Raw genomic sequence first — 72,089 nt, 5'->3', positions numbered from 1 at the left:
CCGTACCAGATTGGGTTGATAGAAGAGATAGAGAAGATCCAACGGAGAGCAGCGCGCTTCGTTACAGGATCGTTTAGTAATCGCAAAAGCGTTACGGAGATGATAGATAAACTCCAGTGGAAGACTCTGCAGCAGAGACGCTCAGTAGCTCGGTACGGGCTTTTGTTGAAGTTTCGAGAACATACCTTCACCGAGGAGTCAAGCAGTATATTGCTCCCTCCTACGCATATCTCGCGAAGAGGCATACCTACAATCTTTCTTTCCACGAACAATACGAGACTGGAATATAAGGGAGAACCGATAGAGGTACTCAAAGTACCCTCCGCCACACACCGTCAGGTGGCTTGCGGAGTATGGATGTAGATGTAGATGTAGAATATTTTCCTCAGAAATATCAAAAGCAAGGTCACGGGCTAAATAAACGTTGGGTTTGCAACAGGTTGGCTGATTTTTTTCAACCTCTTCAGATTTATGCAGTTGCTGAATAGCAACCAAGTTTAAGATTTTAAATGAGAGTGTGTGTAGATGAAAAGTTTTTAAAAAAGAATGTTTTATTTCGACGTGTTTGTGACTTAATTATTGCATTTTTAACGACTGTGTAATATATGAAAGAGCCTGTCCCGTATAACGAGTCTGCTGATGGTGGGATTCTCGATAGTGGATAGACAAACACTTGATGCGAAATACTGGTAGCACTTTCCTTCTTCCTTATTTGTTCTTTAGTAATTTGGACGATTGTGGAAGGCATGACATCAGCAACTGTATGGCTTACCAAATTATGCAATAAATTGCAGAGAATCGTCGAAGTTGCAGTATTATTATTTTTTTATTACCTGTTAAGTAGTTTCGATCCTAAGCTCATTATCAGATCACCCATTGACCTATGCAATAACTTCCGTTACGACGGCACCATGGCTATGCATTCTAGTGAAACGCCTCTTGTAAATTATTGCAGGACTGAACTTCACTCACATACGTAGTTTGATTAAGAGCTTAGGCTGGAAACTAGTAATCAAGTGACAGAGCAAATTAATCTTGCAACTTGGACGGTTCTCTACAATTTATTGCATAATTTTTACTTCTGTCAAGAAGTTTTTTTAAGACGATTTTCTTGCCCAGTTATGTAAGAGTACTTATCAGTCCTAACCTTCACCTCGTGGGACACTAGCTGATCGCGGAGTACTTGTCAGACGAGGGCACGCAGACGTATGAGCGCCCTACTGGCCAGACTGCGCCACCACGTAACGAGCGACGCGCCGCAGCCGCGGCCGCCGCACCTGTGGCCACCCGCCTCGCCGACCTGAGGACCGAGTCCTCGGCCACTCACTCGCTGGGTCCCCCTCCTGCCCCTGCCGGTAACGGTAGCCGACTGCAGCCAGCGCAGTGCGCGGCTCGTAATGAAGCGGAAAATAGGCCGCCATTGGGCCTGTGTTGTGGCCGGTTAGGCTTGATCAATAGCTCATTCTGCCAGCAGGCAGGCCCTACCTCTCTCTCTCTCTCTCTCTCTCTCTCTCTCTCTCTGCCCGCCACAGCACGGCCACCACCACCGGCCACTGCAGTGGCTGTAGCAGAACTTGCCAGTTCCACAGCTCTGCCTGCTACACTCTGTCTCAGCAAAAACTACTGCAGGCTCTTTAAAACAGTTTACCACGTTTATTATCAGCTAGCATTTCCCGGCCGCACTTTGCTGTGGCTCAGTCTTCTTAAACTGAAAAGAAAGAAAAGAGAAAGCATACGTTTCTAATGTGTATGTGACTGGGATATACGTCCTAATCTCCTTCCCTTCTCAGTCTCAGTCCATCTCCTCCTCCTTCCCTCTCTCTTTGTCCATCCTCTCCAGCTCCTCCTGCCCCCCCCCCCCAATCAGTCTACCAGCTCCTTCCCTATTTTCCGTCCAGCTGCTCCTCACCCATCTTCTCCCTTCCTCCCCTCTCCGTCCGCAGCTCCTGGTCGTGCTGTAGCGTTCTCGCTTCCCTCGCCCGGGTTCGATTCCCGGCGGGGTCAGGGATTTTCTCTGCCTCGTGATGACTGGGTGTTGTGTGATGTCCTTAGGTTAGTTAGGTTTAAGTAGTTCTAAGTTCTAGGGGACTGATGACCATAGATGTTAAGTCCCATAGTGCTCAGAGCCATTTGAACCTCCCCTCTCTGTCCATCTCCGCCGAGCGGTCTAAGGCGCTGCAGTCTACATCTACATCTACATCTACATTTATACTCCGCAAGCCACCCAACGGTGTGTGGCGGAGGGCACTTTACGTGGCGCTGTCATTACCTCCCTTTCCTGTTCCAGTCGCGTATGGTTCGCGGGAAGAACGACTGTCTGAAAGCCTCCGTGCGCGCTCTAATCTCTCTAATTTTACATTCGTGATCTCCTCGGGAGGTATAAGTAGGGGAAAGCAATATATTCGATACCTCATCCAGAAACGCACCCTCTCGAAACCTGGACAGCAAGCTACACCGCGATGCAGAGCGCCTCTCTTGCAGAGTCTGCCACTTGAGTTTGTTAAACATCTCCGTAACGCTATCACGGTTACCAACTAACCCTGTGACGAAACGCGCCGCTCTTCTTTGGATCTTCTCTATCTCCTCCGTCAACCCGATCTGGTACGGGTCCCACACTGATGAGCAATACTCAAGTATAGGTCGAACGAGTGTTTTGTAAGCCACCTCCTTTGTTGATGGACTACATTTTCTAAGGACTCTCCCAATGAATCTCAACCTGGTACCCGCCTTACCAACAGTTAATTTTATATGATCATTCCACTTCAAATCGTTCCGCCCGCATACTCCCAGATATTTTACAGAAGTAACTGCTACCAGTGTTTGTTCCGATATCATATAATCATACAATAAAGGATCCTTCTTTCTATGTATTCGCAATACATTACATTTGTCTATGTTAAGGGTCAGTTGCCACTCCCTGCACCAAGTGCCTATCCGCTGCAGATCATCCTGCATTTAGCTACAATTTTCTAATGCTGCAACTTCTCTGTGTACTACAGCATCATCCGCGAAAAGCCGCATGGGACTTCCGACACTATCTACTAGGTCATTTACATATATTGTGAAAAGCAATGGTCCCATAACACTCCCCTATGGCACGCCAGAGGTTACTTTAACGTCTGTAGACATGGACTGTGCGGCTGGTCCCGGCGGAGGTTCGGGTCCTCCCTCAGGCATTGGTGTGTGTGTTTGTCCTTAGGATAATTTAGGATAAGTAGTGTGTAAGCGTAGGGACTGATGACCATAGCAGTCCCATAAGATTTCAAACACATTTGAACTTTTTTTGTTGTTGTCCATCTCCTCCTTTTCTGTATCATTTTTCTCCCATCCCTCTGTTCATCTCGTCTTCGCTCGCCGCCTCCTCTTTGAACTTGAGCCTTGTTTATTTTCATTGGAAATTCACATCCTCTAGCAGTACTCTAATCATGTAAACCTGCTTTTTCCGCAAATAACAGTTCGCAGATAAATTAAATTTGGAATCTGAAATCTTCTATTACTCTTTGCGTAATGGAGGAGTCTGTAAAATAACCTGTGACACTTGTTTAACACATTGAGCAGACCGGACGAGGAATCACTATCGGATATATAGAGCATTTACTAAGAAAACGGGTGCTAATGTGCATAATTTGTCCTTTCCTTAACCATTTGCTTTTTGCAGGCAACAAACCGAACGGAGGCAACGAAGTCAGCATCGTTCACGAAAACGAGAAATTCTTAAAGAACTTGAAATTTTTGTAAATAAAATGCCGTGTGGCTGTGGTCTCCTGTCGAGTACACCTTTCGCCTGTTGCAAGTCTTTAGAGTTGACGCCTCTTCGGCGACTTGCGTGTCTATGGGGATGAAATGATGATCATTAGGACAACGCAACACCCAGTTCCTGAGCGGAGAAAATCTCCGGCCCAGCCGGGAATCGAACCCGGGCCGTTAGGTGTAACAGTCCGTCACGCTGACCCCTCAGCTACCACGGGCGGACGAAATTTTTATCAATATGTCTTAACGTTAATGCCTTTGTTAATGAACAGCTACAATTGCGAAATAAAAATTTCTTTAACGGCTCCAAACCGTTATTCGTAACTTCTTGACCTGCTGTCGTTCTTTAGCTGAAGGTCTTTACACACGGTTCTCAAACATCGTTTTCCACCTCTTTTAATTGTATTCCACAACTACCATTCCTTCTACGTTAATTCTGTTCATTGAGAGCACTTTAATGCCTCCTGAACTGGACAGATGGCGCGATGAATAACTGTATACTTTTGTAGCGTTTCCCATCTATTTTGTTTCTTTACTTATTTTTATACTTCGGTTATTAAGCTTGGTCTCTTGTTATAACTATATGCATTTATAACATAACTGCTTTCTTAATTTGCGCCTCTCTACGCTATTCGCGCCCCATACGTGGCGTGCACGGTGCTTTTTTCACAAAGCTGGGTAACCAGTGTGACTTCAGTGCTAGCGGCTTGCTATGCTTGTGATTTTAATGTCGGTCTTGTAAGATAACTTTTACATACTTCACATCAGCACTTCAGCTCATGTTGTTTCATCAGAAATGGTTCAAATGGTTCAAATGGCTCTGAGCACTATGCGACTTAACTTCTGAAGTCATCAGTCGCCTAGAACTTAGAACTAATTAAACCTAACTAACCTAAGGACATCACACACATCCATGCCCGAGGCAGGATTCGAACCTGCGACGTAGCGGTCGCTCGACTCCAGACTGTAGCGCCTAGAACCGCACGGCCACTCCGGCCGGCAGTTGTTTCATCATCGCGCCATGAAATGTAAAGCTATGTAACTAATACCTGATATGTGTTTCATACGTTTAAAGCTATTTAATGTTTTGTACATGATTGTTATTCTCCTATGTTGATTAAAATTTTTTTACAAAATTGTTAAGGCTTTCGTGGCCACTTGTTGACAAACTGCCTAATGGCTTCTGTCTCGGGCTCCTCGGCCGACGTTCGCCTGATAATTTTACCGACGTTTCACCAGCACGAGTGGCTGGCATTGTCAAAGCTTCACCCTCTACTTCTGGTGCTGAGTTCGGCTGCAGTTCACTATCAGCAATGGAGGGTGAAACATTGACAGTGCCAGCCACTCCTGCTGGTAAAAAGTCTGTAAAATCATCAGACGAACGTCGGCCGAAGAACCCGAGGCAGAAGCTAGTTGGCTGCTTGTAAAATATTTTTTTTAGATAACTATAACGTATGCTGAAGAAGAGACCCTTAGTCGGCATCAAAGCCAGGTAAATGAAATAAAATTTGTGTAGCTGGTTGGTTGCTTTTATTATTAATTAAAAAATTTCAAAAAACTTTATTTCAATGACCTAACAACTTTAGTGCATTGATGCCCATCTTCAGATGGTTAACCTTTCCCGGTTGTCAATGCTTGAACTAAACAGAGAGACGCAAAAGTTTAGCACCACTGTGTAAGTTCTTTGATTGTAAAACATATTAATGAATCTGGATTTATTTGAATGTAAGGTGAAACAGTTGTATACATTACATACGTTCGAGTGGAGGGCCCTTCGCCTTGCTATGGGTCGCAGCATCCAGGGACGATATCCGCGCACTTGAGCATTGTGAACGTCTACTTGCAGCGGGGATAGGACCACTTAAGCCTCTGGCCGTGCTGTTAGTCACAGCGGAGTGAATTTGCCCACGACACACATGTCCCACCCCGGACTTCACGGCGCGGGCATCCATTACTTATAAGTCGAGGGCACATCTCGTGTTCCTAGAAAGCCTCAGCAGTAGGACTAATATAAATTAATTAATCATCTGGCGTTTAGATGCAAGTAACCTGTGTTCTGTATCAGAAATTTTATATACTACGTGTTTCTATTCCTCATCCTGTGTAATCCGCCCTAATAAGTATATAATGAAATCCTGTATTATCATGTTTCCTCCTTTAAGTCGCCTTTTGTGTGAATCAGTGAATGAACATACAGGGTTGAGAAAAATTGTGCCACGATATTTTAACCCTGGATAGCTGAAGCGAATAGGAAACAAAATTACTAATGTTATGTAGGTCGACAAAGCACAATGTTTAAACTACGGAAACTTGGCGCAACGCGCTCCGATTAGCCGGGGGATTGCCCTGTTTCCGGATGCTCTGGATAACGCATGACCGCGAATGCTTTGCCTGCTGGAGATCGCGAAGTATCCATGGCGGCCCGCACGCTCGGTACTAGCGCGCCAGTCTTCCACTCCGGGGGCCTGAGGGTGAGTCCGCCAGGGTCCCGACACATCCATTGTAGTTTCATGATAAGACGTACCGAGAACAAACCCGTCAACAGCTGTTAGTTCGCTTACATAAAATCTTTTGCAAATTGTGTCGGCCCTGCAAAGGGCCTTTTTTGTAGCTAGGGCATTGTTTACTTAAAGCAAGTGCTCGAACTGGCGACCCTCTGACGTGACACAAGCTTGGTAACGTCGAACGGTGTTTTGCCAAACTCTTTCAAAGACTCATGGCATTGCTCTGATGTGGTTGGTGGCATGTTGAATGCGGTCTAGTAATTCCTCTTCGTTTCTAGTGGTTCGCGTCCGGGTGGGTGAACTAGAACACTGAAGGTATCCACACAGGACAAAGTCCGATGGCGTGAGGTCTGGTGATCAAGGGGCATATATCCTGAGGAACCTCTGCCAATTACACGGCCGTCGAACAGTTCACTTAAATATGCACCCACAACACGACCGTTATGTGTGGGCGCCCCTTCATGCTGCAACCACATGCCTAGCCGTATGTCCAAGAGAACATCTTCCAGCAGGCCAGGTAGAGTTTCTCGCAAAAAGTGAAGGTTATTTGCCACGGTAAGTCGAGTAGGTACACGGACCGACCCGATCAGATGGTCACCCACAATGTCTGTCCAACTGTTGAGCGAAAGTCGTTCTGGTGTCCGAGGATGTACGTGACTTGAGGATTTTCTCTTCGCCAGTAATAAACGTTTAGAAAGGCCATTGCTATGGAAGGTGCACTCGCTCGGTAAACAACACAATGGCGGGGAACTCGGGATCTCGTGCAACACGTTCCAGAAGCCACCGGAAAAACTTTAGCCTGTGTTCATAAAATGGTTCAAATGGCTCTGAGCACCATGGGACTTGACATCAGAGGTCATCAGACCCCTAGAACGTAGAACTACTTAAACCTAGCTAACCTAAGGACATCACACACATCCATGCCCAAGGCAGGATTCGAACCTGCGACCGTAGCTGCCGCGATGTTCCAGACTGAAGCCCCTAGAACCGCTCGGCCACAGAGCCCGGCCTGTGTTCATAGTCCGCCACAGAATTTAGGTCTTGGGCAGGTGGAAACAAAACGGGTGCTGGCCGTCATCCCTGAAAACTTCCCAGACTAACCGGTGAGTGACCCCCATGTCGTGTCCAACCGCTCGAGTACTTGCCGTTGGCGCTTTCTCGAAGCGCTCGAGAACAGTCTCTTCCAACGCAGCATCCCGTCGTGTTCGAGGTCTTCCAGCATCGCCATGATATCCCGCTAAGGAGCCTGTTTCACGAAGTCGCCGGTGAACTGCTGTAAACGTTTGCGGGTGTGGGTGGCGTGCGCATTAATGTCACCTAGTCAATGAACAAAAACCATGTGCCGTTGTTATTCAAACGACTACTGTGCCGCCATGCTTACTGTATGACTAAATTGCAGGTGACATGTGTGTGCTTCGAAGCGAATGTAATATCTCTTTATAATCGATGAATTATTCTGATAGAATTCTACCCTTCAATGACGTTTACTAATTTTCTGTCTTCATACTCGCAGAATCCATGCGCAAAGTAGTTTCATACAATAGCTATGCCATGTGCGCATAATTATTCTTTGTAGTACTCTCTCTGGTGGTTGTTAGAAAAAAGCTTCCGAGATTGTCTTCGTGCCATATTGAAATTTATGACGACAAATAACTGATATGAAATTGTACAATTAAAAGGAATATATATATATATATATATATATATATATATATATATATATATATGAGATTGTTCGAGCAATCAATTATTCATAATAGGAAACACAGTCACAACTCAGTCACTCAAAAGATTCAAAAATTTTGCTTGTTAGAATGAAATCAGGCGATGATTCTTCTTCTCTGCAGGCTCGTGCTTTGCGGCAGTCTGCTAATCTGTACAAATAAAATGCCTCGTATTTTTGGGGCGTTGTATAAACAGTCGGGAAACCTCAGATCAAGCGGATATTTGGCTTTGATGAAGTTTAACCTTCCGTAGAAGCAATGGAGTTCTTGGATTATTAAATGCAGGTTCGTATCCAGTCATTCGGAAGTTCCCTTGTATGAAGGAGCTATATATATATATATATATATATATATATATATATATATATATATATATATATATATATATACGAGAGCAGTTCAATAAGTAATGCAACACATTTTTTTTCTCGGCCAATTTTGGTTGAAAAAACCGGAAATTTCTTGTGGAATATTTTCAAACATTCCCGCTTCGTCTCGTATAGTTTCATTGACTTCCGACAGGTGGCAGCGCTGTACGGAGCTGTTAAAATGGCGTCTGTAACGGATGTGCGTTGCAAACAACGGGCAGTGATCGAGTTTCTTTTGGCGGAAAACCAGGCATCTCAGATATTCATAGGCGCTTGCAGAATGTCTACGGTGATCTGGCAGTGGGCAAAAGCACGGTGAATCGTTGGGCAAAGCGTGTGTCATCATCGCCGCAAGGTCAAGCAAGACTGTCTGATCTCCCGCGTGCGGGCCGGCCGTGCACAGCTGTGACTCCTGCAATGGCGGAGCGTGCGAACACACTCGTTCGAGATGGTCAACGGATCACCATCAAACAACTCAGTGCTCAACTTGACATCTCTGTTGGTAGTGCTGTCACAATTGTTCACCAGTTGGGATATTCAAAGGTTTGTTCCCGCTGGGTCCCTCGTTGTCTAACGGAACACCATAAAGAGCAAAGGAGAACCATCTGTGCGGAATTGCTTGCTCGTCATGTGGCTGAGGGTGACAATTTCTTGTCAAAGATTGTTACAGGCGATGAAACATGGGTTCATCACTTCGAACCTGAAACAAAACGGCAATCAATGGAGTGACGCCACACCCACTCCCCTACCAAGAAAAAGCTTAAAGCCATACCCTCAGCCGGTAAAGTTATGGTCACAGTCTTCTGGGACGCTGAAGGGGTTATTCTGTTCGATATCCTTCCCCATGGTCAAACGATCAACTCTGAAGTGTATTGTGCTACTCTTCAGAAATTGAAGAAACGACTTCAGCGTGTTCGTAGGCACAAAATTCTGAACGAACTTCTCCTTCTTCATGACAACGCAAGACCTCACACAAGTCTTCGCACCCGAGAGGAGCTCACAAAACTTCAGTGGACTGTTCTTCCTCATGCACCCTACAGCCCCGATCTCGCACCGTCGGATTTCCATATGTTTGGCCCAATGAAGGACGCAATCCGTCGGAGGCACTACGCGGATGATGAAGAAGTTATTGATGCAGTACGACGTTGGCTCCGACATCGACCAGTGGAATGGTACCGTGCAGGCATACAGGCCCTCATTTCACGGTGGCGTAAGGCCGTAGCATTGAATGGAGATTACGTTGAAAAATAGTGTTGTGTAGCTAAAAGATTGGGGAATAACCTGGTGTATTTCAATGCTGAATAAAACAACCCCTGTTTCAGAAAAAAAATGTGTTGCATTACTTATTGAACTGCCCTCGTATATATATATATATATATATATATATATATATATATATATATATATAAATATATATATATATATATATATATAATTTTAATCGTACAATTTCGTATCAGTTATTTTTTGTCATAAATCTCAATATTCAGATTACAATTCTTCAAACAATGCTCAATGCTAAGACTAATCGGCACGAAGACAATCTCGGAAGCTTTTTTCTAACAACCGCCAGAGAGAGAACTACAAAGAATAATTATGCGCTCATGGCATAGCTATTGTATGAAACTACTTTGCGCATGGATTCTGCGAGTATGAAGATAGAAAATTAGTAAACGTCATTGAAGGGTAGAATTGTATCAGAATAATTCATCGAATATAAAGAGATATTACAATTGCCCCTCGCAGCGAGCAAAGTTAATGAAAATACACTTTGCGAGCTAACAGAAAAAATTTGTTTGTTTGTTTATTCAAATGAGGAATATTTTGAATTAATAGAATTTTACTATAGATAGTATGGGTAACATGTTAAGACAGTAAGTTACGAGAATAGCTAAGCTGTAGCTTTTACATGTGCCGGGGTATACCCGCATCCTGAGTACATAACCAGGGAAGATGTAGATTGGTGTAATTACGTAAAAGGTCTACCCATTTGGGAACTGGCCTTCACAGGGAAACCCTGGAAAACTCGGAAGAATAGGCCCCAGCTCAGGTATTAAAGAAGATAGGAAAGCCTAAATCCAGTAATTTTGAAATATATAGAAGCTCCATAGAATAGATCTAAGGAAAAGTGCCTCATAGCCAAAAACAATTTACAATTGTGCTCCAAAAAAATTTTCAAAATTCTTCTTTCGACGATGTAGCCGGCGATCTCGTTGCAAAGGCGATGGAACAGGAACACTGGGTACGGACAGCGGGTAGGCGACGTACAGCGTTTGGTGGAGACGGTACGGAGGACAGGCGATGGCTTATGGTACAGGACAGAAGCTGGTAATGTGCCGTAGAAACAGCAAGATGATCTCAGGAATAGATGGTCAGGGACGTGAACGTAGAACAGGTTTAAAGTGGAATAAGAAAAGGTTCTGACTGAATAAAACCCTGGAAAAGAGTGGTTTAAGGCAACGAAGTCCATATTTCATAGTTGAACTCAAAATCGGAGTGGATTTTTATATTCTTCCATCTGTACTAGACTGGAACATCCATCAGTCCTGACAATGGCGAATATTTTTGTAGTCCTCAATACCAAAGTTGTTTTGTATTACAGCTGCTGATTGTCCAAACCATTGACAAATAAACTGTGGGCATTTAAATTTTGTTATAGCTCATATCGAATGTATTCCTCTCAAAAAACTTTTTAATCTAATTTTCTTTTTGTTATAGCGCAGGTGGAAGTAGAGCATTGAATCTGTCCAAGGTTTGTTTTCAATTACGAAATTATGGATAAAATTTAAGTTTACACCTGATGAAAAATTTTAAACATAGGCATATGACACTGACTCCACAAGAGGAATACTTTCTAGTAAAAATTCTCTGAAAAATTTTCATTATTCTTCTAATTAATTGATTTATAGATCCATCTGCAAATAAATATCATTAATGATGACATATGTTCATTTAGCAAATCATCCAATCACAGAATCTTCTTCATTCTCTCATGAATATTTATGGAAATATATTTCAACAATTATGTCCATAATATGAAACACACAAACTGCTATTCTTAAAATGTTAATTAAAATTCTTAAATTAATTCTCCTGGTAGAGGAAGCATAATAAAAAATCTAAAAATTATAACAATTTTCTCTCGCCCAACCAGAGAGTTTCTTCAGTTGTTTGCAGCTGTGGCATTATCGACTGTTGCTTCATTTCACTGTTCATTTGTTTTCTCGCACGAACAGCGCACATCATACGCAAAGCGTATTTACCTACATATCTGGCATTATCTGTAATTATGGATTTCGGTAAACCTACATGCGGAAGATAGACACGCACCAGTCTCACTACAACAGCTCTGGCAGTAGCACTCTTTAATGGATAGAGTTTTACATATTTTGTAAATACGTCAAAGAATCCAACAATGAAATTTACTCTTCCTATTGATAGTGGGAGAGGGCCGTAGATATCACAGGAAATTAACGCCCTTGGCTCTCGTGGAATAATTGAATGCAGAACATGCTTACTACCTCAATTATCCGGTTTTGCCTTTTGACAGAGTAAACAGTTTTGTATTGTTTGGTGCACTTTTCTCCGATTATTCGTAAAATAACAGTATGCTCCTATTTTATCGACACATTTGATCACACCAAAATGTCCCCATGATAAGTGGGTAAACCAAATTAAATTTTCCTCATATTCCTTCGGGATACATACACACCACCGTGGATTGTTGTCCTTCCCACATCTGAAGAATAATACTCCATTTATTAATTTATAATGATCTAAACTAGCCCTTGAATTTTGCTGTTCCGTTAGCTGAATTATCTTCTTCCATCGACGGTCTTTTCGTTGTAAATTTCCCGTATCTCTACAAAGATGTACATAATAAGTTTAGCAGATATTGTCCTGCAAAAGTAATACTGGAAAATCCGAAGTATTTACTGATTCTATTTTCGGCGTTAAACCTTCTGGCGATCTTGACAGTGCATCCGCAATAATATTTTCTTTGCCAGACACATGAGTAATTTTAAATTGCTACTGCTGTAGTGTCATTGTCCAACGTGACAGTCTGGGACGTAATAATCTATGTGTTTGCAAAGAGGTTAGTGATTGATGGTCACAATACACAATCGTTTTCGAACCATATAAATAATAGTTAAACTGCTTGAATGCCCTGATAACTGAAAGTGCTTCAAGTTCTGTGGTCTTATAAGCTCTTTCACAGGGCGATAACACTCAACTAGCAAATATTATCGGGCACAATATTGGTACCCCTTCTATTGTCCTTATTTGGAAGAGACAAGCACCTAATCCAACATCCGATGAATCCGTGGACAGACAGAACTCACAATTCATATCAGGGTGATATAATAAGGATGCGTTAACGAGTTGGTCTTTAATGTCTCGAAAAGCTAGTTCACATCCTTCCGTAAAAGCCGGTTTAATGCCTCAGAATGCATGGCTTGATTCTTTATTAAACGACGGAAGAACGATGCCATACCTATAAATCCCTTCAGCTATCTTTCATTCCGTGGTGACGGAAAATTTCGAATTGCACTTGTCTTCTTCTCGGTAGGCAGGATATCTTTCGCACCTGTCATATGTCCTTAGAACTTAATTTGTGGTAAAGAAAATGAGACTTCTGTAAGTTAACTGTAATTCCGGTTTTCTTGAAAACAGCAAAAATCGTTTCCAAAATATGCAAATGCTCTTCCCATGTTTTCGTGGCTATTAATAAGTCGTCAACAAACACCGTTATACGAACATAATCCAAGAACATAATCCAACGCTGAAATAAATATTCCGGCACTAATATTAAGTCCGAACGGGACAACTCTAAATTGGTAACTTCTCCCGGCATAGATAACTGCGGTATATTTCCTAAATTCTTCATCCATTTGGACCTGCCAGTACGAACTTCTCAAATCAACACTAGTTAAGTACGAAACATCCTGGAAATTTTGAATTAATTCATCTATATTTTCCGGATGAGTTCTTACAGGTACTATTATTTTATTAAGCTCTCTCGCATCCAGAACTAATCTTACGTTGCCTCCAGGTTTTGGAAAGACTAAGAGCGGAGAACAATATGGACTAGTTGATGGCTCAATCAAGTTCCATTCTAACATTCTATTTATCTCCCTTTGAACAGATTGTTTTAAACGCCAGGGGATCGGATAGTGCGTGTAACAATAAGTCTGATGTGGCTTCACTTGTAGGTGACAAATATACCCTTTAATAATTCCTGGCTTCTCATCAAAAATCTCTTCATATGCCTCTAACAAATAATGAAGCTGCTGCCTTTGTTCTCCGGTAAGCTGATTTGATTCATTAGCTTTTATCGTTGTTGTTTGGTTAAAGTCCTCCTGTCGTATCAAATCCTTTGAAAGCTCCTTCCAACGACCGTTTGTAGTGTCAATTAATTTAATTATGGCACCGCGACAATATTTCTCATGCACCGTCTCCTTTTTATTTAAATCCAGTGCTATATCTTCTCCATTTAATCTAAATTTAACTATTCCTTCCAAAAAATCAATCTGACAATCGTACTCCTGCATACTCCCAATACCAAGAATACAGTCCACTAATAACTTCTCCACTACAAGGAACGTGCATTTTATTGCTACATTTCCCATTTTCATCTCTAATTGTGTTTGTATTTTGACATTGGGAGAGCGTGCTCCAACAGCTCCGATGATTTTCAGTTTTGTACCGGCAAAATTGGTACCTTCTTCTTCCTAATAATTCTCCTAAAAAGAGTGCCTGAAATGACATTGGCGGAAATGGCGGTGTCTAATGTCACATTCGTTGGAACTTCCTCTATTTCAACAAATACTTCCGATACCGGAACACTCGATCTGTCATTATGAAACGTTATTAAATCCTTTCTTAACTCTTCAGTCAACAGCTCACCATCATTATGTCTTAACAATTATAATTTTACTGTTTCGCCCCTAACAGATCCCCTGACCGCTCCTCCGGGGCACGATGCGGCCATGGTTAGTTTGATTGTTGGTCCGATTGGTATTTGTCTCTTCAGCTACTTCAGTGATTATCGGTTGTTGTGGTGAATTCGGGCTATATTGTCTTGCTTGATTCGTGTAATTATTGTTGTTGTTCTACTGGTGTTGGTAGAACTGTCTTGTGTTGCCATACATTGGATTATATCGATTAAAGTTCCTGTGGTTCCTAAGATAGCCCAGCGCTGCACCATTACAAAAGTTTCCATTATGGTAACAACTGTTGGTTGCATTTTGTCCATTTCTAAGTCTCCTCGGATAGTGTAATTGGTTATGATTATTGTCACTGCTACCATTACTGCCATTCCCATTCGAGTTGCAGCTCGGATTCGCTTCTATTGCTCTTCTTTGATATGACATTTCTCTTGACATTTTATTGTACAGATTAGCAGACTGCTGCAAAGCATGAGCCTGCAGAGAAGAAGAATCATCGCCTGATTTCATTCTAACAAGTAAAATTTCTGAATCATTTTGAGTGACTGAGTTATGACTGTGTTTCCTATTATGAATGATTGATTGCTCGAACGAACTGAGAACTACATAATTACATAGATAGGAGGAAAAATTACACGAAGCTTACGTGTGAATGCCTGACGTGAGATGGAGACAAACCGCAAGACCTATTTCACACGTGTGAGTATCACGATGGGGCAGTGACGGGGCGAGGGACGTTTGTATGTGTGAATCGACAACCATAGCGCTGCCCGTTAACCGAGGAACGGCAACAGGGCAATCCCACGGTCAATCGGAGCGCATGGAGCCAAGTTTCCGTAGTTTAAAAATATTGCGTTGTCGACCTACACAACATTAGTAATTTTCGATCCTACTGGCATCAGCTATCCTGGGTTAAAATTTCGTGACACAATTTTTGTCCACCCTGAATGTGTCTTTTGGGGTTTTCCAAGGAATTTAGCAGATTATCTGCGTTCCGTTTGGTGGTGGGGCTTGGGGGAAAGGGTACAGGTTAACCAACTTAGTGTTCCTTGTGCTGAGGCAAACAGATCTACCCCCACTGTCCATGTCTTGTACTTCTGTCATGTTAGTGGCAGAAACGACACCTTCTGGTCTTTCCCTCTTTAACCGGATGGTTCCCTGGATGCTATCACGAGAGAGACATTCTGCTGCTGGCTGGCGGTTGATGAATTCGGTTCAGTCTCTCTTGTTGATTGATGATGAGTTCAATCCTTAGTTATTAAGCACGGTCTTGGTACTTTAAGGTTGTGAATGTGTAAGTTTTTCGGCTTAACAGAGGAGTTTTATCTCTTTCTCCAGGATGTGTTCACTTACAAGCATAATGCCTCACTAATGTTACGACTTTCGAATTATTCAATATTCTTGATCTCTTGTTTCTTTACAACATTGTGATGTGGTATGTTCTCCACCGTGTGATAATGAGGCCAAGTAAAGGCGATTTTCCTCTTGCGTTAATGTGAGAATAATCGTGTCTTCGTGTGGCTGTGTTTCTTTCTGTTCTAATTAATGTTTCTTTTCCTGCCTTAGTTTCATGTGTGATTAGGTATGCCAGTTTCCGCATACGCTTTGTTCAATCTATTTTCAAGTGCTCTTCGTTAAGTGAACCCCTCACCTTGAATCTCAGAATTTCATTAAGTGATTCTAATTGGATTAAATTATCAGCGTCTAACGTGATGTTTGAGCACCCATATTTTCGTAATTTTGTGGGATCTTACTAGCTTCTTTTGTTTGTGCGGACCACATGTTGCGTGAACCAGTGGGGGCTTCAGCTTCCGTTGTCTCGTTGATGTGTACCAAGTTTCTTCATAATTTAGTCTAACTTTCGTAGTCGTGTATTCGTTTCTCTGTAATTGTGCTATATTTATCTGTTTCAACAAGGTGTTGCTTAATGAGTAATTTATTCACCCACTTGTTCTTTCCCTTTCACCACCTGCATTGTGGAAGTGAATTTGCGTATATTATACTTTTTTTCAGCTCTTCAGTTGCTGTAAATCTCTTTACGGCAACTGCATATTTATGATGATGGTTAATTCCTCTCCAAACTTTATCTTTGAGTGTGATTACAGTTTCAGTGCATGATTCTATGAGTTCCTTTTCCTCTCTCTTCACTACCCATATAACTGATCACGATAAACGACATTTTATTATTTTAAGGTGTTCTGGTGAGTTGTTTGACGCTCAGGAATGAGCCATCCTTTGGATTAGGATAGTTTTCCCTTTTATTTACACTGCGTCTTGTTTAAGAACAAATATTCTCAGCGAAAATTAACAGTTGAGTGCTGTCTTATTAATTCTAATTTACCAAGGAGTCACCTTCACTGCAAAATACAGTGGGACGAATGATGATGCTCTATCAGGATATTAAAAGTTTTGCTCTTGTATAATTTGATTGACTTAAATTAAATCCGACAGTTTACAACTATTCAGTCATACGAAGTTTTCCAGTTCGCTCTGACCTTTCATGTGAAGAAGCGTTTGGGATGGTGGCGACCCTGTAATTCATAAAAGCTGATACCCACGTAAGTGGCTATACACCTGAAACGTTTGTTCACTTGCTTTAGCACCAGTAAACGGTTATATTACAGAGTTCACAATTATACTGATATCTTTACCATAAAGGACATCTGCCTTAAAACAAGAGACTTTCAATCGCGGAGCGCTAATTTTATCATTACTCACATACAACTAACGGAAAGACATACTAATAGAGACATACTGGAGGCGGCATCATGGCAGCAAGAGAAAGGTTAGAAACTTAAATACCAAGGAAATTTTATGAGAGGAAATGATAAAGGTACGGAGGAAAAAGATGCAAAATATCTGTGGGTAAAAGTGCTTTTTGAAAAGGTGAAACAGAAAAAATAATTTCTATAGAAGTAAGTAAGTAACATTTGGGTCATGTTTACCCTGTGGAATGTAATTTTAAACGGCAGTGAACCAGAGACGTCCATATTGAAGGTGTAAACTAAAATGGTAGTGTTTTCTGGTAATGAAAAAAATGTTTACAGCGAAATACACTGACAGAATGAGGAATGAAGAGAGATTGCTAAACACAGTAGAGGAACGAAAAGTAGTGGATATGATAAAAATGAGGTGAAAATCGTGGGTGCGGTGTACGGTTGTTGCGGAGACACTGGTTGCACCGAAGCATAGTTGAAAGAAATACTACAGGCAACAGAGAGAGAGAGAGAGAGAGAGAGAGACAGAGAGAGACAGAGAGAAAGGAAATGGGAGACTGGGGAGACAATCAAAATGGGTGAAGTTAGTAGCAGATTAAGAAAGTGGCGCAGAACAGAAGAAAGTGGAGGGGTGTACTAAAAACGGAAGTTTTGTTTATCCTTTCTGCTTCTCAAATTTTGAGGACAACTATTTTAGTTTATGTTATCTCGCAGGGCTCTTTCGAAATAAATAAATATACTTTTAACATGTGGATAAGTAATTTTTTTATTATGTATACGTGTATTTGACTTTTTAACGCAGTCATACAGTATAACGATTATTTTTTCGTCTAAGTGTTAATGCACGAGAGACGTTTATTTTCCATGAGTGTTTTATCTGCTGGTGTGTTGTTCCTAGCATCCAGAGTGACACAGGGCGCCAAGAATATCATAACAAACGATGCCATTAAGGTCTCGCAAGTCGTGATTACGACCGCAGTTTGCATGAGGATACGGTTAATAGTGCGCTAACACGGGCACGGCGACAAATTTTGTCCCGGTTCTCGTAGAAGCAGGGGGAGGACGACTAACATCCACCACACAGTCGACTGCTAATCTAGACACGATTGTACAGATGTATTTGCAGGTAACCCAGCAACCTTTAGTGGCCGGCGGTGAATATCCACGAGTGAAAGTAACGCTGGTGTGTCCCAAGGAAGCTTAATATGATCTCCAATGTTCTCATTATGAATAAATCGCTCTTCGGATGTGGTGGGCATCGTTATCATTGTGTACTCTGTTGACACTTTTATGTTAGGAAAGTATTGTCGTTGGACTGCCTTGAAACCCAGAGAGACTTTCACAAAATATCCACTCTCTTGAATGTGGTTAACTGGAAGATAATGTCCACAACAAAGAGGAAGAAACCCATAGCACTAGATATCAAGCTAACGTAATATTTTCAGCACACCACATAAATTAAGCGCTCATTAGTAATTTAAGTAAAAAAACCGATGTGGAACGGGATAGTCATACAAAATTTGTTGACAATTTGTAACTGAATATTACTACCAATTCAGCCCAACCATCCAGCGTAGAAGAATAAGAATATCCTACTTTTTCTCCCTACAAGATGGCTGTATACTCATGCTATGAACTAAACTTTCTTAGTTGCTGGGTAAGTGGCATTCGGGTCCAGTACCTAGCAGAACAGAATTTTTGCTTTGTCTTGGCAGTCTATGATTTTAATCACTCTCACTGACAGTAATGAAGTTGGCCAAAGAAATGCATTAACATTCGTACCACTGCTGCGATTGGAAGCCAGGTCTCCCGCTTACTGGGCAGACTACAGCTACCACACCTGCACAAATGCACTAGTATGTCTCCTTCCCAAATACAGATTCCTACTAACAACTCAGCACGATGCTATTCTCCTTCTAAATTCATACCAGGATTGCCGAGGAATCTGCTTTGTATGTAGGAGAGGGGTACCCGTGGTCTAGGTGTAGCGTCTTTGATTCATAATCAAAAACGTCTTCGGTCCCGAGTTCGATCCCCGCCACTGACTAAATTTTGATAAATAATCAGCATTGGCGGCCGAAGACTTCCGGCATAAGAAGCCAGCCTCATTCTGCCAACGGCCTTGTCAAAGACGGCGGAGGAGCGGATAGAGGTTCAGGGCACTCTATTGTCCTAGGAGGAGCGGATAGAGGTTCAGGGCACTCTATTGTCCTAGGGGTGGGAAATTGACCCTAAAGGCGGAAGAATCAGCAATGATCAACGACATGAGGATGCAGAAGGCAATGGAAACCACTGCATTAAAGACACGTAACGTGTATCCACAGGACACGTGGCCTGTAATTGAAGAAGTGTCATGACGATCTCTCCATTGGCCCGGAATAGTCCCCCATTCGGATCTCCGGGAGGGGACTGCCAAGGGGGAGGTTACCATGAGAAAAAGACTGAATAATCAATGAAAGGATAACGTTCTACGAGTCGGGGCGTGGAGTGTCAGAAGCTTGAACGTGGTAGGGAAACTAGAAAATATGAAAAGGGAAATGCAAAGGCTCAATCTACACTCCCGGAAATGGAAAAAAGAACACCCTGACACCGGTGTGTCAGACCAACCATACTTGCTCCGGACACTGCGAGAGGGCTGTACAAGCAATGATCACACGCACTGCACAGCGGACACACCAGGAACCGCGGTGTTGGCCGTCGAATGGCGCTAGCTGCGCAGCATTTGTGCACCGCCGCCGTCAGTGTCAGCCAGTTTGCCGCGGCATACGGAGCTCCATCGCGGTCTTTAACACTGGTAGCATACCGCGACAGCGTGGACGTGAACCGTATGTGCAGTTGACGGACTTTGAGCGAGGGCGTATAGTGGGCATGCGGGAGGCCGGGTGGACGTACCGCCGAATTGCTCAACACGTGGGGCGTGAGGTCTCCACAGTACATCGATGTTGTCGCCAGTGGTCGGCGGAAGGTGCACATGCCCGTCGACCTGGGACCGGACCGCAGCGACGCACGGATGCACGCCAAGACCGTAGGATCCTACGCAGTGCCGTAGGGGACCGCACCGCCACTTCCCAGCAAATTAGGGACACTGTTGCTCCTGGGGTATCGGCGAGGACCATTCTCAACCGTCTCCATGAAGCTGGGCTACGGTCCCGCACACCGTTAGACCGTCTTCCGCTCACGCCCCAGCATCGTGCAGTCCGCCTCCAGTGGTGTCGCGACAGGCGTGAATGGAGGGACGAATGGAGACGTGTCGTCTTCAGCGATGAGAGTCGCTTCTGCCTTGGTGCCAATGATGGTCGTATGCGTGTTTGGCGCCGTGCAGGTGAGCGCCACAATCAGGACTGCATACGACCGAGGCACACAGGGCCAACACCCGGCATCATGGTGTGGGGAGCGATCTCCTACACTGGCCGTACACCACTGGTGATCGTCGAGGGGACACTGAATAGTGCACGGTACATCCAAACCGTCATCGAACCCATCGTTCTACCATTCCTATATCGGCAAGGGAACTTGCTGTTCCAACAGGACAATGCACGTCCGCATGTATCCCGTGCCACCCAACGTGCTCTAGAAGGTGTAAGTCAACTACCCTGGCCAGCAAGATCTCCGGATCTGTCCCCCATTGAGCATGTTTGGGACTGGATGAAGCGTCGTCTCACGCGGTCTGCACGTCCAGCACGAACGCTGGTCCAACTGAGGCGCCAGGTGGAAATGGCATGGCAAGCCGTTCCACAGGACTACATCCAGCATTTCTACGATCTTCTCCATGGGAGAATAGCTGCCTGCATTGCTGCGAAAGGTGGATATACACTGTACTAGTGCCGACATTGTGCATGCTCTGATGCCTGTGTCTATGTGCCTGTGGTTCTGTCACTGTGATCATGTGATGTATCTGACCCCAGGAATGTGTCAATAAAGTTTCCCCTTCCTGGGACAATGAATTCACGGTGTTCTTATTTCAATTTCCAGGAGTGTAGATATAGTAGGGGTCAGTGAAGTGAAGTGGAAGGAAGACAGGGATTTCTGGTCAGATGAGTATCGGGTAATATCAACAGCAGCAGAAAATGGTATAACAGGTGTAGGACTCGTTATGAATAGGAAGGTAGGGCAGAGGGTGTGTTACTGTGAACAGTTCAGTGACCGGGTTGTTCTAATCAGAATCGACAGCAGACCATCACCGACAACGATAGTTCAGGTATACATGCCGACGTCGCAAGCTGAAGATGAACAGATTGAGAAAGTGTATGAGGGTATTGAAAGGATAATGCAGTATGTAAAGGGGGACATAAATCTAATAGTCTTGGGCAACTGGAATGCAGTTGTAGGGGGAGGAGTAGAAGAAAAGGTTACAGGAGAATATGAGCTTGGGACAAGGAATGAAAGAGGAGAAAGACTAATTGAGTTCTGTGACAAGTTTCAGCTAGTAATAGCGAATACCCTGTTCAAGAATCACAAGAGGAGGAGGTATACTTGGAAAAGGCCGGGAGATACGGGAAGATTTCAGTTAGATTACATCATGGTCAGACAGAGATTCCGAAATCAGATACTGGATTGTAAGGCGTACCCAGGAGCAGATATAGACTCAGATCACAATATAGTAGTGATGAAGAGTAGGCTGAAGTTCAAGACATTAGTCAGGAAGAATCAATACGCAAAGACGTGGGATACGGAAGTACTAAGGAATGATGAGATACGTTTGAAGTTCTCTAACGCTATAGATACAGCAATAAGGAATAGCGCAGTAGGCAGTACAGTTGAAGAGGAATGGACATCTCTAAAAAGGGCCATCACAGAAGTTGGGAAGGAAAGCATAGGTACAAAGAAGGTAGCTGCGAAGAAACCATGGGTAACAGAAGAAATACTTCAGTTGATTGATGAAAGGAGGATGTACAAACATGTTCCGTGAAAATCAGGAATACAGAAATACAAGTCGCTGAGTAATGAAATAAATAGGAAGTGCATGGAAGCTAAGACGAAATGGCTGCAGGAAAAATGTGAAGACATCGAAAAAGATATGATTGTCGGAAGGACAGACTCAGCATACAGGAAAGTCAAAACAGCCTTTGGTGACATTAAAAGCAACGGTGGTAACATTAAGAGTGCAACGGGAGTTCCACTGTTAAATGCAGAGGAGAGAGCAGATAGGTGGGAAGAATACATTGAATGCCTCTATGAGGGTGAAGATTTGTCTGACGTGATAGAAGAAGAAACAGGAGTCGATTTAGAAGAGATAGGGGATCCAGTATTAGAATCGGAATTTAAAAGACCTTTGGAGGACTTACGGTCAAATAAGACAGAAGGGATAGATAACATTCCATCAGAATTTCTGAACTCATTGGGGGAAGTGGCAACAAAACGACTATTCACGTTGGTGTGTAGAATATATGAGTCAGGCGACATACCATCTGACTTTCGGAAAAGCATCATCCACACAATTCCGAAGACGGCAAGAGCTGACAAGTGTGAGAATTATCGCACAATCAGCTTAACAGCTCATGCATCGAAGCTGCTTACAAGAATAATATACAGAAGAATGGAAAAGAAAATTGAGAATGCGCTAGGTGACGATCAGTTTGGCTTTAGGAAAAGTAAAGGGACGAGAGAGGCAATTCTGACGTTACGGCTAATAATGGAAGCAAGGCTAAAGAAAAATCAAGACACTTTCATAGGATCTGTCGACCTGAAAAAAGCGTTCGACAATATAAAATGGCGCTAGCTGTTCGAGATTCTGAAAAAAGTAGGGATAAGCTATAGGGAGAGACGGGTCATATACAATGCATACAACAACCAAGAGGGAATAATAAGAGTGGACCATCAAGAACGAAGTGCTCGAATTAAGAAGGGTGTAAGACAAGGCTGTAGCCTTTCGCCCCTACTTTTCAATCTGTACATCGAGGAAGCAATGATGGAAATAAAAGAAAGGTTCAGGAGTGGAATTAAAATACAAGGTGAAAGGATATCAGTGATACGATTCGCTGATGACATTGCTATCCTGAGTGAAAGTGAAGAAGAATTAAATGATCTGCTGAACGGAATGAACAGTCTAATGAGTACACAGTATGGTTTGAGAGTAAATCGGAGAAAGACGAAGGTAATGAGAAGTAGTAGAAATGAGAACAGCGAGAAACTTAACATCAGGATTGATGGTTACGAAGTCAATGAAGTTAAGGAATTCCGCTTCCTAGGCAGTAAAATAACCAATGACGGGCGGAGCAAGGAGGACATCAAAAGCTGACTAGCTATGGCCAAAAAGGCATTTCTGGCCAAGAGAAGTCTACTAATATCAAATACCGGCCTTAATTTGAGGAAGAAATTTCTGAGGATGTACGTCTGGAGTACAGCATTGTATGGTAGTGAAACATGGACTGTGGGAAAACCGGAACAGAAGAGAATCGAAGCATTTGAGATGTGGTGCTATAGACGAATGTTGAAAATTAGGTGGACTGATAAAGTAAGGAATGAGGAGGTTCTACGCAGAATCTGAGAGGAAAGGAATACATGGAAAACATTGATAAGGAGAAGGGACAGGATGATAGGACATCTGCTAAGACATGAGGGATTGACTTCCATGGTACTAGAGGGAGCTGTAGAGGGCAAAAACTGTAGAGGAAGACAGAGATTGGAATACGTCAAGCAAACAATTGAGGACGTAGTTTGCAAGTGCTACTCTGAGATGAAGAGGTTAGCACAGGAAAGGAATTCGTGGCGGGCCGCATAAAACCAGCCAGTAGACTGATGACAAAAAAAAAAGTAGGAGATCCCAGTTCGTATCCTGGGGCTGACAAGAATTCATTGTTCCCCCCCCCCCCCTCCCGCGAGGCACTTGTCACGATTCACGCAGCTCCCTCTGTCGAAGGTTCAAGTCCTCCCTCGGGCATGGGTGTGTGTGTTGTCCTTAGCGTCAGTTATTTTCAGTTAGATTACGTGGTGTGTAAGCCTAGGGACGGATGACCCCAGCAGTTTGGTACCATAGGAACTTCCCAAAAATTCCCAAATTCCACTTCATTGCTTTGACCTACTTTATTATTGTAGATAAAGATGAGACTCAATATGTCTGGAGAAAGTGAGCTGTATGTGATTAATATGACTGAAACCACTTCACAGACACTCATAATCAACTGTCCCTACAGCTCTTTAAATAGACACTCCTATGTTGGAACTGTTATCACTGTAGAAATTCATAACTGGCTGTAGAAGAAGTGGAAATGTAGTAGCATCTGAACAGAATTGCTGGAACAGTGCTCCACAGCGTAACTGCAGGAACTCTGGTGGAAGTCTGACAGAACTGGGCGATTGTTGGGGGCGCACAGTTTTTTTCCCTGTTGATATAAGGATCTCCATCTGCGCCTGTGTTTCGCGTAAGTGAAGTAGCCTGTGGTTGACAGCGCTCTTCGTGGCAGTTGCAGCACTATCAGCGGATGTATATGACGTGCTGATGTGCATTATGTTATCGAAAGTATTCGGACACCTGGCTGAAAATGACTGACAAGTTCATGTCGCCTTCCATCGGTAAAGCTGGAATTCAATATGGTGTTGGCCCACCCTTAGACTTGATGACAGCTTCCACTCTCGCAGGCTTACTTTCAATCAGGTGCTGGAAGGTTTCTTGAGGAATGGCAGCCCATTCTTCACGGAGTGCTCCACTGAGGAGAGGTATCGGTGTCGGTCGGTGACGCCTGGCACGAAGTCGGCGTTCCAAAACATCCCAAAGGTGTTCTACATCATTCATGTCATGACTGTGCAGGTCAGTCTATCACAGGGATGTTATCGCTGTGTAACCACTCCGCCACAGGCCGTGCATTACGATCAGTTGTTCGATCGGGTTGAAAGATGCAATCGCCATTCCCGAATTGCTCTTCAACAGTGAGAAGCAACAAGCTGCTTAAACATCAATGTAGGGCTTTGCTGTGATAGTGTCACGCAAAACAACAAGGGGTGCGAGCTCTCGCCATGAAAAACACGACCACCGCTTCCGAATTTTACTGTTGGCAATACACACGCTGCCGACTGCGGTGGTCTCGCGGTTCTAGGCGCGCAGTCCGGAACCGCGCGACTGCTACGGTCGCAGGTTCGAATCCTGACTCGGGCATGGATGTGTGTGATGTCCTTAGGTTAGTTAGGTTTAAGTAGTTCTAAGTTCTAGGGGACTGATGACCACAGCTTTTAAGTTCCATAGTGCTCAGAGCCAAATACACACACTGGCAGATGACGTCCACCGGGCATTCGCCATACCCACATCCTGCCATCGGATAGCCACATTGTGTACTGTGATTAGTTTCTCCACTCAACGTTTTTCCACTGTTCAATCGTCCAATGTCTAGGCTCCTTATACCAAGCGAGGTGTCGTTTGGCATTTACCGGCGTGATGTGCGGCTTATGAGCAGCCGCTGTACGATGAAATCCGAGTTTTCTCACCTGACGCCTAACTGTCATAGTACTTGCAGTGGACCCTAATGCAGTGTGGAATTCCTGTGTGATGGTCTGGATAGATGTCTGCCTATTACACATTACGACCCTCTTCGACTGTCGGGGGTCTCTGTTAGTCAACAGAAGAGGTCAGCCTGTATGTTTTTGTGCTGTACATGTCCCCTCACATGTCCACTTCACTATCACGTCGGAAACGGTGGACCTAGGGATGTTTAGGAGTGTGCAAATCTCGCTTACAGACGTATGACACAAGTGACACCCAAACACCTGACCACGTTTGAAGTCCTTGAGTTCCGCGGAGCGCCCCATTCTGCTCTCTCACGAAGTCTCATGACTATTGAGGTCGCTGATATTGAGTACCGGGCAGTTGGTGGTAGCACAATGCTCCTGATATGAAAGACGTATGTTTTTGTTGGTGTCTGGATACATTTGATCACATAGCGTATGTGTCACAGAAGCAGAATGTAGTTCCTCTTGGCGAGTGCCATCTGTAGGTTGCTGCTCGGATTTCAGGAGGCGCTAGGGGATCAATGTACCAATGTATGTGTGAGGTAGTGGTCTCCAATGGTACAACCGTGAACCTGTTGTATGTACACAGCACAATCAATATGAGATAAGAGAAATGGAGGATTTGTTCGATTGGAGGGCTTTTTTGGGAAATTATAGTGTTTTTGTGAAGGAAACAGCCTACAAGGTATTAGTGTGATCAATTTCAGAGCGTTGTTCCAACATCTGGAGTCCCTCCCACTTAACATCGAACACTTTCAGTGACATTCTTCTAGGATAGTTATAGGACGGAAGTGTATCACATGTTCTTGGTGAAATTGGATGTTAATCCTTTGAAGAAAGACAATGTAGCTCTGGCGAACATTAGTGCATTAATTCAGAGAAGCTGATATCGCAGAAGATTGTGCAACCATCACGGGGCCGCCATCGTATATTTCAAGTAGTGAGGATGAGAAAAGTACACTGTTTGACAGTTGCTAGAGAACACCGAGATTGTTCGACAGGAATAACTACAGGTAATGATGGACGACATGAAACGTAGAACACACACAATAGAGGTGAAGTGGTATATTTATAACGAAAGATGATCCAAATATCACCACAGGGGAAAGAAGGATATGAAACATGTTTGGCACATGTTAGTGTCCATCATGTAGGAAGTATCAGACTCTCAGTAAGGAATATCTCTTCCCCAAACACTAATGCACATTTAGCACCTATTATTCATGCTGCCTACCAGATTGTTGAGGTTCCCTTGGGGGATGTTGCCCCACTTCATCTCAAGACGGTTTTCAGTACTTTCCCGGTTCGGGGAGGCGCTGTTTGTTGAGAAACACGTCTTCCAAGGGCATCCCAGAGATTCTCTATAGGTTCTATGTCCATAAATTCAATATCTTCACCTTCCAGACACCTCAGCAGTCAAGTATGGATGGGCATTGTAGTCCATAAACAGAAAGTCAGGACATAAAATGCCTCTTAACTGACCGACATGATCCAGAATAGTCTCCCTGCAATACCGCTGTGATGTAACGGTACCTTGCGCAAATTTAAAATGCGGCATTCGGCCATTGTGAATAATTTCTGCCCTCACCATAACGCCTGGGCCATAGTAATGACGTTCATTAATATCCTGTAGTTTGGAAAGTGTTCCCTTCTCTCTCCTCACTAAGTGGTGGGCAGAATCACAAGCAACAGTGAAATGGCATTAGTCAGAGAACGTCACTACGAAACCCTGTTGCTGGCTCCAACCAACACGCTCCCTTCAGCAACGAACTGTTTCTCGACGACGGTGTGACTTGAAGTAGGATGCACTTAACAGGCTTTCGAGCATTCAGCCGGCAGCCGTGGCCGAGCTGTTCTAGGCGCTTCAATCCGGAACCGCGCGACTGCTACGGTCGCAGGTTCGAATCCTGCCTCGGGCATGGATGTGTGTGATGTCCTTACGTTAGTTAGGTTTGAGTAGTTCTAAGTTCTAGGGGTTGACGACCACAGATATTAAGTCCCATAGTGCTCAGAGCCATTTGAACCATTTCCGAACATTCATACAAGCCTGATATAATCGCCGAAAAGTGGTTCTGGCAAAGACTTGTGATCTGGTAGCAGTTGACTAGGAGTTAGATGTTTGTTCCTCTTCGTCACTAGCGCTACGTATCGACCCTCGTACAGTGTGGTAGGCCCTTTGTGATCACCAGCAGGCCTTCTCTAACTTCAGCGGCTGTTTTTAATCGCTATGTTACACTTTTGGAAATATCCTTTACTGTCATCATAGGAATGCAACTTTGACCAGTTTCGAACCGACCAACTGCTCGTCCACGATCTGAGCAATCAAATGATCCCTTGCAGACATATGGCAGTACAATAAAGAATCTCGACTAATCGGCTCCACAGCAACCTTCGTCAAACACCGTACTGCAGGAACTGTTGAGCGCACGCAGTCTTTGCGTTATACCATTACTTCCTTTGGGCGTAATTGTTGTGGTGTTGAATTAATTTAGTTTATCCGTATAAGTCAGTGCTGACTGCTACGTGCGGTTTGAAATACGCACGCAGGCGTCTGACGCAACCTACAGCGATGATAATGTATCGTAGCAGTTTAAATTCTGGATATTGTTTTTGGAATGCCACGTATATTTTGAGCGCGAGGAAATGCGTCTTAAATATACGTAGCGTGACTTAATCTCAATACGCAGACAAAAAGTTATTTATAGTTAATGGCTAAATGGTTCAAATGGCTCTGAGCACTATGGGACTTAACTTCTGAGGTCATCAGTCCCCTAGAACTTAGAACTACTTAAAACTAACTAACCTAAGGACATCACACACATCCATGCCCGAGGCAGGATTCATGTGTTTTGAAGTAGGTCTTAAACGCACATGCGCCGTTACCAGAACGTGCCAGTAGAAGAAGTACCTCAAGTGAATTTGTCTCTCGTAGGGATCTGCGGATGGCAGCAAATGTGGGTGGATCCGCTACTCGGCAGTTCCGAAACCGCCGAACGTACAGACATGGGGATGCGTGAGCATTTCCATCAGCTGCCCCCTAAGCACAGCGCATGTCTGTCCTATCTTCCCCAGAATAGCGCTCCATTTCCTGTCTGTTCCACACAGTAACAAACAAAAGAGTGCCGCAGTTTTAGAGGAAAGTGATGAAGGGAGAACTAGACTCCGCAATCTGCACAGTTGCTCCCCTCTATGCAACACCTATAAAACGGAATTCTCACAGCCAAAAGCAACGCTTTCTTGTCTCAGTAAAAGGAGGAAAATCCGGCAGTGTTGGGGTGGCCGTGCGGCTCTAGGCGCTACAGTTTGGAACCGCCCGACCGCTACGGTCGCAGGTTCGAATCCTGCCTCGGGCATGGATGTGTGTGATGTCCTTAGGTTAGTTAGGTTTAAGTAGTTCTCAGTTCTAGGGGGCTGATGACCTTAGAGATTAAGGACCATAGTGCTCAGAGCCATTTTTGAACCGGCAGTGTTGTCCCGTCTGGAATATCCACAACTATGTCGGCTACAGCGTTTGCAAATAAAAGTCATGAAACTACAAGCAGACGTCTGTTTTACCTTGATATCACAGATACATTGAAATAGTTGCGCTGCATATCCGCTACCGTGACGTCCTCTTGTGTGCCTACTCTCTTAGCAGGGCGCTTTGGCTGTTCAGTGGCACCTAGCGCTATGCATTAAGGGATGGGGATATGGGTTGCTAAGTGAAATACGCTTGTTATGACCCTCTCTACTAGCCTTTTCATTTTCTACATTCATTTCAGATGCAACAGATCCGAAATGGATCAAAATCGGTAGATGTCAGGTAGATTTAAGACATGCAAATGATTACAATTTCAGAAAAACTGGATGATTATTGAAGAGAAAGAGGTTCACTAAGTAAGGAAGTCCACGCTATAGGACCCGACATCCAGGTGTGAATTGTCTGGGATGCCATTTCTTTTCACAGCAGGACCCGTTCAGTTGTCATCCGCGGTACCCTTGCAGCATAACAGTACGTCGACGATGTTCTACGCCCTGTTTTGTTTCCCTTCGTGGCAAGCCATCTTCGGCTTACATACCAGCAAGACAATGCCGGCAGGTACATGGCGGGAATTTGTACTGATCTGATTGTGTTCAAGCTTTCCAGACACTACCTTGGCCAGCAAGGTTGCCGGATCGCTCCCCAAACGAGAACGTTTGGAAAGTTATGGACAGGGCTCTCCGACCATCTTGCGATTTTAACGATCTCTCGCGCCAGTTGCACAGAATTTTCCGTGAAATCTCTCAAGACGACATATGTTGTTGCTGTGGTCTTCAGTCCTGTGACTGGTTTGATACAGCTCTCCATGCTACTCTATCCTGTGCAAGCTTCTTCATCTCCCAGTACCTACTGCAGCCTACATCCTTCTGAATCTGCTTAGTGTATTCATCTCTTGGTCTCTCCCTACGATTTTTACCCTCCACGCTGCCCTCCAATACTAAATTGGTGATCCCTTGATGCCTCAGAACATGTACTACCAACCGATCCCTTCTTCTGGTCAAGTTGTGCCACAAACTTCTCTTCTCACCAATCCTATTCAATACTTCCTCATTAGTTATGTGATCTACCCATCTAATCTTCAGCATTCTTCTGTAGCACCACATTTCGAAAGCTTCTATTCTCTTCTTGTCCAAACTATTTACCGTCCATGTTTCACTTCCATACATGGCTACACTCCATACAAATACTTTCAGAAATTACTTCCTGACACTTAAATCTATACTCGATGTTAACAAATTTCTCTTCTTCAGAAACGCTTTCCTTAACAACTACCAATCAGTGCCAAGTCGAACGACTGCCTGGATAAGGTCCACTGGTAAATCAACGCGTTATTGACTTGCTCAATTTGTGAAACTCTTTCTCTTGTATAAATTATCCATTTTTCTGAAATTATAGACATTTGTTTTTCTGTACATGAACATTACATAACCTATCTCTGTCCTAGCCAGTTAATTCCTTCGTGGTATTTTTTTTTTCTTCTGCCAATGTCGGCTAAAAAAATGCGCAATTTGTTGTGGGACATCGTGGAATATTCACGCTTCATTCCCTGTTGTTTCAAGAAGTTCCGATATGTGGGGCCGCTATACATAGCCTTCAAAATGGTGTCTGTAGCGGAGAAGCGATTTAAAGCAGAGAGCTGTAACCGAGTTTCTTTTGGCGGAAAACTGGAGCATCGCAGATGTTCATAGTGAGCCGTTGGGCTAGGCGTCTGTCGTCATCGCAACAAGGTCGCGCAAACATGTTGCTCGACGAAACATAATCAAACATCACGCTGCGCAACTGGACATCTCTGTTGGCAATGTTGACCGACTTCATTCGACTGGTCTTCCTCATCCATCCTGCAGCCTGGATCTCACCCTTCTGAATTACGTCTGTTAGGCCTAGTGAAGGACGTGCTGCTTGGGAAGCAATAAGTAGATGATGGGGAGGTTACTAATACAGCAAGGCGTTGGCTCCGACGTCTACCAGCAGATCGGTACCTTGACTTTAATTTTGTAAGTAATGAAAGTAACAAAGTTCACGTAAATGAAATAGTAAATGATCGCCAGCCTAATTAGGCATAACACATTGAAACATTAAGTTTAAAGGGAAATTAACATGGATTGCTGAAGAGACTTCCATAAATGCTCCTTTTAAACTGTGCAATGGACACACACAACTAACGAACGATCTACGTAATGATCAGCAGTAGATAGCTTTTTACACAAACCAGCAAACTAGATAATACTTCACTCATAGTAATAAAAGTTATTATTTCAGTCGTTGATTAATTCGGTACTAATTCAACATTAAGATGTTACTAAAGACACACTGGAATGAAATTGGGCATGGAAAGAGTTCTGGTTTCAGCTAACACATACATACCACAAATGAAATTAAATAATCCCAAACCTATACTTATTATGCCTTCATTATTAGCAATGTAGCAATTTTCTTTTAATAGCAACAAAAAAACACTCTTTAGCTTGACTTTCTCGTAGCGGAAAAGAATATATTCGGGACCCATAAACTGTTATTTATTCTATGGGTAAATTCTGTAACTATTTCAGAGACAATTGCAAAACACTAATCTGGATTTCTAACCCCAATTGAATTTGTTTGTATTTCAACACTACATGACAATTTACTCAATTAATATTTTCAAATAAAACTTCATAAATTAGTTCTAGTAATAGTCACAACAATGTAACGTTTCATGAAAGCTCAAATTACGTGCCTCTATCATTAGCTGCGAAGCAGGTGGTTTAACTAGCATCATTTATATACTTTCCCACTGAAACCTTGGCACATTCGAAGTAGAAACCAATCACTGATTATTCAGAAAAAGGATACTCTGTCTTTAGCACGTACAGCATAGGACCCTGTATAGGTTTCATGATCAGGGCAACTTCAAAGTTAAACCATATATTTGTATCATTGAAATTATTATTGAAAAAACACACACAAATGTACTGGTCTGTATTAAAATACATATCTGAGTTCCTGAAGTAAGCAGAGCAGTGGTGCAATAGTGGTGGCAAGCACGTGGCGGCTACCTGATCTCACCTCTTGCCGTTTAAGGATCTTTACAAATTTCTTCTTGGCGACGTATTAATCATTTCAGAGCCATTCCATAATACATGAGCACAATACAGGGTGTTTATAAATGAATATCTGGGTTTTAACGCTTTATAATATTTATTATATTAAACGTACAGTTATAAATGATATGTCAAATGAAAGAGCAACTCAAACATTTTTACCAAGAACCTTATAAATGTTCAATGTGAGCACAATTTATCACACGGCTCACATCAAGTCTATAGCCGAGTTCTTCCCAAACGTTGATAAGGGTGTCTTCAGTGATCGTAGCAACACCTGCTTCAATCCGGTTTCTTAATTCAGGGAGGTCTGCTGGTAGCGGAGGCACGTACACACCATCCTTGATGAACTCCCAAAGGAAAAAATCGCATGGCGTTATGTCAGGTGAACGTGGAGCCATGCAAAGCAAGCCCTGTCATTGGGCCCCTTGCGGCGACTTAACCATTTTTTAGAGCAATTCCAAATACGAGAGCACCATTATACAGTCAAAACCATATCCGAGGCAATTTCAACATAAATCGGCTTCCGAATGCCTCACTTGGCACCTTCGGTGTTGACTGTGTAACTGCTGGCCACTGACTGCTTAAGTGCTCTCTCCCGTGCCGCCCAGATTGACCACCAATCCAGCTTTTCCCGCGCGCCTAGCCCCTTCCGCGGCGGACGGGGTTCCCTACACCTTTTCCTTTATATAATACAACATCCCTAAGTATGAACCAGTATTCAAGTACTATCTATCTTTTAAGAGCACACATATTTTATAAAGTTTCACTATTTTTAAACGTTATTAAGTTTTTATGCTACATACTTCACAAACTTCCACTTCACTCTGAGAGTTCAAAGATCTTAACTAGTACAGAAAAATCACTTCAAAAGTTACATACACAGAATTATATAGCACGACCTACTTATTGTCGATAATGGTGTTACAGTATACATAACAATAGAGGATGACGGGCAGTGGAGGCTAAAGACACGGTCATCACAGGAATCTGGATGAGGGCAGAGTACAGTTAGGCAAGTAGGCGAGCGCGCCTTCTTGCTGGGGAGTGGCTGCGCTCGAGGAGGCGGGGCGCAGCTGAGCGCCCGGCCGCCTCGGTCACGTAACTTGCAGGCGGCGGCGGCAACAGTTGCGGGTAATAGCGGCGACTGCTCGGGCTGAAATACTCCCACAATATCGGGACCTGCCGGTGTGGCCCACCCCTACCCCCAGCCCCCACCACTACCATCTGTCACGAGCCATCCGGCGCGGGGGCGGCGGTGGGGGCGGCTGCGGCTGCCTTTGCGGTGGGCGACGTGGAGATACCTGGAGGCGAAGCAGCGCGCCCGCTCCCTCCCTACCACTTGGCACCGGCCGCCTGCTAATTTAATACCGCAGCAGCTGGGACCCGGCCCTGTTCTGACAGCGTGGTACCCAAGTCGGAGAACGCGATTTCAACTACTGAGAACTGAGATTCTAGCACTTCCCGTGTTCTAACACGACCGAGGCAAAGACATTATTAAGAGACATTTCAGTGGCTGTCAGTAACTAGCCAATAGGAAGGGATATTTTTGTTAATATTTGCTCGTCTCCAGTGGCTGTATTTTATATTCGTACGCCGATAAAATTGAGCCACCTGTCATGTTCGGTCGAAGATAACCTTAGTCTAGGAAAACTGGACGTACACGGGATGTTGAAAAAAATGTATGCAGTCCTTCGACAGATGGTAGTTCTCATCGACACAAGAAAACTAAATCTAATAAACATGGGTTCGGAAATGCTTACTTTCTAAGTGTAATAATCAGTGGTCCGGACATTCATATTTTCTGCGACATAAACGTGTTTACAGAAGCTGTTCAACGTGGGGTCCACTGATGACAACGCACCCCTCTGCCATCCGGCGTAAGAAAGGACGCGCCCTTTGAAGTACATCCGCTTGTTGTTGTACCTGCCGTTACCCACTGAAGACGCAACCTTGCAGTGTCCGAACATCGTTGATTGGCGCGGCGTAGACCAATTCCTTCAAGAGTCCCAGTAACCAAAACTCTAGAGGATTGAGGTCTGGGGAATGTGCAGGCCAAGATTTGCCCCCCCCCCCTCCCCATCGAACAGTCCAACGGTCTTGAAGTGTCTGCGTCAGATGTTCGCGCACTTTGCGACGAAAGTGTTGCTGGTGCGCCATCATGCATGAACCACGCCTGTATTCGTTGCTGCAATGGCACAGCCTCCATCAAGGTAGGAAATACGTTACTGAGAAAGTCCAGATAATCAATCCCACTCAACCTAAGTGGTAGTATGTATGGCCCTATTACTCTATCGCCAAGTACGACTGCCCTTACGTTGATTGAGAATTGATGTAGGTGCCCCTTCCCTGACTTGCTTGGGGATTTACATTTGCCCATACGTGATGGCTATTGAAATTCACAACACAATCTCTTATGAACCGTGCTTCTTCGGTAAAAAAACCTCATATGTGGACCACTGATCTGCGGCGCACTTTTGCAGCAGCCATAGACAGAACCGCGGTCTGCCGTGATAACCCTGTGACCCTAGGACCTGAACGCGCTGTAGATGACTTGATGTTGTTGTGGCTATAATTTTAATTAACATTGTTGGTGAGGAGGAAAGTTAGTTATTAGTATCTTATTAATGATCTCATTCATAAGCAGCCACATCACAGTCATCACAGTCGCTCAAGAAACTTATAGTTAAGCTTTACTTATTTAATGAGAATCGGACGGTGACGCTCCTTGTCCGCAGTCTCGATGATTCGCAGCGATCTGCAATCCTGTCTAAATAAAATGTCTTGCGTTGCGTAGTCAGTTGGGAAACCTCAGATCAAGCGGAAAGTTTGCTTTGATAGACATTAATTATCCGATTAAATAATGGTGCTCTTGGATCTAAAAAGTGCAGGTTCGTTTCAAATTTATCGGAAGTTTCCTTCTGATTACCAACGAAACAACACCTTCGTGCAAATTTCCAATTAGAGAATACATACACTCCTGGAAATGGAAAAAAGAACACATTGACACCGGTGTGTCAGACCCACCATACTTGCTCCGGACACTGCGAGAGGGCTGTACAAGCAATGATCACACGCACGGCACAGCGGACACACCAGGAACCGCGCTGTTGGCCGTCGAATGGCGCTAGCTGCGCAGCATTTGTGCACCGCCGCCGTCAGTGTCAGCCAGTTTGCCGTGGCATACGCAGCTCCATCGCAGTCTTTAACACTGGTAGCATGCCGCGACAGCATGGACGTGAACCGTATGTGCATTTGACGGACTTTGGGCGAGGGCGTATAGTGGGCATGCGGGAGGCCGGGTGGACGTACCGCCGAATTGCTCAACACGTGGGGCGTGAGGTCTCCACAGTACATCGATGTTGTCGCCAGTGGTCGGCGGAAGGTGCACGTGCCCGTCGACCTGGGACTGGACCGCAGCGACGCACGGATGCACGCCAAGACCGTAGGATCCTACGCAGTGCCGTAGGGGACCGCACCGCCACTTCCCAGCAAATTAGGGACACTGTTGCTCCTGGGGTATCGGCGAGGACCATTCGCAACCGTCTCCGTGAAGCTGGGCTACGGTCCCGCACACCCTTAGGCCGTCTTCCGCTCACGCCCCAACATCGTGCAGCCCGCCTCCAGTGGTGTCGCGACAGGCGTGAATGGAGGGACGAATGGAGACGTGTCGTCTTCAGCGATGAGAGTCGCTTCTGCCTTGGTGCCAATGATGGTCGTATGCGTGTTTGGCGCCGTGCATGTGAGCGCCACAATCAGGACTGCATACGACCGAGGCACACAGAGCCAACACCCGGCATCATGGTGTGGGGAGCGATCTCCTACACTGGCCGTACACCACTGGTGATCGTCGAGGGGACACTGAATAGTGCACGGTACATCCAAACCGTCATCGAACCCATCGTTCTACCATTCCTAGACCGGCAAGGGAACTTGCTGTTCCAACAGGACAATGCACGTCCGCATGTATCCCGTGCCACCCAACGTGCTCTAGAAGGTGTAAGTCAACTACCCTGGCCAGCAAGATCTCCGGATCTGTCCCCCATTGAGCATGTTTGGGACTGGATGAAGCGTCGTCTCACGCGGTCTGCACGTCCAGCACGAACGCTGGTCCAACTGAGGCGCCAGGTGGAAATGGCATGGCAAGCCGTTCCACAGGACTACATCCAGCATCTCTACGATCGTCTCCATGGGAGAATAGCAGCCTGCATTGCTGCGAAAGGTGGATATACACTGTACTAGTGCCGACATTGTGCATGCTCTGTTGCCTGTGTCTATGTGCCTGTGGTTCTGTCAGTGTGATCATGTGATGTATCTGACCCCAGGAATGTGTCAATAAAGTTTCCCCTTCCTGGGACAATGAATTCACGGTGTTCTTATTTCAATTTCCAGGAGTGTATATAATGAAATTTCTTGCTCACCTTTGGTGTAAATGCTCAGTATATATTTTCTTGGGTAGCATACAATATATTTTCAATCTCTTTCTTCCAGTAATCTCGATATCAAAATTACAATTATTCAATGCTGCTACTCGGCGCAGAGAAAATCCTTGAAGTCCCCTCAACACACCAGAGAGAATATTACAAAGAGTAATTATGCGCTCATGGAATAGTAATAGTACTGTATTACTTTAAGCATCGATTCTGCGGGTATATAGATGGTCAAGTAGGAAACGTAATTCACTCATAGAATTGTGCAGGGATAATTAGTAGAATATATAAAGAGATATTACATGGTCTTCAGTCCAGAGACTGTTTTGATGCAGCTCTCCATGCTACTCGATCCTATACAAGCTACTTCATCTCCCAGTACCTACCGCAACCTACATCCTTCTGAATCTGTTTAGTCTATTCATCTCTTGGTCTCCCTCTACGATTTTTCCCTCCACCCTGCCCTCCAGTACTAAATTGGTGATCCCTTGATGTCTCAGAATACGTCCTACCAACCGATCCCTTCTTCTGGTCAATTTGTGCTACAAACTCCTCTTCTCCCCAATTCTATTCAATACCTCCTCATTAGTTATATGATCCACCCATACAATATTCAGCATTCTTCTGTAGCACCACATTTCGAAAGCTTCTATTCTCATCTTGTCTAAACTGTTTATCGTTCATGTTTCACTTCCATACATGGCTACACTCCATACAAACACTTCCAGAAAACACTTCCTGACACTTAAATCTACACTCGATGTTAACAAAGTTCTATTCTTCAGAAACTCTTTGCCCATAAGATAAACGATGCAGTCAACTAGCGCCAGACAGTCACCTTTGCAGAATAAGGTAGTACCGCTTGATGCGCTTGTGAATATTCTGTTGCTCATAGCCTGCAATTCAGCCAACAGTCTTACCGCAACGGTAACACCGGTTGCCGTCAGATGATCAAAGTTAAGTGCTGTCGGACTTGGCTAGCTCTTGGATGGATCACCGTCTCCGTCTACCGAGTGCTGCTGGCAACCTGGGTGCACTCAGCACTTGTGAGGCCAATTGGGGAGCTACTTGACTGAGAAGTAGCGACAACGGTCTCGAAAACTGACAATGGCGTAGAGCGGGTCCTGACCACATGCCCCTCCGTATCCGCATCCGGTGACGCCTAAGGGCTGGGGATGACGCGGCGGCCGGTCGGTACCGTTGGGTCTTCAAGTCCTGTTCGGAATCTATTCGTTTGTTTTTTATATTCTCCAGTTCTGAGTACTGAAATGTCCTTGGAAATGAAAATGGCCTTCGTCCGTCACCAGATTGTTCCACGGCTAGTTATTCCAGAGCGAACGTCCGTCTTGCTGGTAGGACAGCAGGAAGCGACTCCTGAACATGGGTGACTTTGTATGGGTAGCAGTGTAGGATGTTTCGTTGGATTTTATGTATCGTGCTCGCAGACATGTCCAACATTCGAGCAATTTCCCGTGCACACCATCAGTCGACCCCTTCTATAATACTGTGGCTACAGTTTTGACAGACATCGGATCAACTGCTTTCCCCCCTCCGCCACATTGCACTTCAAAGAATCTGTCTTTACGAAAATTGTAATCATTTTCTCCAGACCCTTATCAGACATCGCACCAATGCCTTTCTTTATACCCTTGAGTGTCTGGTACTTCTTCAGGGCTACTAGTGCACAGTCACCGTTCTTGTAAAAGAACCTCTCCAGAATCGCGCGATCCTTCATGAAGACAGTCATGTCGAGCGTCTCGGATGTAAACTGTGTGACAGCTGTGTGTAGCGTGTCTCTTAGTGTGCATATTCTGACTTCTGACGCTTATAGCGGCATCTGTCGGTCAAACCTTCGAGCTTTTTTTTCTTTGTTCCATGATATTTCCGCCTGCGTCTATAACATCCTGTTCACATTTGACATCATTCTGAGCAGTGGCTCTCTTTCTACAGCGTTTTGAACCTGGAACATCAATTATGGAGACGTTGTACATATCCTCACCTGATCGCCTTGCATTTTAACGTGTGAGTTCAATGGATACTACGATCGCTGTTTTAATGTTCTAAAACATACTGCAGTATATTAAATCTGACTCAAGGGTGCACTAAAACGCTATTAGACTGACTTCCTTTTATATGATCTAGTGACCAGGAACTTTCTCGTGGCGCAAAGGAATAACGTAAACGAAGATAAATCGAAACCATCGTCCTTACAACAGATATCATGTGGTTATTCCATATCTGTGTAAACGAGTCACTCCTTATAGGTGTGACTCGTGCAATGCAAATGGTCTTCCACAATGTACCCTACAACACCTAATAAACTGAAATGAGCTCGCGTGGTAGCTGGATATAGAAGCATTCGTCGCAGCAAAGACGTGCCTTGAATTTCCACCGCAACAGGCACTTACCTTGCTTACTGAAACTGCTACTTAAAAAAAAGAACAATGTATCATGAATGTCGAAGACAGATTATTCTCTCTCATCTCTAAATACAATGAAGTACAGTCTAATTCGTGAAAACATGTGAGCATTTGAAAAAATATCAGCGGACTGAAAAATAACTTCGTAATTACCTCAGATTACATGAATATTGAATGATACAGTTTGATATAGCTGCCCCTACCTATACGGTTTTATGAGCCGTGTGCTATGTCTGAATCCAGAATGGTGTCCAGACGGGATACAACTACGTAATCGAAACAAGTAGACTCTCAGAGCTTTGGGTGACTTTTAGTAAGCGGAATGATATTGTAATAAATACAAGTGAGTATTGTTCATGACTAACACGAAACTTTTGGACCAAGATATACTTTACTACGGCCATACATATCCGGCGTGAATTGTTCGCTGTGTAATTACCGGTGGATGTCTCTGTACGTTTATTCCGTTTATAGTACTTAACATTTCGTACACAGTTCAGAAACGCTGCCTCACAGAGTGTGTTTCACCATCAGAAGCAAATTAACATGAGATATCTAATTGGGAGGCGTGGAACTAACAATTTTCTGGTATATGCCCAATGAAAACATTAACACATGACTCGCTGTTTTAACGTGCAGAGGTAGTTTCGTAAACAAGATTTGTGTAATCGCTCTAAGATGTCTTCCTATAATTTACCATATACTGTGGGACACTTTGACAATGTGCCTCACGTCTCCAGATCGAACTGGCCAACAACGCTTTTCTGTCATGTAAGGTTTCATAAAACGACATCTGCAGGGGCAGCTAACTCACCCTCTATATCGTATCGAAAATGAACACAAATCCTCATGTTTTACATAGAGGTGCCCTTCAGTGGACCACGTGATTGTACATGACCATACTTTTATAAAATATAACGAAAATAACACTATATTAACATTAGCGCCCATGGTATTACTTAACGAGTGAAAAAGCAGTGACATGAGCAACTGGCACCCCCGGATAACTGAACAGAAATTGGATAGCGATTCCCATGTGCTCTAAACAAAACGTGAACTGGAGCAAAGATTAGCATTTATCCACATGAATTACAAGTGCACAGTACCTCGCGTAAATAAATGTGAGGTTTCACGTGACAAATAATTACGCAAAAGAAGCGCAAGCAAGCAGACGGATGTCGCTTCAACGTGCCTAGTTCTTCTGTCACAAGTCAAAGCGCCTACAGTAAACAGTGCAGCACATCCATGCGGCGGCAAGCAGGAAGTCATGGTGTGTTTCCTGCAGCGAGCGAAAGAGAAGAGTGTCTCCTGTTCCACAAGCCATGCTCCAATGCGCCATGAACTCTCTGTACCAAGCAAAACGAGCAAGTCTCAGAGACTTGCTAAAGCCATGCCTTTTCAGTTCCTTACCAAAGATAGAGCCACTTTGCCTGACTAAACGGTGACTATGGGTTCTTTGAAACATATAAGTGCTAATAAACACGTGTATGACTACATAACATGAAAGGTGTTTACAACAGACGGCTTTCAACACTTCAGTGCAACAGCACAATATGCACAGTCTTCAGTGGTTAAAGACTCGCCACTCTGCTAGAGGCTGAAATTCTGAGAGGCGAAGTAACATCTGTATACCTTTTTACACCACTCCTGTGGTGGCCATATGGTCTGATAAACATATCAAGTTGATTAAATAATTGTAGAAAACTAGCTGATAAACAGGGCGTTGCACAGGTAATCATTTTGCCAATTTCCTGTTGGAGAAAACAGAAAAGAACTGCGTTTCTGGTAACATACATTCGTGGAAACACCTTTGAAATTACGAAACAGTCGTACAAAGAAACGTGCGTAATGTACAAATGTATAAGTGGTTATTATTGTAATCTTCAGTCCAAAGACTGGTTTGATGCAGCTTTCCATGCAAATCTATACTGCGCAAGCCTCTTGACCTCCGAGTAACTACTTCCGATCTACATCCTTCTGAATCTGCTTACTGCATTAATCTCTTGGTCTCCCTCTACGATTTTTACCAGCCACGCTTCCATCCAGTGCAAAATTGGCGATCCATTGATGCGTCAGACTCTACCAACCGATCGCCGGCCGCTGGTGGCCGAGCGGTTCTGGCGCTACAGTCTGGAACCGCGCGACCGCTACGGTGGCAGGTTCGAACCCTGCCTCGGGCATGGCTGTGTGTGTTGTCCTTAGGTTAGTTAGGTTTAAGTAGTTCTAAGTTCTAGGGGACTTATGACCTCAGCAGTTGAGTTCCATAGTGCTCAGAGCCATTTGAACCAACCGATCCCCTGTTCGATTCCCGGCCAGCTTTGGGATTTTTCTCTGCCCGGGGACTGGGTGTTTGTATAGTCATCATCATCATCATCATCATCATCATCAAGATTATCATCACTCGTGGCAGTGGCTCGATCAGAAAGTGTAAAAGTCGGACTGTGTGTAAATTGGGACTTTGTACGGGCGCTGATGATAGCGCAGTTGACCGCGACACAAACCAAACATCATCATCAACCGATCCCTTCTATTAGTTATGTTGTACCACAAATCTCTCTTCTCCTCAGCTTTGTTCAGTACGTCCTCATTAGTCACGTTATCTATCCATCTAGTCCGCAGCTCGTGGTCGTGCGGTAGCGTTCTCGCTTCTCACGCCCGGGCATCCCTGGTTCGATTCCCGGCGGGGTCAGGAAATTTTTCTGCCTCGTGATGACTGGGTGTTGTGTGATGTCCTTAGGTTAGTTAGGTTTAAGTAGTTCTAAGTTCTAGGGGACTGATGACCATAGATGTTAAGTCCCATAGTGCTCAGAGCCATTTGAACCATCTATCCATCTAATCTTCAGTATTCTTGTATAAGTACGGTATCCAAAATAAGAAACATGATCCCGGACAGTTTCTGTACGCCGAGGCCACCTGCTTCGCGTGTTTAACAACCCCATAGATAGCTATCGTTTTCGCCTACATCTGATTCCACTTCGCAGCTGAGAGCTGTCAAAAGCTCTGCCAAATGTCAGGGATATCCTTAAACTGACTCGACTGGAGAAGTGCCTTAGTAGTAAAGAATTAATATATTAAAACTACATTCATGATGTGGCATTTTGACACGTATCTCACTGCTTACGAAGTCACATCTCTTGAATTATATGTCTTACAAAGATATATTTGCATAGTTACATTCAGCAGCGTATGTGGATACTGTCAGTGAATACAGTCACGAACAAAGAAGTAAAAAATTTAAAGGCCATGCATTATGCGGCAGTTTTTCACGCATCTCAGTGTTTACGATGCCATATCTGGTGATCTATGAGTCACACTGTGACACAATTTTGTATGTAGATTCAGTGAGATGTTCCTAGAAACGCTTCTTCCTATGCGCAGAAAATGACAGACCGTTGTTAATTTAGAAACTACAATTAAATCCAGACCTTTTAGCTGCTGACAGGCGTTGATAAATGCCAACGGGGACAGTAGAAAATGTGCATCGGGCCCGGGACTCGAACGCGGAATCTCCTGTTTACATGAGGGACGCTCTATCTGTCTGAGCCACCGAAGACACACAGAATAGTGCGACTGCAGGGACGTATCTCAGGCAGGCTCCCCGTGAGACCCACATTTTCAACTTACTGTCCACAGACTACATTTGTAGTGCCCCTGCCCGCTGTTCTTTCGGACATGACCGAAAGAACAGATACCTTCTTCATATAGATAAGACTTGCCGGCCAATGATCTTCTTCAATGTGGATGCACTCACAATGCCCGAAATTTTACGGGAATCTGTAGATCGACTGCCGCGATTAATGAGTATGGAGGGCAGGTGCACTACAAATATAGTGTGTGGACAGTAAGTTGAAAATGTGGGGCTCACGGGGAGCGTGCCTGAGATACGTCCCTGCAGTCTCACTATTTTCTGTGTCCTCGGTGGCTCAGTTTGCCTTCGACAGTGACACTGTGCGGACCGTGTTGCCCTCTGGCCGCGCAGCGGTGCGCGCGCCTGTTTGTTTACGCCGGAGCAGCTTCGCGTTTGCGGTGTTTTGAGTCTAGAACTAGATGGCACACTCGTACAGAAAAATGACTTTGAAGTTCAGTTTTGTGATCGACTATACAGTACCTAAGGCACACGAGATTCAACGTTTTTTATAAGAGAAGAGGGTAAAGTCAAACCATGGAAAACGGTAGGAATCCATTTATCGATCGTTTCAAGAGTCGTCTGTGTCAAGCTTATTGACGAGGTGGCTTGTGAAAGACTTCTCCAACGATCACCGAACGGATATCGTTTCTGTCATATCGACGGGAATGTTGGTGCGGCTACAGTCGATCTACATCTACATCTACATCTACATTGATACTCCGCAAGCCACCCAACGGTGTGTGGCGGAGGGCACTTTACGTGCCACTGTCATTACCTCCCTTTCCTGTTCCAGTCGCGTATGGTTCGCGGGAAGAACGACTGTCTGAAAGCCTCCGTGCGCGCTCTAATCTCTCTAATTTTACATTCGTGATCTCCTCGGGAAGTATAAGTAGGGGGAAGCAATATATTCGATACCTCATCCAGAAACGCACCCTCTCGAAACCTGGCGAGCAAGCTACACCGCGATGCAGAGCGCCTCTCTTGCAGAGTCTGCCACTTGAGTTTATTAAACATCTCCGTAACGCTATCACGGTTACCAAATAACCCAGTGACGAAACGCGCCGCTCTTCTTTGGATCTTCTCTATCTCCTCCGTCAACCCGACCTGGTACGGATCCCACACTGATGAGCAACACTCAAGTATAGGTCGAACGAGTGTTTTGTAAGCCACCTCCTTTGTTGATGGACTACATTTTCTAAGCACTCTCCCAATGAATCTCAACCTGGTACCCGCCTTACCAACAATTAGTTTTATATGATCATTCCACTTCAAATCGTTCCGTACGCATACTCCCAGATATTTTACAGAAGTAACTGCTACCAGTGTTTGTTCCGCTATCATATAATCATACAATAAAGGATCCTTCTTTCTATGTATTCGCAATATATTACATTTGTCTATGTTAAGGGTCAGTTGCCACTCCCTGCACCAAGTGCCTATCCGCTGCAGATCTTCCTGTATTTCGCTACAATTTTCTAATGCAGCAACTTCTCTGTATACTACAGCATCATCCGCGAAAAGCCGCATGGAACTTCCGACACTATCTACTAAGTCATTTATATATATTGTGAAAAGCAATGGTCCCATAACACTCCCCTGTGGCACGCCAGAGGTTACTTTAACGTCTGTAGACGTCTCTCCATTGATAACAACATGCTGTGTTCTGTTTGCTAAAAACTCTTCAATCCAGCCACACAGCTGATCACGCGGGAATGGGGATACGCACCACACGGGTCTTTGCGTTTCCGATTGAGGTTCCGTCTGAACTTGTGATCGACGCCTTTCGACCATACGTTACAGTTCTATCCCGTGTGGCCGAAAAATGGACGAGTTTTACCACATACCACGTCCTAAATGGGGTGACACAAATACGGACAGAACTGAGAAAGCACATCCCCTCTCATTTGTATATAGGGGGTTGCTGAGAGATTACTCAAGGGGCGTTTGAAAAGTCCTTGCAAAGAACACACACCAACTTTCAGCCATATTGGTCTATTTCCTTGTGTTTGCCATTAGTGTGAATCAAGGCAGTCGAGTGATTGTCAAAAAATGGACGAAGAAGAATTTCGTGTGGTGATTAAACATTACTTGGTGAAAGGCAAAACGGGTCAGGAGACTAAAGAGAAGCTTGATAAACATTCCGGCTACTCTGCAACTTCAATTAGAACAGTTTATAAGGGGTTTAAAAATTTTAGGAGTGGCCATACGGACACAAGTGATCCTGGAAGTTCTGGACGCCCTGTGGAGGTTACGACTCCAGAAAACATTGATAAAATCCATGGTATCGTGATGGATGACAGAAGAGTTAAGGTGCGTGAGATTGCTAATGCTGTGGGCATCTCGAATGAACGGATACGTAATATTTGGCATAAACATTTGGACATGAGAAAGCTATCCGCAATATGAGTTCCGCGATTGCTCACGCTTGACCAAAAACGGAATCGTGTGAAGTGTTGCAAGGATGGTTTGCAGCTGTTCAGGAAGAATCCGCAGGACTTTAAGAATCGTTTCTTCACTGTGGATGAGACATGGATACATTACTATACTCTTGAGACCAAACAACAATCTAAACAATGGGTTACCAAGGGAGAATCTGCACCAAACAAGGCGAAGGCCAGTCCTTCGGCCGGAAAGGTTATGGTGACTGTCTTTTGGGATTCGCAAGGGATAATCCTCATCGACTATCCGGAAAATGGTAAAACTATTACGGTTGCATATTATTCATCGTTCGTGGACCGTTTGAAAATTGGGCTGTAAGAAAAACGCAGGAGATTGGACCGCAAAAGTCCATTTCCATCACGACAATGCACCAGCACACATCTCAGCAGTTGTGATTGCAAAATTAAATGAAATAGGATTCCAATTCGTTTCACATCCTCCCTATTCTCCAGACTTGGCTCCCTCGAACTACTGTTTGTTCCCTAATTTGAAGAAATGGCTGGCGGGACAAAGATTTTATTCAAATGAGGAGGTGATTGCAGCAACTAATAGCTATTTTGCAGACTTGGATAATTCCTATTATTCGGAAGGGGTCAACAAATTAGGTGTTGGATGAAGTGTATAAGTGCAAAAGGAGACTATGTCGAAAAATAAAAAAACGGTTACCACAAACACGTAAGTAGTTTTTATTTTTGCACGGACTATTCAAACACCCCTCGTAATATATGATGGACAACCTCCCACTTGCTCGGGGTGGGGGAAAGAAGGCCACGTCCTCTCGGAATGCCTCCAGCGTCGTTTAGTGCAAACCCCGCGGGATGACGTTCAGGCGCCGATCATCTTTGTGGAGGCTCTGAGAAAGGAAGTGAGGGAGATTTCCGATGGACGCCAGCAGCTGCACACTATAGAGAAGATGGAAACCAACGGATTGGGACTCCGACCACCGGTTCCACCGCAGCAGACACAGGACCCCGTACAAGTGATGCAGCTGAAGATCGTTCCAGGCTCAGTCGTGTTGACTGCCAGTGCTTCCACCGTGAGCGTGATAGACGAGGCCCAAGACGGAGGATACGCCTTCCAAACAGCCGACGCGGAAGCACAACAACGGAAACAGCGTTCGCCGAAGAGAAGAAAGAAGCGACGACTGACTTCTGCGGATGATAGCCATAATCCCGAGGGGACAGTAGATGACAACAACAGTATCGACCTGCGTCCAATGGCTTCAACAAATACCGAGATGACGGTGCGGGAGCTGCACAGCAACGATAACTTCAGTTCTCCTTCTGGTGGCCGGAAGGCAGAAGTGGAGATGACGATTGTCCAACATCAGAGCGGTGACAACTCTGTCTGCTATCCTTCGGCCGGCTCTGGAAATATGCTTGGGGACTGGGAGCAGGAAATGGACCAACAGGAGCAGGATGAAGATACGGACGCGGTGATTGAGGACGGTCCTGTCCGTGCGCCGGGAGGGGCCGGGGAATGTTGAACAACTTCATGTGGTGAGAAGCGACCGGGGCGCCGATAACCGGTTTTCAACACCATCGCTTGATGACAACCCCCCCCCCCCCCCCAACTGACGAACGCACGCTAGGCGTACCGCATTGCGACGATCAACATTAATGGCATTCGAAAGTCACTTAAAATTCAAATGCTGAAAGATAGGTTACACGCCGCAGACGTGGACATTGTACTCTTACAAGAAGTGCCGCCGAAATTCTACGGCTACGACCCACTTTATTCATTGCACGATGAGAGTGGATGCAGTATGGCGATTCTCACCAGGGAAGGAATAGGAGTGGAAGAAGTCATGTCTCTACCTTCGCCACGTAGAATAGCGATGACTGTCGACGGCGTTCGTTTCATCGATGTATGCGCGCCGCCTGGCTACACAAAAAGGAGAGAAAGGGCGACCTTTTACACCGAAGAGATAGCACCGTTGTTCGCCGGCCGATATGACAGTTATGTAGTGAGTGGAGACTTTAATTGTGTCGTCGCCCAAAAGGAACAAGTACCTCATTATGTGCCATGCATGCAATTGCGCTCTTTGATTACCGAAATGGCGCTTCTGGATACCTAGTAACTGCAGCATGGCGATAGATCGGGTTACACGTATGTAACGGGACACTCGGCGCGTAGTCTTGATAGAGTGTATGTGACACGCGCTCTACGGACGGCGATGCTGGATGCCGAAATCTGGCCAGAGGCTTTTACGGATCATATGGCGTACGTCTGTACGATTTCACTAACGCGGCAGAAGATATGGCGGATTAAGGGTCACTGGAAAATGAATAGAGCACTTTTACATGACGCTGCATGTCGCCGGTCGATAGAGGAGATCTGAGAGACCTGCCTTCGCCGCCAACGGGCGATTCTCCAGTGGTGGATCAAATGCACAAAACCAACGTTACGGAGAACGTTGACACGATACGGGCAGGACAAATCGCAGTGGAACCGCGAGACAGCAGATTTTTTTTTTTTTTTTTTTTTTTTTTAGGATAAAAGCCTAGTTATTACGGCTGACGAGACTAAGAATGGAAGGAATAATGGTCCTGGCGAGACTGACGAATACAGTTGCTGCCGAAGCCCCCTCAATGCACCACGTAGTACGTGAACGTCAACGACGACGGAGGACATTGATCAAGGAAATAATCTCTGAAACTGGCCAGCAAGTTGTGACCCAACGTGACACTGCGCAGGTGTTTACCGACTACTTCCGCCAGTAATATGGACCTGTACAAGTGAACCACGAGACACTAAATGATGTCATCTCCGAAATGCCAGATAGAGGACCACTACTGGATGCAGAGACTTCCACCACAGCGATAACGGAGGATGAGCGGAGGAGCTAACGCAATTGCCAGGGGAGCTCTGAACAATTCCCCAGGACAGAACGGCTTCCCAATTGTATTTTACCACTCCTCTGCGTATCTCATGGCACAGACGTGGATTCAAATGTATAACGAACTCCTGTTACCGCAGACTGAGATACCTGTCGGATTCACGGAGGGTATCATCATTCCAATACCCAAACCACACGGTGACAGAACGCCGGGAGATCAGAGACCACTAATCATCCTGAACTGCGAATACAAGATTTTCGCGCGCATCCTTGGGGCTTGCCTGCGGTCTTCAATTTCTGATAGACTCCTCACAGATCAAACATTCCTCGGCGGTAAGAGTAATATTCATACGGAGCTTGGTGATTATCAAGATATCGTCGCATTAGCAGCGGCGTGCCGACTGCGCGAGGCACTTGTCTCTATTGACTTCGATCATGCTTTCGACAGGGTGGATCATATTTTTCTGCACGCCGTGATGGGCAATTTGGAAACCCCACAGGCCTTCATTCTAGTAATCATGCGACTGTTACACGCCGTGCGATCCAAGGTCTCAGTGAATAGGCGGGGGCACTGACTACATTGTCATTTCACGGTCAGTTCGTCAAGGTTACCCTCTTTCGATATTTTTGTATGCGATGGCGTTGGAACCCTGCCTATATTGTCTCAGAAGGCAGCTGTAAGAAGTGCCGTTGCCACAGATGACCTTTCATTGCCGCGCTTATGCTGACGATGTGATGCTGCTGGCGTGGACAGGCGACGAAGTACGTACGGCGTTGGCATGGATACAGCGATACGGGATGGCGGCGGGAAGCGTGCTTAATCTACAGAAGTCACGCTGAATGAACGTTGGTCGAGGGTTACGACTGGGGGAGGAAGGGCCGCTCATGTTAGTTAACATCATAAAATATTTAGGTGTCACGTTCCACTCAGATGTGCAGCGGACAGCAGCGGATAACTACCGACGCATATTGAAGCTGATGCAGACAATGGTGCTGCTACACAAATTAAGAGCGTGGATATGATTCAGAGGGTGGCCTATGTTAACGGGTACCTAGCACCGAGACTCACTCACTAGCGCATGTCCTGCCTTCAGCGCGCACAATGGCAACGCGGGTACAAGCAACTTTCGGAATTTACGTGTGTGTGGGACACCTGTTGAAGATACAATACAGAACGCTTACGGTACCACTTGGAGAGGGTGGACTTGGTCTGGTGAACGTATATGAAAAGGCACGGGCGTTATTCGTCAGTACGGTTTTTCGACAATGGCACTGTCAATTTCGCAGTATCTCGTGTGCATTGGCCGATGCACTGGCGCCCACTTCAGTGGTGCCCCCAGTCATTGTGGGCCATATTTCACCGAAGATGTCACATTTAATTTATTTAATTTTCCTTTTTTTTTAGCTTAGCTATGTCAGACAAGCCTTCCCAACAACATGACTACCGACGACGTGAGATGTGTACCAAATATTACTGCGCCGGTGACCCAGGAATACCCTATAAAAGAAGTACCCAGACAAGAACTGGCGAAGATATGGCGCATTATACGGAACTTTTACCTCCCAGTGTCGGTATGCTCAACATGGTATGTTGTGGTAAATACGAAGTTCGCAACGAACCAACGACGGCACGCGATTCATTTGGCAGACACTCCATTATGTTTAAGCTGTGAAACAGTGGACACTGATGAACATCGTTTAGCATGTAGAGGGGCAGCTCCGGTGTGGTACTTGACAGGACAGATTGGTTCAAATGGCTCTGAGCACTATGGGACTTAACATCTATGGTCATCAGTCCCCTAGAACTTAGAACTACATAAACCTAACTAACCTAAGGACATCACACACATCCATGCCCGAGGCAGGATTCGAACCTGCGACCGTAGCAGTCGCGCGGCTCCGGACTGAGCGCCTAGAACCGCTAGACCACCGCGGCCGGCGACACGACAGATATTGGCATTCCTGTTACGCACCGCCCCTCACACATTTTCGTCGGACACACTCCTTTTCCTCCAAGAATCTTATTTTCAGGACCATAAAACAAATGCAGTGATATGGGTACGGGGAATGGTTGTGGGCTACGCAGACAATGAATCGGAAAAACACAAAATGGATTTCTGTCATTTTCTCCTGCATGGACACACGAAGCTCCAACAGCATATGAAATATAGGCAAGATTTTGCTAATTGTCTGCTGTGGACATTTACCGACCCGCCGGCCAGATGGGGTGTGACGGGTGAGAGATGAGATATACAAAGAAAGCCGAGACAGACATCGATCACACGTTATTTTCGACAAGACGACCCAGTCTTACGCCAACGTCTGGAGAACGGGTGGATAGGTGGCTTCATTGCTCTATCGAAAGTCGGGTGATGATCAGGTGTCGCCCCCAACTTGAATTTCATTTCATTGCTAGAGGAGCATGTTTCTATTGTATTTGTACTATCAGCGATGTCGTCATGTCATTTTCGTTTGGACATTTTCAATTTTATTCATTTCCTTAGTTAATTAATTTGTAATTAGCCACTATTTGTCAAAATTTGGACATTATAGACAAAAATAAAGAAATTCATCTCTATGACTTATATTAGCAACTATTACTACTGTGTTGGCTTTGGGTTCACAGTCTCGTAAAGTTCTTTGAAAATATTTCATTTTAAAAAATGCAGAAGAAAAGACGGATAGAGTGTGTGCCATGTAAGCAGAAAGTCCCGGGTTCGAGTCCCAGGCGGAGCACACATTTTTAACTGTCCCCGTTAATATTTATCAACGCCTGTCAGCAGCTAAAAGGTCTGGATTTCATTATAATTTCATTTTTCGAGAGCTGCAAGATCACCAATGGTATCTGTTCTTTCGGACACGTCCAAAAGAACAGATACAATTTTCATTCATGTTGTTAATTTTGTTCTTCTCGATGTACCGTGTACATAAAACAAAGAAAGAAGTTAACTGTTTAACGAGAAACCGACAAACCCCACGGTCACGACATATTATTCACACGCACATAGATCACGTGACACACCAATGGCTGATTTGTATCTTGCAACGTTAGAAGGACGAGGAAGAATAAATCCCATCGTAGTGTACGTGGAATTGTGTCAGAACGTGTGAACCACGCTTTGGCGGCGGCGATAGAGTGTACGGTCAGGGAATGTTCGTCCTTTAAACGGAAAGAGCGGTCGCTGTCGGAAGGAAAACCGCGGCGTGCCTGCCGTGTTTACAACAGCAGCATGCTGTTCGCCCAAGCCCATACTCACCACTCCGACACCTCCTAACGGACGCGCCGCACCGTTACTACAGTGGCAAGTTTCACAGACGAAGAATACGCCGACATCCACTTCACCACGGGCTAGCTGGTGGAAGAGCTGACGTTGCAAGACAACTGTATGGGGTGAGGTTCCCCTACCGGAGCCTTCCATTCGCAAAAACCTTTTACTCCGTGGATAGGCGCGCGTGGGAGTACGGTGCAAGCGTAGCACCTCGAAGATTTAGTATCTGGGACCGAACGTTGTCGCAGGTTAAGGGCGACAAACAGAATTAGTTACAAACTGCTATGGAGAACCAAGGAATAAGCACCAGGTCTCTCCCCCCTGGGGTCCTAAAGTCACAATCAACTGTCATGCGGATACTGCAGACAAACAATTAATATCCTTTTCACATGCTGAAGGTACAAGAATTGTTGCCGGGAGACTACCACCAGAGGCTTCACGTCTACAAATTCATCCTACGGCGTCAGAAGCACGAGCGGCATTTTGTACGAACAATACTGTTCACATAAAGAGGATACAGCGAATTCACATAATTTGCACGAGTTGGCACAAGAAAATTCCCCACTCCGCAGTGATACGAGGGTTCCAACAACGATGTGGCGTCAGTATCTGGTGTAGAATTATTGATCGGCACCTCACAGGGCCACATGTGCCACCACCAAGGCTGACAGGCGAGCGATGCCTGCGCTTTCTGGATGTTACGTTACCGGAATTGTCGGATGACGTTAGTTTGGTCCCTCGTATAAACCTGTCGTACAAGCGTGATGGAGCCCCCGGCCCCCGCTGTCTTCAGCGGCACAGTGGGACATCACCCGAACAGTTCCTTCCCTTCCAGATGGATTGGTCGTGGAGGCCCTGTAGCATGGCCATCTAGGTCGCCAGACCTTAATCCACTGGAATTCTTTTTTCTAGGCATCTGAAACCTGTGATTTATGAAGAAGCTATTGTTGACGTCAACAACCTTCGACTCAGAGTACAAGATCCCTGTGGTATTACACGAAGAGATGTAGTCACGGTGCATCGTATTCAGCAATAGTTTCTCCGAAAAGTCGAATTTTTCCACATGCACTGTGGCCGTCACTTCTAACAATACTTACGAAACGACACTGTACCTTCTGGCCATGTGCTTTAATGTTAGTTTACATTTGTACACTTGTGCTGTATTTCACTGGATTCACTGATTCTTTGTACTCGTTCATTAAGACTCAATCCAGGACACAAAAACCAAATAATAATACATGCATACACAGTAACACAATCCCTCTTCGCTTTTCTTTCCTTTTGCCAGCTAGTCACGATACATAATACCGGCTGGTGCAAACGGAATAAGACAGATATGGACGTTATCACTTGTTCGCACTGTCTCGCAGACCATCGCTTGACGTCTCGTGCCTCGCCTTCTAATCGACGGCATCTGCTACCTACATCGTTCGCATGGTGTGCTGTTTGCTGATCTTTTCCCCTTGGCCTATGTAGGCGCACAGAAAACCCAAAAGACCACTTCACATATCTCGGTCTTCACTGCGTTACCATTTAGTGACATAGGAACATCGGGAAAAGCGAATTTATGTTTGTAATCCAGTGTCTGACTGTACGAAGTTACGAAACATTTTTCCTGATTTACGATTCGCTATATACGTGTGTGGCCTTCGGTCCTGAGACTGGTTTGATGCAGCTCTCCATGCTGCTCTACGGTTTTTACCCTCCACGCGTCTCTCCAGTACTAAATTGGTGATCCCTTGATGCCTCAGAACGTGTCCTACGAACCAGTCCCTTCTTTTAGTCAGATTGTGCCACAGCTTCCTCTTCTCCCAAATTCTGTTCAGTGCCTCCTCATTAGTTATGTGATCTACCCATCTAATCTTCAGCATTTTTTTGTAGCAACACATTTCGAAAGCTACTACTCCCTTCTTGTCTGTACTATTTATCGTCCGTGTTTCACCGACATACATGGCTACACTCCTACAAAATGTTATGCAACAAGCCCTGACCAAATGCTACTGACATTTAAATCTACACTCGATGTTTACAAATTTCTCTTCGTCAGGAATGCTTTTCTTACCATAGCCAGTCTACAATTTGTATCCTTTCAAGACACTGTCCATTCCGTTCAACTGCTCTTCCACTCTTCCAGGTCATATGCTGCCTATGACAGAATTACAATGTCATCGGCAAGCCTCAGAGTTTTTGTTTCTTCTCCGTGGATTTTAATTCCTACTCCAAATTTTTGTTTTGTTTCCTTTACTGCTTGCTCCATATAGAGACTGAATAACATCGAGGACAGACTACAACCCTTACTCACTTCTCAATCACTGCTTCCCTTTCATGCCCCTCGATTCTTATGACTGCCCTATGGTATCTGTACTAACTGTAAATAGCCTTTCGCTCCCTGTATTTTACCCCTGCTACCTTCAGAATTTGAAAAAGAGTATTCGAGTCAACATTGACAAAAGTTTTCTCTAAGTCTGCAAATGCTAGAAACGTAGGTTATCCTTTCCTTAACCACTCTTCTAACGTAAGTCGTAGGATCAGTACTGCAATTACGATTGTCCGGTGTTGAAAGGCAGATACTGAATGATAACTTTGCTGGACGTTGGGTAGGACGAAATTCTGTTGCCAAGTGGCCTGCGACGTCCCCTGATTTGACTCCTCTCGATTTCTTCCTTTGGGGAGCACTCAAAGATGCAGTCTGTGACAAAGACCCAACTACGACAGACGATGTGTGTCATCGAATCGCCAGTACATGCTCTACCACGTCATCCACTGTAATTACATCTGTTCATCGTTTTTTCGAACGGCGCTTGCAATTGTGTCTTTCAGTCCATGGTCAATATTCTTAAATAAAGAAAAAAGTTTTAGTCTGAAAGACCAATTTTGCGATATGTGATTTTGGTGGTTACCAAATCATTGTTAGTAAATTGTTTATTTCATTTGCGTGTGCAAGAAATTGCTTTGCTATGTCAAAAACATCTGACAGCGTGTACTGAACATAGCTGATAACACTGTCATTTGCGCTTACGTTCAGTATGAAACGACGTTTCCTTAAGAAGAATATAAATTTTGCTATGCACAGGTGGTTACCAAAGTATTTTTAGTAAAATGTTAAGTTCAACGAATGTATCCCATATGATATACTTTAGAGCAGTGTAGGTAGAGACAGTCGTACGATAGCATTTGTTTTACCTCTAAGAAGCACACAGTCACATACAGGGTAGAAATAGGTTATACCTTCTTCTAACGTCATTTTTATCTTTTTCCGTCTTTCCCTTAGTTGCTCTAAATTCATGGAGGTATATACCGCCTATGCAAGTAAATGAAGGAAGTTTGTTTGTTGTATTACGCGTTTCGCTTCATTTGTTTGGGAAGCATCATCAGTGGCCTGAAATACATGTTTCTTTATGTACATACAATAAACGTATTGTAGCGACAACTGTACATATAATAATTTTTTTCTTTATGAATTTAGATAAATTAATGTAAGCCATGTTTTGAACTTCTTTTTCGGTTCGTTTCGTTATGTTAAAGAAACTGTGAGCAACTTTTGAAATGAATATTATTATTTATGTTAGATTTCAAATAATGTGGTAATCAAAAGGAAGTGTATTTAATGTTAAAACTATTGTAAGATGTGAAAATTGTAATTTATACACATGGTCCATACGTAGGTAATGCATTAGGATATGTGTAGTAGAAAACCTGTGGTGAATACCCTACCTGTAGGGGAGCGGGAAAAGGTGGAGGCAGGCGAGGCGGGAAAACGCACACTGGCGCGGTTCGGCACAACGGGCACAGTATTACGGTCGGAGGCGAGCAACAGTCGGAGTTGGGCATCGTTCGGAAGTACACGTACTGTACCGAGGAGGCTACCCAGGAAAAGTGGATTCCATTGGGCCTCGGATGAACCGATTCCGACAACTACTTGGCATGGCTATATTCTGAGGCACAAAATTGGAAAGATAACGACGCTAAGAAGAAGGAAAGTGCCGCTGCAGTGAGAGCCTTAGCCGTGCTTGCATGTGTGCCATGCTTCTCGCTATCTCGCTGACCGCCATCCGCCGCACCGACTTGCACAGGTCAAACATCTATTTCAGAGGAAATAATCCAGGTCGCGGTAGAGGGTATACCGCGCAAAATAATAACGACGCGGGCCAAACGGAAGCGGACAATACATACCGGCCCCGATTTAAGAAAAGATATCGGACCGATCGTAATGTAATGAGACAGGCTAGGGTCGGACATGGAACGCCGCAAAGTGTTGTGGCGAAACAAGCGTCAGGTGCGAGCCAGAATGAGTTATCTCTGCCGCACAGAGCGCTACATGTTAACAGGCGAGTGGAGCATCAGAGGGCAACGGCCCAGCCTAGCAGAACATCTGTTCGGAAAGAAGCCGCTAGCAATACGGCAGCAGTAGGTACGAACGTAGCCGTAAGAGCTGAGGAAAATTTTACGAGTGATAATTCCGTGGCAAAGGAAACAATAAATGAAACTGTGAATATACAGAGAGGTGCGGTTAGCAGTGTTTGCAATGAGATAAAAGGCGAGGATGAATTAGCAGAAGTAACTGATTGGCGTGTGCCGATCGATGATCTGTGCAAGGGCCTAAAGCAATGTGAGTGGGAGGATTTTAAAAGGGAGTATGAGGCGAAGAAATTAGTTAATAGGAAAGGAATTGTTAGGGACGTCAATAAAGTGACGTGGCCCAAATTTGAAGAGGGGAGAATAAATAGCGCCGCGCAAAGTACGCGTGCTGCCGATAGGAGGAAGGTTAATGATAGGAAGGATTTGGAGGATGAAATCCTCAGCATTGACGAAGAAATAACTTCTGCTAACAGTCCGCCAATAGTACAAGCTGCTACCGAGAGGCACCGTGGAGAAGGGGTAAATGATTACCTGAAAGTAATTAAAGTCCACGAGGATTACACTAAATATGAAGTCACAGTAGATGTAAATAAAGCTGATGATGAGGCCGTTTTGCCAAAAGGGGAGATTGAATTAAAAACCAAGCCTGACGACAATACAGAGGAAGAACTTAGTGCCTGTCTCAGAAAAGCTTTTATGTTTAAAATCTGAAAGCGATCCGGAATGGTCGGATTCCGACGATAGTTCAGATGAGGAAAGGTACGCAAATACAAACAAAATTGAATATTCTAATTTTACCTATTGTGCAAAAGTAGCGTACTTAAGCGAATCTGATGTTGAGGAAGAGAGTAGTGGTGATTCTAGTGAAGATTAATTTTCAGATGTAAAGGAAAATGAATATACTTTTACTCAAAGAGGGTATGAGAAAATCAGTGAAAATAAAGGGGATGCAGTTAATTGCGATATTGTACCTAACGATGACGACGTATCAAAACAAAATCCAGACGTTGAAACAGAACAAAGAAAGAAAGAACCACCAGACGACTCAGGGTTTATTTCGCAAAGAGTTCAGGTAATTAATAACTTTGAACTTCCGGAACCCAAGAAACCGCCAGATATATGTGAATTGAATGTTAAAAGCATATCTTGGGACGATGTTATTGTCGACCCGGATTTGCTCAAGGAAGACCACGGTAATGAAAAACATTCGACGGTTAAACAAACTATAATACCAATTGAAATTTATAATGTGGAATTGCAAGTACTTCCTGATGCTGGGTCTCAGATAAGTGCAATTTCTCAGTCATTTTTCGAACACATTTGTGATAAGCCTGGGCTAGTAATTATGTCAGTGAGAGGTGTAAAAATTGTTGATGCAACTGGTAAGGCTAGTAAGCCGGTAAAGAACCAGATTTTGGTTGAATTTAGTATAAAAGGACAAAACTTTGAACACGATTTTTTGGTTGTGCCAGACTTGAGTACTGAAATGATTTTGGGGATAGATTGGTTGGATAAAGAAAAGGTTATTATTGATTGTAGCCAGGGAGTGATCAAAATAAATAGTACATTTAGGAAATTGGAATTAAATTTTGAGGAAAGTGGGAAAGTGGTTGATTCAGAATTCGATTCTTTGTTGTTGGAGATCGACCAAGAGAATGATGGGTTGACAAACAAGTATGAGGTGTACCATGTCCAGAGAATGTTAAATGAGAGTGACGAGCAGGGGCAGGAATTTAAGGGAATGGTGGAAAATTTAGAGGGAATATCTCCCGAACAGAAAGCAGAATTGCTTGAAATTTTAGATAGTAACAGCCCCGTATTTTCGGACAAACCTGGCCTAGTTAAGAAGTTTGAATACCAGATTGAGACCATAGAGCATAAACCTTTCTTCGTAAGACCGTTTTCGATACCCATATCAAAGAGGCAGGCTGTTCAAGTGGAAATAGATAAAATGATAGAGTGGGGGGTAATCGAACGAAGTAGCAGCGAGTATAATAGTCCCCTTATCATAGTGAACAAAAGGGATGGGGGAGTGAGAGTAGTTATCGACGCCAGGACTTTGAACAAAATTGTAAAGAAGGAAATAGACAGACCTGAAAATCTGGACGAAATGCTCCAAAAATGTTATAACGTGAAGTATTTAACCAGTCTGGATATGACAGCCGGATACTGGCAAATCCCATTAAGTAAAGAAACCCGTAAATATACCGCTTTTCTATTCGCCGGGAAATGCTATCAGTATAAAGTAGTGCCGTTTGGGCTTAGCACTTCCGTGGCAGTATTTATTAGGGCACTGGACTTTGTGTTAGGGAGAGAACTGAGTTCCCGGCTAACCATTTATGTAGACGATTTACTGATTGCTACAGAAGCATGGCAAGAGCATTGCTCTACAAGCAGGGGGCATGACACTTAAGTGGAAGAAATGCGAATTTGTGAAATCGGAAATAAAGTTTCTGGGGCACATTATTACTACAAACGGCATTGGCAAGGATCCGGAAAAGTTAAGTGCAATATCAGGATGTCCAGCTCCTAGAAATAGAAAACAGTTGAAAGCCTTTTTAGGTTTATGTGGGTTCTATAGAAAATTCGTCAAGGGGCAAGTTTTTAATAGTCCTCATCTGAATAATTTACTTAAGAAAAATAGTGCTTTTGTGTGGACTGAAGGGTGCATGAGAGATTTTGAAAAATTGAAAAACGAACTTTTGAATGACAATATTTTGCATCACCCCATACTATCAGAACCTTTCCATATGAGTACTGACAGCAGTGCTTATGGAATTGGTATAGAAGTTTTCCAAGAAATCTGTGAAGGAAAAGAAATCGAACACAGGACTATCGTATTTGCAAGTAGAACTCTAACAAAATACGAGAGGAACTACACTATTTCGGAAAAGGAAGCTTTAGCCATTATATGGGGGCTAAAGAAATTTAGAAATTATCTGTGGGGCCGTAAGCTCATTATACATACTGACCACAAAGCTTTAACTTTTCTTAAAGATTGCCGTTTACTTAATGGTAGGCTAACTCGTTGGGCTTTGCACCTACAACAATTTGATTACGATATTTGTTATGTTAAAGGTACTGAGAATTATGTGGCAGATGCTTTATCTCGATTGCCTAATGGTATGAGTGAAGTGCCAAATGAAAATGGTGAAGAGGGTACTTTTCAGATAAGGTATATGAAAGAGGTTTCAGGAAAGAGGAAAATGGAGCAGATATGTAAAAATATGAGATACCATCAGAATGAGGATTCAACCTGGAAATCAGTGAAGGTAAATTTTGACAGTGTACAGCATCCTCAAATTAAGAAATATTACAAAATTTATAAGGGCATTTTATATAGGAAGAAAGATTTAGTTACTGAGGAATGGAGGGTATGTTGGCCAAACCAGTTTGACACTGATGTCATAGATTACTTTCATTTAGCATTAGGGCATAGTGGGCCGAAGAAATGTTTGGATAAATTGAATAATGTAATAGTGATTACTGGTAGTATAAGTAAGAAGGTAAAGGAACGAATTAAGTCATGTGATGTCTGTCAAAAGGCCAAAGTGCCGAACAAAACTAGTAGGGGACCAATGCAAAGTACGTTGCCTGAAGACACCCTACACTTATTATCGGTGGATTTATATGGTCCCCTCCCAAAGACTTCGGGAAATTGTGCATATATTTTGGTGATTTTGGAAGTATTTTCAAAATTTGTGAAATTATACCCCTTGAAAAAAGCAATAGCAAAAGCTGTATTTAATAGGATGGTCGAATACTTCAGGACCATCGGGAAACCCAAAGCAGTACTATCTGACAATGGACCCCAGTTCATATCCAAAATTTGGAGAGAAATGATGTGGAGGTTAAATATATCTCAGCTTATCATCCTGCTAGCACCCCGGTTGAAAGGTACATGCGAGAAATCGGGAGATTGTGTAGAACATACTGCAGTCACAATCATAGAGCCTGGGGCAGGTTTATATCGGATTTTGAGAATGTCATGAACACATTACATCATGAAACTACAGGATTTCCACTGGAAGAAATTTTGTTAGGCAGAAGTAGTAAAAGTTTAATTGAAGAAAAATTAGAGTTTCCACCTTGTACAAGTTTGGGATTGGATCAAAAGAAAGAATTGGTGATAAAAAGGGCAAAGCAAAAAGCTGAATCTAGATCTAAAAGACACAATAAAAATTTAAAAGTTTCAAAATTTAAAATTGGAGATTATGTTCTTTTAAAAACCCACGAAAAGTCTAGTGAACTAAACCATGAAATTTCAAAATTTAAATATATTTATAATGGACCATATATAATACAGAATATTCCACACGACAATGCTTACTACCTGATCTACCCAAAATCCAAAAGACCTTTAGGTGTAAGAAATATTGTGGACCTGAAACTGTATGTTCCTAGGAACGAGTAAATGTGCTGTATCTTATGCTGAACCCAAGTTATTCTAAATGTATCTAATCTTTGTAAATGTCTGTATACCCTTGAAAGTGTGCTAATGTAGTTGTGTGAGTTTCAGATTACCAATTGTACTGTAAAAAAAAAAATGTATGGAGAAAAGGACTGAAAAGAAAGGATAAATGCTATCAGCCAGATAAAAGATGGGACTGTCAAAAATGAAAATGGGCAGTGTATGAACCATAATATGAAGGACTGCCAAATACCAATGAGGGCAGATAAATAATCGATGGAAAATTGTAAATGTGATCCAGGAGATGTAACAATATGAAGTGAAAAGGACTGCCCAAATCCGCATAATAGGCAGCAAATCTGTGTAGTTAATTTTCTGAATATATGTGTGTGTGTTTGTTTAGTAAGTAAGAAAATGGACTGCTATTCAAAGCAAGCAGCGACAAATTATCTTATAGTGTATACAAAATATGCAATTGTTTTTGTAGTTAAATGTTTGTATTTCAGAATTTTAAATTATTTCTTTGAGAAATTTAGAAAAAATGATTAAATTGCTATTTTAGTGATGTTATGATAGGAAGTTGGACTGTGCAAAAGGCACTTGAGTAAATGAGAAGTAATTATTCTTGATGTGTTAAAGAAGTGTAAACCTATATACAGTGAGTAAAAGGAAATATGTAGTGTAAATCTTTTTGGACAATTAAGTAAAGATTCGAAACCACTGTATAATTGTAAGATTATGTTCCCATAAAATTTGGACTTAAGAAAATTTTCTGGAAACAGGGGCATGTGTAACGACAACTGTACATATAATAATTTTTTTCTTTATGAATTTAGATAAATTAATGTAAGCCATGTTTTGAACTTCTTTTTCGGTTCGTTTCGTTATGTTAAAGAAACTGTGAGCAACTTTTGAAATGAATATTATTATTTATGTTAGATTTCAAATAATGTGGTAATCAAAAGGAAGTGTATTTAATGTTAAAACTATTGTAAGATGTGAAAATTGTAATTTATACACTTGGTCCATACGTAGGTAATGCATTAGGATATGTGTAGTAGAAAACCTGTGGTGAATACCCTACCTGTAGGGGAGCGGGAAAAGGTGGAGGCAGGCGAGGCGGGAAAACGCACACTGTCGCGGTTCGGCACAACGGGCACAGTATAACAGTCGGAGTTGTGAATCGGTCAGAGGAACACGTACTGTACCGAGGCGGCTACCCAGGGAAAGTGGATGAACCGATTCCGACGACTACTTGACATGGCTATATTCTGAGGCTCAAAATTGGAAAGATAACGACGCTAAGAAGAAGGAAAGTGCCGCTGCAGTGAGAGCCTTAGCCGTGCTTGCATGTGTGCCGTGCTTCTCGCTATCTCGCTGCCCGCCAACCGCCGCACCGACTCGCACAGGTCAAACATTTATCTCATCTTTAGAAGTGTATCTGTGTGGACCAGTGTCGAAACTGTTGCTAACTGTTCAATAATAACGTGACTTTTACCAGAATTGCTTTAGCCATGACTTATCCTGATCACTGACCTAGACAGGATCCTTACCTCGTATTGTGCAACCCGAGTATCCTGAACTGAAAGTTTAATGTTAGTGTTAACGAAAATTATCAGCAGATTAATCTATGCTTTAAAGAAGTTTAAAGTCCTGTGTGTTATTGCAAATTTTGGTAAAGAACAAAGGTATGACTAAATTGGAAGAGAGTTTTTTTTTTTTTTTAATCGAGTTAGCGATGTTATTTAATTAATTTGAGACAGAAATAATGACAGTTAAATTATTCAGAAGTAAGACAAAAGAGTAGTTATCCATAGATTGCTAAATTTGAGTGTAAATTTGCCTTCAGTACTTAATAGTTTCAGTATAACGACCATAACAGTTTCAGGGCCCCCTCCCCCCTTCTCTTGTCCATTCTTTCAAACCTTGAAATGTGTTGATCAGATTTGACCAGTAAAGCTAAATTCTATATTAATCCTAAGTGTATTAGTGTTTTTCCATCATTAATAGTGATATTGTGTGTGTACTTTCAAGATTGTCGATGCTAGGGCAATCTATGCCCGATTTCAGTCTGCTCAACATACAAAATGCAGATCGTAGTAATCATTACTGTGTGGTGTTGTGTAAATTTAGCTCGTCCAAAGTAGTACAAAAAGAGAAAACTTTAGTTCAGTGGATTTTTTTTTGGTTCCAAACTTTGCCATATAAGTCAACGTTACTACGTGTAGTTAAGCTTGTACATGCACCCACTTGTACAAGGAAAAACTCACTCATTGCCTAAGTAGGCTGGCGACCGAATTATTAATTATAGGTAGCATCTACTGTGTGTACTTCTTGTCCATGCGAAAAAGTAATTATACTTTACATTTGCTTGATGCATCACTGTAGTTATTGACTGAATATAAGTCCGATCTTGCTTCTATTAGGTACACGCGGTCAACTAATGTACTAAAATCCTTGTTTATAAGGTGAAGCCCGTGAACGTATTACAGTACAGGCTTTATAGAGCTAACGTACGTCCGAGCAGGGCGGTAGCGTTACAGTATTATGTAATAGATATAATATGCTGATGTATTACACTTTGTCGTGTTTTCCTCTTGCCTTTGAGATTAGAAGCATTAAAAAAGTTACGTTTGCACACAGCAAATTACACACACACACACACACACAAAACTCATACAGAAAAAAACAGCATAATACACAAACACACACGCGTGCACACACACACACACACACACACACACACACACACACACACACACACACAGCAAATAAAGAACATCAAACACAACAGAAACAAAAGACAAACACACACCAACAGTTGGCAGCACTACACACCGAAAACACACGTGTTGATCACCAAACGAAAGTGAAAGTGGAACATGCGATGTGACAAATGTGTATAAACAACGCCAGAAATCGGCCAGCTGGAGTATGAAGACCAACAAATACATCTCCAGGAACACGTACATAAATTAACAGCGCTGGAAATCGTAGGTAACACCGAATGATACATTCACAACACGGAACTTGTGCTACAAGAGTTGCTTCTAACCTAAAAGGCAAGAGAAAAGAAACACAACAAAATGCAATATATCAACGTATTATATCTATGACACAATACGTTTATTGTATGTACAAAAAGAAACATGTATTTCAGGTCACTGAGGATGCTTCCCAGTTCATTTCTCTGTTTCAACTCAAATAAATCAGGGAGAATAAACAATTGTGAAATAGTTCTCCTAAGCGCTTTGTGACACGCTAGTTTGTACTCTATGTCGTATTTCCATATGCAACATTCGTACGTGAACCTGCGTCTAAGTCTTAAGCTGCTGCAAGGGGAAATAAAGCTTTATTCTCGTAGCGCAGGCCTATCTCACGGTATACAACTACGCAGCCTGGTCCAAGACGCCTGCATGGCACTGTTTCTGCCCGAGTTCCATTTCTAGCCACCATACTGTCGCATTCTAGAAAATTTCTCGAATTTTTTTACGACAGGTTTCAACGTCATCATTAACAAATAGCTCTATCACTGTAACTGTCTTCTGAAGATCTATCGAATACAGTTATAAAACATAGGGGAAAGGTGCTTAATATGAGAAACACTTTTATAAATCCATTTGAAGTACCTAAAAGTAAGTGCAATTGTATTTTTCATGATGGTAATAAGATCTTACACTATTTAATTTTATCATACATTTATCGTATTTGCAATAATAAACAAACTTTCAGAGTAGTTATTAAATCTTCACAAACAAGGCATTTCATAGAAATGAGATCAAGGCTTCCTAATATGAGACAGTAATAATATTTTGCTTTAATTATTTTATTACATAGTAATGACATATTAATACACAATTTTTACATGTTCATTCATTTCTGTTATCCTTCACTCATTTCATACTACTTATGTTTATATTTACGACTACCGGGGCAAACAAAATTGTCTTCTGTGACACCGCAATCTTCATGAGCCCAGCGATAACATGTCGTGCACTGTGCCCATTTCTCTCCTTGTTTGCCTTCAGAAAAGCGCCCAGTACAGAACAGGCACTTTGCGTCATCGTCATCACTGCTGTCTGAATCCCCACTGTCATCAAGATGGACATCGGATGCCGAGTTACTAGACGATTCTTCTGCTTTAGGTCTACGATTGGAAGATCCACTCTTCTCCCCAAATAACTTTCTCGCTGCTTTCTTAGCTTCAACCTCTGATTTCTTCTGTTAAGATTCTTGCAATTGCTTCACATAAGGAGTTGAAGCTAGTAACGCAGCAGAGCACGAACGCGATGTTTGACCTATTTGACTAACTCCAGGTCGTCTTGCGATGTGTGGGAGAGTTCCGATGTCTGCCGGGCTGACAGCTTGACCACCACCATCAGTAGTTTCATTAACGTTTTTGGCATCTCTTTCTTGAAGTGCGTTAGCATGGCGATGAATTGAAAATTGATGTTCCATAAAGATGTTTCTGTTGCATGGTATGAGACCTGTTTTCTGAAGGCATTCACAGATGCATCGATTTTTACTGCTCGGTTGCAAGCAGCTTCAAATAACTTGGCTATTAATAATGGGGTGATAACACGACCTGGGTTACTTGCCAACCAAGTTTCTACCTCTTGGGCATAGTAGGTTTTCAAAGGCCCCATAAATCCGACGTCAAGTGCCTGCATTTTATGCGTTGAGTGAGATGGCAAACACACAATATAAACATTGTTTTCACGTGCTTTATTTGACACATCGAGATTCTTTGTGTGGGAATAATGCCCATCAAGAATCAAAATTACACGGTCATTTGAAGATGGCTTTACATGACTCACAAAATGATCAAACTACTGAGGAAAAATGTGAGCTTGTATCCAGCCACTTGGATGACAAGCTGATATTAATCCTGCAGGTCCATTAAGTTCTAGAAAACATTCGAATTTCTGATCATAAGACTAGTCAAAGTAATCCCTGCTTATGATAATTTAATCGAATTAAAATAAACGCAGCTGCCAAAATTTTACTACAATAAATGCTGAAATATTGTTATCTCTTGATAGTATTGCGTAAATTACATATAAAAATTCGTGAGAGAACGAGTTCCCCCAATATGCGATAGGTATCGTAATATGCGACACTGTCGCGTAATTAGATACCCATACTATTGCATATTAGGAATTTCGCCTTCTTACACAAAGAATCACGCACTTGCTAACAACGGTCGTTGGAAAATGAACCTAATTGTCAATAATTATAGGTGATACCGTTACACATAACAACAATAAAAGATTGCGGTAACATCCACTCACCTTTTAGCTGAAATATTGTCTCAACACCGATGTCGCAAAAACTCTAAACACAAGGAATTTTGTATCAACCTCTACGTACTGTGTCCGGCTCACATACGGCGTCCTGCTCGCTGTGTCGTCGTCGGGCACGCAATAGATTAAGAAACTATCCACCAGAGTGCAACCCCTAACATGAGCACAGTTGGGGTGTCTCATATTAGGGAACTATCGCATAATAGGCACATTTCCTCTATACGGCTCTGTTTAAAAATCATGCTTACTTAAATATCTCAGTTGATACACCAGCGCTAAAAACATTAACTAAACAAAAACATATGTGCCCCTCAACATTCTAAGAGCTGTCGAAAACCGCATTTCGATACATGTAACCGTACATGTGTGTGTGTGTGTGTGTGTGTGTGTGTGTGCCGGTGTGCTGGAGAACGCTCACATGACTGGGGCGAACAAATTCTTGTCATGTATGCGTAACACATAGTCCGACATTTTCCGTACTGCTTCTGAATTTCAAGCGTGAATAAAATCTGTACACTGTCCAGGGCAAGCATTCGTGGGGGTATATGACAGAAAGTGGGTAAAGACAGGTTCGTCTGTGTAAGTGGGTAGAGTGGACCGCCTGCAGAGTGCTGAGTTTTCTGCTCCCGTCGCCTATGCATCTTCTTGCCACACCACACCGCCTCACAGCCCATAATGAATGGCACCCCGCAGCGGCTACACGAGTTTCCAGTTAGTGCAGCCGGGATGCGACAGGTAGGGACCGCCTGTGCGGACGGCTCAGCTTCCAGACATGTCGGCGGCTGCCGTTGGCTGGCGACTTGCCAGAATTTTCGTTTGCTTAAGTCCGGACCTTGTAACTGACTTTTCAGACTAAATTGTGGACGTCGATCTAATATAACATAGTTTATCATATTCTTTACGTTTCCAAAGTTACGACTTTTTGTCGTAATTACTGAACCAGATCTTTTTAAAATTTCTGCAACGCTTTGAGGTCACTGTGTCGTACCATTTGCATGCCTTCATCCCTTTAACTGTTGGTCCTCTACTTACTTCACAATATTTACAGCCTCATTGAGTCACTTCAGTCAACCATTTCCTAGTCATCTTCTTCAATAGATATTCTTTCCGATTTTTCCAGTATCTTTTCATTCATTCTCATTATTTTTTGTAGTTTCTCATCTGTATATATTGTTTGCCTGCCTGTTTTCAGTTCAAATACTATTTTTATGTTTTTCAATTTCTTTAGAATTTCTGTTCTGTCTTGCAAATCGCCCAGGATTAACCCTAGCTGTTTCAGTTCTCCCTGGTGTCCTTTACCCACCCTACTTGCTGTTTCATGTTCCGCATTTTCTCTATAGTTTTTCTTGATAATCTTGTTTCTGGTGTTGTCATAATGTGACCAAAAAAAGAATTTTTTTCCGTATAGTGTCTCTAATCGGCTGCAGTTCTCTGTATACCACTTTATTTGGCACTATCCGCCATTTTCCATCTTTTCGATGTTTCTTATTTATGCTTGTTCTAGCTGTTCTACTCTCGACTTTAAGGACTTTGTCGATTCTCGTTTTCTTGGTGACTTTTAAAGAGTTTCACTTTCGTATGTAACCTCTGATCGAACCACCATTTTGCAACGTTTTAATTAATGTTTTGATTGATGTTGTTGTTGTTGTGGTCTTCAGTCCTGAGACTGGTTTGGTGCAGCTCTCCATGCTACTCTATCCTGTGCAAGCTTTTTCATCTCCCAGTACCTATTGCAACCTACATCCTTCTGAATCTGCTTAGTGTATTCATCTCTTGGTCTCCCTCTACGATTTTTACCCTCCACGCTGCCCTCCAATGCTAAATTTATGATCCCTTGATGCCTCAGAACATGTCCTACCAACCGATCCCTTCTTCTAGTCAAGTTGTGCCACAAACTTCTCTTCTCCCCAATCCTATTCAATACCTCCTCATTAGTTACGTGATCTACCCACCTTATCTTCAGCATTCTTCTGTAGCGCCACATTTCGAAAGCTTCTATTCTCTTCTTGTCCAAACTATTGATCGTCCATGTTTCACTTCCATACATGGCTACACTCCATACAAATACTTTCAGAAACGACTTCCTGACACTTAAATCTATACTCGATGTTAACAAATTTCTCTTCTTCAGAAACGATTTCCTTGCCATTGCCAGTCTACATTTTATATCCTCTCTACTTCGACCATAATCAGTTATTTTACACCCTAAATAGCAAAACTCCTTTACTACTTTAAGTGTCTCATTTCCTAATCTAATCCCCTCAGCATCACCCCATTTAATTTGACTACATTCCATTATCCTCGTTTTGCTTTTGTTGATGTTCATCTTATATCCTCCTTTCAAGACACTGTCCATTCCGTTCAACTGCTCTTCCAAGTCCTTTCCTGTCTCTGACAGAATTACAATGTCATCGGCGAACCTCAAAGTTTTTACTTCTTCTCCATGAATTTTAATACCCACTCCGAATTTTTCTTTTGTTTCCTTTACTGCTTGCTCAATATACAGATTGAATAACATCGGGGAGAGGCTACAACCCTGTCTCATTTTTTCCCAACCACTGCTTCCCTTTCATGTCCCTCGACTCTTATAACTGCCATCTGGTTTCTGTACAAATTGTAAATAGCCTTTCGCTCCCTGTATTTTACCCCTGCCACCTTCAGAATTTGAAAGAGAGTATTCCAGTTAACGTTGTCAAGAGCTTTCTCTAAGTCTACAAATGCTAGAAACGTAGGTTTGCCTTTTCTTAATCTTTCTTCTAAAATAAGTCGTAAGGTTAGTATTGCCTCACGTGTTCCAACATTTCTGCAGAATCCAAACTGATCTTCCCCGAGGTCCTCTTCTACCCGTTTTTCCATTCGTCTGTAAAGAATTCGCGTTAGTATTTTGCAGCTGTGACTTATTAAACTGATAGTTCGGTAATTTTCACATCTGTCAACACCTGCTTTCTTTGGGATTGGAATTATTATATTCTTCTTGAAGTCTGTGGGTATTTCGCCTGTCTCATACATCTTGCTCACCAGATGGTAGAGTTTTGTCATGACTGGCTCTCCCAAGGCCATCAGTAGTTCTAATGGAATGTTGTCTACTCCCGGGGCCTTGTTTGGATTCAGGTCTTTCAGTGCTCTGTCAAATTCTTCACGCAGTATCTTGTCTCCCTTTTCATCTTCATCTACATCCTCTTCCATTTCCATAATATTGTCCTCAAGTACATCGCCCTTGTATAAACCCTCTATATACTCCTTCCACCTTTCTGCCTTTCCTTCTTTGCTTAGAACTGGGTTGCCATCTGAGCTCTTGATATTCATACAAGTGGTTCTCTTCTCTCCAAAGGTCTCTTTAATTTTCCTGTAGGCAGTATCTATCTTACCCCTAGTGAGACAAGCCTCTACATCCTTACATTTGTCCTCTAGCCATCCTTGCTTAGCCATTTTGCACTTCCTGCCGATCTCATTTTTGAGACGTTTGTATTCCTTTTTGCCTGCTTCATTTACTGCATTTTTATATTTTCTCCTTTCATCAATTAAATTCAATATTTCTTCTGTTACCCAAGGATTTCTATTAGCCCTCGTCTTTTTACCTACTTTATCCTCTGCTGCCTTCACTACTTCATCCCTCAGAGCTACCCATTCTTCTTCTACTGTATTTCTTTCCCCCATTCCTGTCAATTGTTCCCTTATGCTCGCCCTGAAACTCTCTACAATCGCTGGTTCTTTCAGTTTATCCAGGTCCCATCCCCTTAAATTCCCACCATTTTGCAGTTTCTTCAGTTTCAATCTGCAGTTCATAACCAATAGATTGTGGTCAGAATCCACATCTGCCCCTGGAAATGTCTTACAATTTAAAACCTGGTTCCTAAATCTCTGTCTTACCATTGTATAATCTATCTGATACCTTTTAGTATCTCCAGGATTCTTCCAGGTATACAACTTTCTTTTATGATTCTTGAACCAAGTGTTAGCTATGATTAAGTTATGCTCTGTGCAAAATTCTACAAGGCGGCTTCCTCTTTCATTTCTTCCCCCCCAACCCATATTCACCTACTATGTTTCCTTCTCTCCCTTTTCCCACTGACGAATTCCAGTCACCCTTGACTATTAAATTTTCGTCTCCCTTCACTACCTGAATAATTTCTTTTATCTCGTCATACATTTCATCAATTTCTTCATCATCTGCAGAGCTAGTTGGCATATAAAGTTGTACTACTGTAGTAGGCATGGGCTTTGTGTCTATCTTGGCCACAATAATGTGTTCACTATGCTGTTTGTAGTAGCTAACCCGCACTCCTATTTTTTTATTCATTATTAAACCTAGTCCTGCATTACCCCAATTTGATTTTGTATTTATAACCCTGTAATCACCTGACCAAAAGTCTTGTTCCTCCTGCTACCGAACTTCACTAATTCCCACTATATCTAACTTTAACCTATCCATTTCCCTTTTTAAATTTTCTAACCTACCTGCCCAATTAAGGGATCTGACATTCCACGCTCCGATCCGTAGAATGCCAGTTTTCTTTCTCCTGATAACGACGTCCTCTTGAGTGGTCCCCGCCCGGAGATCCTAATGGGGGACTATTTTACCTCCGTAATATTTTACCCAAGAGGACGCCATCATCATTAAATCATACAGTAAAGCTGCATGTCCTCGGGAAAAATTACGGCTGTAGTTTTCCCTTGCTTTCAGCCGTTCGCAGTACCAGCACAGCAACGCCGTTTTGGTTAATGTTACAAGGCCAGATCAGTCAATCATCCAGACTGTTGCCCCTGCAACTACTGAAAAGGCTGCTGCCCCTCTTCAGGAACCACATGTTTGTCTGGCCTCTCAACAGATACCCCTCCGTTGTGGTTGCACCTACGGTACGGCCATCTGTATCGCTGAGGCATGCAAGCTTCCCCACCAACGGCAAGGTCCATGGTTCATGGGTAAGGGTTTTGATTGATAGACGTTTTTACTGTATGTGTAGCATGTTAATTTTAAGCTTTTATCATTTTGTTAGTTCTTACTTGCTCTGCACGTTTCTCGTCCAAGTTGCATGTTAAAATTTATCCTAGTTATTTAAATTGCGTCAGTGTTTTTACTTTCTTGTTATTTACTGTTATGTGGTTGTTTACTATAGGATCTCTTTACGTCAGTCTTTCTGAGTGATATCTGGAGTCTTATTTATTTTGCTATACTTTGTAGGGTTGTCATTTGATTTCTGACTTCTTGAATGTTATTAGCTAGTAATGCTGTGTCCTTTGTAAATCACAACCAATTTAAAGCTATCTGATACTTCTTGGTTCCAATTCTTATGTTTTTAGGATTTCCCTTGCACCGTTTCCTCATAAAATACCAGAGTGTAACGTTGAAAAGTGACTATGGTAAACCATTTCATTGTTTTAACCCTGTTTTAATCGAAAATGTCTGAGGTATTGCTGCTCTCAACTTTTCTTTGGATTTAGTGTTTGTTAGAGTTAAGTTAATCATTTTTATTACTTTGGGATGGAGACCAAAATTCCTTAGCATCTTCATTATTGAAGATCTGTGGATACAATCATAAGTTTTTTTGAAATTTACAAACGTTATGCTTCGTTGCTTTTTGCCTCTTTTGTAGTAATTCATTACCAGTTTCAAAGTGACAGCTGTTCTGGACAGGTTCTCCAGGGTCTAAATCCTCTTTGGTATTCTCCTAGATCCTCCAGTTCAAGTTGATTTTGTTCTGGCACTTCTTCATTGTTCCACATTTTCACTGAGCATTGGTGTAATGATATTGTCTCTTGTTTTATTGTATATTTGCAATGTTCCACAAACGTCTGATCATCACTTACTTTGTAGATTTTGAGCTCTTTCAAATCTTTGTATGTGTATACCTTTTAGATAGTGGGTGGGTTTATACTTTCTTCTGACGCTTTAATAGGGTATCTGTGTTTCGTAATACCATTTCTGAAGGTTCTTAAGAATTTAGTAATTTTTTAAATTCTATGCCAAAATTCCTGTATTTCTTCTACTGTTGTGGGCCATCATATTATTTTTATCCTCTAACTTTAATGTTGGAGGATCATGTGTTTGTAGTTGTCTGCTAAATATTTTGTAGTAATCCCTTGATTTTCTTTTCTCGCTGTTTCTTTATGTCATTAGAAGTATATCTTTTTAATATTGGCGTTAAACACTTCTTACTATTTTTTGGATTATCTTTCTTTGTTGAGTGAGTTCCAAACGTGATTATTCTGTTATATGACTCTGATACCTTAACCAGGCTTGGTGTCTATCTACCACTCTTTTTTCACACTAATCGTTCCACCATTGGTGTTTTTTCCTTACATTTACTGGGGCTACCTGTTCAGCTATTTGTTTCAACTGGGGACGTATTTCCTCCAGATCATCTGTTATTTTTATAATCCTTGTTCCTTCTTTGTATTCCTTGTTACTCATTAGTTTATGAGGGTCGCAGGTTCCTTTTGAGATGCCATTTTTTGTCAGAGGGGTGAATTTAGTCTTTATTTTTATCGTGTAACGATCTGATGCAGTATCTGTCCCTCTCAGAACTTTCTCGTTGTAGATTTCCCTGAAGTAAATTTTATCCATACAAACATGGACCAGCTGCGATTCTCCATTTCTCCAGTCTGGATGTTTCCAAGATTTTAGCTTCTTTGGTCTTCTCTTGAAGTATCTTGACTTTCAGGTCATGTTATTGTTTCTGCAGAATTCCACCTGTCTCATACCACTGCTATTTGTTCTTCTTTGAGCTTGCCATTTCCCTGTTGCATCTCTATATCTCTTCTCCCTTCCTATCAAGGCATTAAAATCTCCAATTACAATTTTGGCGAAATTTTTATTTTTGTTTGGTGTCGTCTGATATGAAAGCTCCTAAAACTTATCCACGTGTTCTCAACATTCTTTCGTATTATTTATATGATTAATTATGGCATGACAGTTATTACTGTGCATATCGTATTTGCTA

This window comes from Schistocerca americana, chromosome 8, assembly GCF_021461395.2.
Source record: "Schistocerca americana isolate TAMUIC-IGC-003095 chromosome 8, iqSchAmer2.1, whole genome shotgun sequence".
In the NCBI taxonomy this organism is placed as follows: domain Eukaryota; kingdom Metazoa; phylum Arthropoda; class Insecta; order Orthoptera; family Acrididae; genus Schistocerca; species Schistocerca americana.
Note: the sequence above shows the minus strand (reverse complement) of the source record.